This window comes from Heloderma suspectum, chromosome 4, assembly GCF_057233095.1.
Source record: "Heloderma suspectum isolate Gila_16-S chromosome 4, 16-S_ref, whole genome shotgun sequence".
Lineage (NCBI taxonomy): Eukaryota > Metazoa > Chordata > Lepidosauria > Squamata > Helodermatidae > Heloderma > Heloderma suspectum.
Window position 1 is genome coordinate 170,019,475 of NC_139461.1, and position 71,464 is coordinate 170,090,938.

The window sequence follows — 71,464 nt, forward strand, 5'->3', positions numbered from 1 at the left end:
AAGGGACTGGCTGGTGGTTGGGCCTTGATGTGCTACCAACCTTCTCAGACAGCATGGCTGCTTCCATAAGCCAAAAGATGCCTGAGTCCTTAGGGCACAATCCTATGCAGGTTTAGACAGAAAAGAGGCCCACAACTCCCAGCAGAGAGGCACACTGGGAGTTGTGGGCCTTTTTTCTGTCTAAACATGCATAAGATTGCATCTTCCATTAATTTCATTCATTATATTTCTATACTGCCCCATAGCCAAAGCTGTCTGAGCGGTTCATAAAAATTGAAAACCATTAAAATGCATTATACAAAGTACAAAACCATTTACACAAAAACAAAGACAGCACACACACAGACAACATATATCTAAAAAACTTTTAAAAAAAACAATCAACCAAAGACAATCCAAGAACTGATTAAAAACTCATTATATGCTGGCAAATGCCTGAGAGAAGAGAGCAGTTTTAACCTGGTGCCGAAAAGATAACAATGTTGGCACCAGGCGGGCCTCATTAGGGAGATCATTCCAGACTTGGGGGGCCACCCCCCGAGAAGGCCCTCTCCCTTGTGCCACCCTCCAAGCCTCCCTTGGGGGAGGCATCTGGAGGAGGGCCTTAGATGCTGAGCATAGTGTACAGGTCGGTCCATGCCGGGAGAGTTGCTCCATCAGGTACTGTGGTCCTAAACTGTGTAAGGCTTTATAGGTCAAATCCAGTAACTTGAATGAGGCTCGGAAACATACAGGCAGCCAGTGCAAGCAGACCAGAATCGGTGATAGATTTTAATGAATCATTTGGGTTTCATGCCGGTGGTCCCTCTTCTCTTCAACAGGATGTAACTGTGGTGAGCAGCAAGGGCCATTTTCCCCAAGAAAAGCAGGCTTAGCTAACAGAGATGACAACCTTTCCTGTAGACTTACGCTGGGTCACGTGTGCAAAGGCTTCATTTACCTGCAAAGCAATTCAAACAAAGAGGCTCTAGAAGCTTTCCAAAGGCTCAGGGACACATGTATTTCTTCAGTGACACGTCAATATTGACTGTGTAACCAATGCACATGCAGGTCACATTCACAAAGGCGGACTGGGAAGTATTAATAGATCAGTCCCACTTTTGGCAGTGAGGTTCCCAAGTAGCTTTTAGGACAGCCAAGTACATTCTGTGAAAACTGCTATTTCAAACTGCTATTTCAAAAACCCTTTGGTTTTACGCTAAAGGGCCATTCAGGTGTAAATAGAGACCTGACCCACTAGCCTGGGAAAGCCAAAGACCACCATATTGTTCCTGGGCCACTGGTCATTGAGACAAGCTTGTCTTATTTATACACTAACCAGATGGCACAGAATTGGACTTCTCCAGATACGATACGATGAAAAAGCCAGAACTGTACTAGATCAGAAACCGGTGCCCTCGAAAAACTATCTACCGTGGATACAAGAATTTGAATTTTTAAAAACCAGTTAAATATTTTGTTTGTTTGTTTCCGCTAAAGGAAAACCGTTCCAATAATTAAAGACATTGACCAGGAAATGTTATTAAGACATTTGTCCAAATGAATGGTGGGTGGGAGGTTTGTACTTCCTTAATGAGATAGTAATAGGAACTGGAGTGTTAATCAGAGATAGCTAGTAACAGATGGATCACCGGATGAAGTACAGACTTCATCAATTCCTTGTGTTATTTTCAGTTACAGAAATGCACTGGCATAGCAACCCTTTGGAATACATCTTCTAGAGAGAAGCTCAACCTTAATATTCCTTTGAATTAAAGAACAATGTGCCCCTGGGTATATCCTGAGCCTCGGTTTTCAGTAACAGATCAATGGCGCTCGCAGTCCTCCCTCACAAGAGTCTGTTCCAGATTTCTCCAAATCTCCATTTCAACAGACTAATTAAGGTGGCAAAAGACATACTGTTGTTGCTCTTGTTAAACAAGTGGGTGTCAGAAACCCCAGCTGATCTACTGCAAATCATGCAGTGATCTACCAGTAGATCCCAGTCTACCTTCTGTCCACCACTGCACTGCACCACATTGGGTCTCCAGTGAAGCAATATTCCAAGGGAGGCAAAAAAGTCAGGTTGCTTACCTGTAACTGGAGTTCTTCGAGTAGTCATCTGTGCATTCACACATATAGGCTCTGTGCTTGTGCGGAGCCTTGATTCGGGAAACTTCTATAGCTGAGGAATTTTGGTGGGAACCCCTCCCGCACCTTCCCACTGTGCATATTCCAATGGGTTCCTGCTCAATCCCTCAGTTCCAAGGTGACCTCCAACTGTGGCCCCCTTAAAACCAAGGAACCCAGTACCAACACTAATGTGACATTGACTCCAAAGTGGAGATGGTGGGTGGGTTGTGTGAATGCACAGATGACCACTCAAAGAATTCCAGTTACAGGTAAGCAACCTGACTTTCTTCTTCGTGGTCTCTGTGCATCACACATATGGGCGAATAACAAGCTTACGTACCAGGAGGTGGGTTGGTGTCCTCATCGAAGAACCTCTGACAACACCATCTGGCCAAAGAAGCAGTCTTTACGGGCTCAAATGTCAAGATGGTAATGCTTGACAAATGTGGAAGGGGTGGACCAGGTTGCAGCCCGACAGACATCCGGGATTGACACCCCTCTCTCAAACGCCACTGACACCGCTGTTGCTCCGGCTGAGTGGGCCTTCACAGAACCAGACAGTTCCAAACCTTAGAGTTCATATGATAGTTTAATAGCGTGAACTACCCAAGACATGAAGCACTGGGATGAGACTGGGCGTCCCTTCTTAGATCCCCCATAAGAGACGAACAAGCGCTGTGACTGACGAAACAATTCCATCCTAGCTTTAGAGAACTCCAAAGCCCGGCAAACAGCCAAAGTGTGCAACATCCTTTCAAGAGCTGTTGTGGGTGAGGAGAAAAAGGCAGGAAGAACAACATCCTGACCCAAGTGAAAACTCGAAATCACCTTAGGCAGGAAAGCAATATGAGGACGAAGTACAACTTTGTCCTTATGAAATCATAGGTATGGATCGTCCACTCGAAGGGCACATAACTCTCCAGAGTGTTGTGCCGATGTGATGGCTACTAAAAACACTACTTTTAGCGAGAGAAGACGCAAATCTGTGGTACTGAGTGGCTCAAAGGGTTTTTGGGTAAGGGCATGCTCTATGTCGGTACTGGAGGTTTTACAGGAGGAGCAAGATTTCTAACTCCCCTCAAAAACTGATGGACTGAAGGATGCGATGAGATGGAAGAGACATTGTTAGCAAGACAGGAAGCCCAAATGGTTGCACTGTAAACTCTCAAAGAAGAACTTCGAAGTCCTTGCTCATGAAGCGAAAATAAAACTTCAGAATGTCCTGTATAGTGCAATGTACAGGATCGAAGCCATTGTCTTGAGCGAAAAAAGTAAAACATGTTCATTTACTCACATAGGATTTTCTGGTAGCAGGTTTCCTAGCTGCGTCAAGGATAGACTGGAGAGAAGCAGGTAAGTCTATCTGGTCTACCGCCAGATTCTCCACGCCGTGAGACATAAGGTAGGTAAGTCCAGATGCCTCACTTTGCCTCTGTCCCTGGACAGCAGCGCTGGTGTCGATGGGAGTTGAAGATAGTCCCCTCTGAACCGACACAGAAGCTTGGCAAACCAAGGTTGCCTGGGCCACCACAGTGCAATCATGATGCCCTCAGCTTTGTCCTTCTCCATCTTTGCAATCACTCAGGCGAGGAGTGGAAATGGTGGGAACGTATACAGGAAAACTCCCCTCCAATTCCTGGTAAAGGTACCTCCAAGAGACCTCGCACCTCTGTCAGCTCGACTGCAAAAACTGTGGCATGCTGCATTTTCCTCCAGCGCAAAGAAGTCGAAGAAGTCCACCAATGAAACATGCAGTTGTGGACATTTGGATTGAGCTCCCATTTGTGAGAGACTGGAGAGGAACGGCTCAGATGATTGGTCAGGGAGTTGTCTTCGCCCACAGTATTAATTGCTGTGAAGGTGATGTCCCATGTAGTGCACCACTCAAAGATTTCTATTGTCAGCCCAATCAACGACATCAAATGAGTCCCCCCTTGTTTGTTGAGGTGGCGCACCACTGTCATGTTGTTGGAAGCAATTTGGATGCGACGACCCCGCAGGACAACTTTGAAAGCCTTCAGGGCTTTGTCAACTGCAAGCAGCTCTAGGCCACTGATGTGGCTGATGGCCTCTGTCTTCAACTATAGCCTTTGTACTTTGAGATGTTCACTGTGAGCGCCCCAACCTAGCATCGAGGCATCCATTGTGACTGTCAGGGTTGGTGTGGGGAGCTGAAAAGGCAGGCCTCATAAGAGGTTCAACACCACAGTCCACCATCGAAGTGAAGTCCGGACCGCAGAAGGGAACCATAGCCTGACTCTCCAGGAGTCTTGCCACAGATCAAATGCCCTGATAAACCAGCTCTGCAATGTCCTCATGAAAAGGCGGGCATACGGGACCACCACAGTTGTAACCACCATCAGCCCTAGTAGTTTCTGTACCGTGTAGGCTCGTATGGTACGGCAGACTAGAACACCTGACGCAAGCTGCATTAACACTTGTGCTTGATCTTGAGGAAGAAACACCCAACCTTCCTGGGAATTTATGGAGGCTCTGATGAACTGGACCACTTGGGATGGCACTAAGAACGATTTGTCCATGTTCACACACAAACCAAGGTCTTTCAACAAGTCCAGGCTAAGTTGGACGCTTTCCTGCAAATGGGTCTTTGATTGAACAACTAGGAGCCAATCATCTATAGATCTGGACCCCTCAAAGCCTGAGATGAGCATGCACCATGGCCATGCATTTTGTGAAGACCCGTGGAGCTGCAGCAAGCCCGAACGGCTGCACCTTGAACTGGTAAGCAAGACCATTGACTGAGAAGCAGAGAAAACGCTGGCTGAATTCTCTCCATTGCGGTATGAAAGTATGCATCTTTCAGGTCTATGGTTGCAAACCAATCTCCCATCTGCAGCAAGGGTAGGATTGAAGCCAATGTGGTCATTCTGAACTTTCTGGGTGGAATGAACAGATTGACTCCTCTGAGATCCAGAATTGGGTGAAGCCCGCCGTCCTTTTTGGGCACCACAAATAGCGGGAATAGAAGCCCTCATGCAACTCCATCGGAGGGACTGGTTTGATTGCTCCCTTTGAAAGAAGTTGTCTACCTCTTCGAGAAGTAGTGGAGATGAAAGTGCCATTGTGATGCCCGAGAAGGGGGGGAAGAACATTGAACTCAATTCTGTAACCTCGATGAATAATAGCAAGGACCCATGCATCTGTCCCCTTCATGGATCACTGCCTTGTTGTGGAGAAGGGCTTGCGTAACTCAGTGAAGCCATAAGCTATGCCGTGCAGGGCCACCCAAGACGGACAGGTCATGGCAGAGAGTTCGGACAAAATGTGGTCCACTGGAGAAGGAAATGGCAACCCACTCCAGTATTCTTGCCAAGAAAACCCCATGGAACGTATCACAAGGCTAAAAGAGATGACGCCAGAAGATGAGCCCCTCAGGTCGGAAGGTGTCCAATATACTACTGGGAAGAGCAGAGGGTATTTCCAAGTAGTGCCAGAAACAGTGAAGCGGCTGGGCCAAAGCCGAAAGGACACTCAGCTGTGGATGTGTCTGGTGGTGAAAAGAAAATCCGATGCTGTAAAGAACAATATTGTTTAGGAACCTGGAATGTCAGATCAATGAATCAAGGTCAGCTGGAGGTGGTCAAACATGAAATGGCAAGACTGAACATCGACATTTTGGGAATCAGTGAACTCAAATGGACAGGCATGGGCGAATTTAATTCAGGTGACCATCATATCTACTATTGTGGGCAAGAATCCTTTAGAAGAAATGGAGTGGCACTCATAGTCAACAAAAGGGTGGGAAAAGCAGTACTTGGGTACAATCTTAAAAATGACAGAATGATCTCAGTACGAATCCAAGGCAAACCATTCAACATCACAGTCATGCAAGTCTATGCCCCAACCACTGAGGCCGAAGAAGCTGAGGTTGATCGGTTCTATGAAGACCTACAACACCTTCTAGAACTAACACCAAAAAAAGATGTCCTCTTCATCATAGGGGATTGGAATGCTAAAGTAGGAAGTCAAGAAATCACCGGGATAACAGGCAGGCATGGCCTTGGTGTACAAAATGAAGCAGGACAAAAGCTAATAGAGTTTTGCCAAGAGAACACGCTGATCATAGCAAACACTCTTTTCCAACAGCACAAGAGACGACTCTACACATGGACATCACCAGATGGTCAGTATCGAAATCAGATTGATTATATCCTTTGCAGCCAAAGATGGAGAAGCTCTATACAGTCAGTAAAAACAAGACCTGGAGCTGACTGTGGCTCAGATCATGAGCTTCTTGTTGCAAAATTTCGGCTTAAATTGAAGAACGTAGGGAAAACCACTAAACCATTCAGGTATGACCTCAATCATATCCCTGATGAATATACAGTGGAGGTGACAAATAGATTTCAGGGATTAGACCTGATAGACAGAGTGCCTGAGGAACTATGGACGGAGGTCCGTAACATTGTTCAGGAGGCAGCAACTCAATCCATCCCAAAGAAAAAGGAATGCAAGAAAGCAAAGTGGCTGTCTGATGAGGCTTTACAAGTAGCTGAGGAAAGAAGGGAAGCGAAAAGCAAGGGAGAAAGGGGAAGATATATCCAACTGAATGCAGAGTTCCAGAGAATAGCAAGGAGAGACAAGAAGGCCTTCTTAAATGAACAATGCAAAGAAATCGAGGAAAACAACAGAATGGGAAAGACTAGAGATCTCTTCAAGAAAATTGGAGATCTCAAGGGAACGTTTTGTGCAAAGACGGGCATGATAAAGGACAAAGAAGGCAGGGACCTAACAGATGCAGATGAGATTAAGAAGAGGTGGAAAGAATACACAGAAGAACTATACAGGAAAGATCTGAATGTCCCTGATAGCCATGATAGCGCGGTCACTGAACTTGAGCCGGACATCCTAGAGAGTGAAGTCAAGTGGGCCTTAGGAAGCATTACTAACAACAAAGCTAGCAGAGATGACAGTCTTCCAGCTGAGCTATTTAAAATCCTAAAAGATGATGCTGTTAAAGTGCTGCATTCAGTATGCCAACAAATTTGGAACACTCAACAATGGCCGCAAGACTGGAAAAGGTCAGTTTACATTCCAATTCCAAAGAAGGGCAACGCCAAAGAGTGTTCAAACTACCGCACAATTGCGCTCATTTCACATGCCAGCAAGGTGATGCTCAAAATCCTACAAGCTAGGCTTCATCAGTATGCGAACCGAGAACTACCGGAAGTACAAGCTGGGTTTCGAAAAGGCAGAGGAACTAGAGATCAAATTGCCAACATTCGCTGCATCATGGAGAAAGCAAGACAATTCCAGAAAAACGTCTATTTCTGCTTCATTGACTACGCTAAAGCCTTTGATTGTGTGGATCACAACAAACTCTGGCAAATTCTTAAAGTGATGGGAGTACCAGACCACCTTACCTGTCTCCTGAGAAACCTGTACCAGGGTCAAGAAGCAACAGTAAGAACCAGACATGGAACAACCGAGTGGTTCAAAATTGGGAAAGGAGTACGACAAGGCTGCATATTGTCACCCTGCTTATTTAACTTATATGCAGAGTACATCATGAGAAACGCAGGGTTGGATGAATTGCAGGTCGGAATTAAGATTGCCGGGAGAATTCTCAACAACCTCCGATATGCAGACGATACCACCCTAATGGCAGAAAGCGAAGAGGATCTCAAGAGCCTCTTGTTGAGGGTGAAAGAGGAGAGTGCAAAAGCTGGTTTGAAACTCAACATTAAAAAAACTCAGATCATGGCATCTGGCCCTATCACTTCCTGGCATATAGAAGGGGAAGAAATGGAAGCAGTGACAGATTTTACTTTCTTGGGCTCCAAGATCACTGCAGACGGTGACTGTAGCCATGAAATTAAAAGACGCTTGCTCCTTGGGAGGAAAGCTCTGGCAAACCTAGACAGCATAGTAAGAAGCAGAGACATCACCTTGCCGACAAAGGTCCGTCTAATCAAAGCTATGGTTTTCCCAGTAGTAATGTATGGCCGTGAGAGCTGGACTATAAGGAAGGCTGAGCGCCGAAGAATGGATGCTTTCGAACTGTGGTGCTGGAGAAGACTCTTACGAGTCCCCTGGACTGCAAGGAGGTCCAATCAGTCATTCCTAAAGGAAATCAACCCCAACTGCTCATTGGAAGGACAGATACTGAAGTTGAAGCTGAAATATTTTGGCCACCTAATGCGAAGAGAAAACTCTCTGGAAAAGACCCTGATGCTGGGAAAGACTGAAGGCAAAAGGAGAAGGGGACGGCAGAGGATGAGATGGCTAGATAGAATCACCGATACAATGAATATGAACTTGAGCATGCTCCGGGAGAGAGCGCAGGACAGGAAGGCCTGGCATGCTATGGTCCATGGGGTCACAAAGAGTTGGACACGACTGAACGACTGAACAACAAATGCATCTGTCATTATTTTCTGCCATGATGGAAAGAAGGCTATGAGACGGTAATGGAAGAGAAGATGATCCTGGAGAAAAAACGGTATCTGGGGGTAGTCAAAGACATTGCTTCTTTGTAAATTCAGGCTTCCAACAGGAAGACTGGGACCGTGATGTTGAAGCAAACTGGCCCTTCTGTTGGAAGCCCTGCTGCTGTCACACCAAGCAATCGTGATGAGGTTGAGACTGAGGGAAAGTTGACTGACGATACCACCAGCATTGTTTAAAGGGCAGCTGAGCTTGTGAAAGACCCATCTTCCTTGCTGTGGTCTTAGCCTTTTGAATAGCGTCCATGGCCTCATCAGTTTTGGAGTTAAATAAAGCCTCACCATCAAAGGGGAGGTCTTCAATTCGAGAATGTGTCTCCTGTGCAAGGCTCACCAATCTCAACCAGGCATGCCTGCAAAGCGTGATGGCCCCTACCATAGCCTTGGCATTGCAGTCAGCTTGGTGTCTCACAGTGTTAATTTGTTGCCTTGCTACCTTCATGGCCTCTGATTGAAAAACCCGTGCTAATTAACGTTGATCATCCAGCAGGTAGTCACAGAGAGAGCCAATCTTCTCCCATAGAAAAAGCTGGTACTAAGACATAGTCGGTATGATAATTTGTAACCCGTAGCCCAAGGGAGACAGAGGAGTATCTACGCCTGCCCATCAGATCCAGTCTCCTGCCTTCCTTGTCCACTGGGGAAGAATACACCCAATGAGACTTGCCCTGTGACCACTCCACAATAACTGAATTGGGTGGAGGATGGGTGAATAACATTTTTGCATCCTTCTCCTGGATCCTATACATAGTCTCTAGCTGTTTAGAGGTCGGCGTCATGGAGGATGGTGCCTTCCAGGACAGTTCTACCATCTGTAATAAAGTCAGAAGAAATGGAATGGCAACTGGAGTAGATGAGTCGGTATGGAGAACATCGAACACCGGGCCCTTAACTCTCTCCGCAGACTGTTGAGTCTCGAGACCGAACAACTGGGCCATCCTTGAAACCTGTTCAACGAAATGACCCATATCCTCTGAGGGGGACGATGGGTCCTGGGAGCCCAGTGACAACAGGTGACAATAGCGATAACGCAACAGATGAAACCAAAGCTGAGTCAGAATGGTGATCCTCTCTTGGGGAGCAGGAAGAACCCCGCTGAGCATCCTAGTCTCCAGGCTTAGGGGACTCAGCCTGAGGCAATGGAGAAGGAGCTCCACCTCCATCTGCTCTCTGCGTAGCCAAGGACTCTGGAACTGGCTGGTGAGACAGGCATAAAAGGCCTTGTGGAGCAGGCGCTGGCAACACAGGAGGAAGCGCCCTCACAAGTGGCGGCGGAGGTGGTGGCGGCGGCATGAAAAAAAAAGGAGCCTGGGGAAGGAGGACCAGCCAGCAGCTGCACCAGGTGGATCCTGAGCCTGAGCCTGCTTCTGCCCCCGCCCACAGGTACTTAAGGCGGGGCTGCCAGAGGCAGCGCCTCGGCGTCACGCCAAGTGCGATCCTAAGTGTGCACTTAGCATCGCACTTGGAGTTGCGTAAGATCTGAAGACCTACCCACCTGCCTCTCCAGAGACACCAGCAGCCACAATACCAGCAGCAAATAGCAGCAGCAGCAGAGGGCAGCAGCTTTAAAGACCAGGGGAAGGGGCAAACGTGGACTATCTGCTCCTTCTTAGCTGCTGTTCTCTTTTATCTCTTTTATATTCTTTTAAACTGTTGTGTATTTTATATCTTAATATTTTAATATGTGCCTGGGAGGACTATTGGGCAACTCAGGGGGTCGGGGAGGTGCCACCATAACTGTGGTCACGGGCAGGGGGAAGGTATGGCATTGGGGGATTAACAGGCCAGCTAAGGAGAAGAGGGGCTAGATACCTTACAGCTGTCCCCTCTTCTGGTTCTTCCCCCAACCTGATGGTTCCTGGCAGCCTTACCAGTCTGCCCTCGGGTCTGGTGGTGCTGCTGCTGAATGCCAGGTCGGCCCAAAATAAAATCTCCTCATCCATGATTTGATTGTGGATGAGGGGGCTGACCTGGCATGTATTACTGAGACCTTGGTGGGGGAACTGGGAGGGGTCACTCTCTCCCAGATGTGCCCTCCTGGGTATTTGGTGCAGCACCAACACCGACTTGAGGGTTGGGGAGGGGGGGTTGCCGTTGTCTATAGGAATTCAATCTCCCTCTCCAGGCTTCCTGCTCATTCGAGTGCAGATCTTGAGTGTTTGTACCTTGTGTTGGGTACCCGGGACAGATTAGGGATTCTGTTGGTGTACCGCCCACCCCGCTGCCCATCGGACTCCCTGCCTGAGCTGACGGAGGTGGTCTCAGACTTGGTGTTGAGGACCCCCAGGATGATGGTCCTGGGGGATCTCAACTTCCATGCCGAGGCCGCTGTATCCGGGGCGGCTCAGGACTTCATGGCCGCCATGACAACCATGGGGCTGTCCCAACATGTCATCGGCCCAACGCATATAAAAGGACACACGCGTGATCTGGTTTTCTCGACTGGGCAGGAGGATGGTGATCTGAAAGTGGAGGACTTAACATCTGTCCCTTTGTCATGGTCAGATCACTTCCTGCTGAGGTTTAGACTCCTGGCGGCCTTTCCCCTCTGCAAGGGTGGGGGACCTATTAAAATGGCCGGCCCCGGAGATTAATGGATTCCGATGGATTCCAGAGGGCTCTGGGGGATTTTCCTGCTGGAATGGCTGGTGCTCCTGTCGAAGCCCCGGTCGCTCTGTGCAATGCAGAGATGACTCGGGCGGTTGACACGATCGCGCCCAAGCGCCCTCTCCCTCTGAGCAGAGCCTGGCCAGCTCCTTGGTATACACCTGAGCTGAGGGCAATGAAGCAAGAGGGGAGACGGCTAGAACGCAGGTAGAGGAAAACTCGTGCTGAGTCTGACTGAACACAGGTAAGAGCCCACTATCGAGCCTACTCTGTGGCAGTGAGGGTGGCAAAGAGACAGTTCTTTTCCACCAGCATTGCATCTTCTCAGTGTCGTCCAGGGGAGCTTTTCCGAGTGGTTCGCGGCCTGTTACATTCTGGGCCAGGGAGAGAGACGGTGGAACCCTCGGTAGCACGCTGTGACAAGTTTACACGGCACTTTGAGGATAAAGTCGCTCAGATTCGTCATGAATTGGACACCACCATTAATGCAGTTCCATTGGTAGAGGCGTTCAGAGCACCGTCTGGTCCAGTTTTATTGGATGAGTTTCAGTTACTGAGGCCTGAGGATGCGGACAAGGTGCTTGGCCAAGTCCGATCGACCACTTGTGTGCTTGACCCTTCATGGCTTATTAAATCAAAGAAGGAAGGGATGTCCAGCTGGGTCCAGGTGGTTGTAAATTCCTCCTTGAGAGAGGGAGTGGTGCCTGCTGCTTTAAAAGAGGCAGTAATTAGACCACTCCTGAAAAAGCCTAACCTGGACCCAGAGGATGTTAACAATTATAGGCCAGTGGCCAACATCCCCTTCCTGGGCAAGGTGCTTGAGCGGGTGGTTGTAGGACAGCTCCAGGCACTCTTGAATGAAATGGATTATCTAGATCCATTTCAATCGGGCTTTAGGCCTGGTTTTGGAACGGAAACTGCCTTGGTCGCCCTGTGGGATGACCTCTGCCAGGAGAGGGACAGGGGGAGTGCGACCCTGTTGATTTTCCTGGACCTCTCAGCGGCTTTCGATACCATCGACCATGGTATCCTTCTGGATAGGTTGTCTGGGTTGGGAGTTGGAGGCACTGCACTACAGTGGTTCCGCTCCTACTTGGATGGCCGATTCCAGAAGGTGGTGCTGGGGGATTACTGCTCTGTGCCATGGCAATTGTGCCATGGGGTTCCACAGGGCTCTATTTTATCCCCCATGCTGTTTAACATCTACATGAAACCGCCGGGGGAGGTTATCCGGAGGTGTGGGCTGAGGTGTCATCAATATGCAGATGACACCCAGCTCTACCTCTCTTTCTCATCAAAACCAGGTGAGGCAGTGGCTGTTCTGAATCAGTGCCTGGGCACGGTAATGGACTGGATGAGGGCCAGTAAACTGAAACTCAATCCAGACAAGACGGAGGTACTGTTAGTGGGTGGTTCGTCTGCCCGGCTAGGTGATATTCAACCTGTTCTGGAGGGGGTTGCACTCCCCCTAAAGGATCAGGTTCGTAGTTTGGGGGTGCTCTTGGATCCAGAACTGTCACTTGAGGCACAGGTGAACTCAGTGGCACGGAGCACTTTTTATCAGCTTAGGCTGGTATACCAACTACGCCCTTATCTGGACAGAGATAGCCTAGCTACAGTTATCCATGCTCTGATAACTTCTCGTCTGGATTACTGCAATGCATTATACATGGGGCTGCCTTTGAAAACAGTCCCGAAACTTCAGCTGGTCCAAAATAGGGCAGCAAGATTGTTAACAGGGACTGGCCTGCGAGCTCATATTATGCCAGTACTTTTCCAGCTGCACTGGCTGCCAGTCCATTTCCGGGCCCGATTCAAAGTGCTGGTGTTAACATTCAAAGCCCTTAACGGCTTGGGGCCAGGTTACCGGAAGGATCGCCTCCTCCCAGATGTGCCTGCCCGGACCTTAAGATCATCGTCAGCGGCCCTTCTCCGTGAGCCCCTGCCAAAGGAAGTGAGGCGGGTGGCTACTAGGAGGAGGGCTTTTTCTGTTGTGGCATCCCGGCTCTGGAATGAGCTCCCTAGTGAGGTTCGCCTGGCACCTACATTGTATTCCTTTCGGCGCCAGGTGAAGACCTTTTTTATTTTCCCAGGCATTTTAGCATTTTAGCTTTCTAAATTTTTATCTTTGTTGTTTTAAATCTGTATTTTAAACTCCTGCACTGCTGCTAGGTTTTATTGTGGTTGTATTGTTATATTGTGGTTTTAATGTTCTATATATTTTAAATTGTTTTATTGTGTGTTGTTTGGTTTTAATTTTTGTGAACCGCCCAGAGAGCTTCGGCTATTGGGCGGTATAGAAATGAAATAAATAAATAAATAAAATCTCCTGCGCCAGTGGCCTAAATAGGGAGGCTGATGGGGAAGCATCTCGGTAGCTTCAGTAATCACCAGGATAAGCATAATGTCCATAATGATACAGCTGAGGTCTATAATAATTCCCATTCCCAAATGTCACATTCATGACGACAGGCTGGAGGACAAGACCAGTCCGATCCTCTCTTCCAGTCGGAGTGAGGAGAGTGAGATCCCTCTCTGTACCGTGCCTGCAGAAACTCCAGTGCCCATTCACCCCTGTGGGAGTAGGCGGAGCAAGCTGAGTGCAGGGAGAGGTCACCATGTCGAGGACACATTCGCTTGAATCTGACATCTCCTCGATCCAGAGTCGGTGTCAAGTCTCTACGCTCCCCTTCCGACATGGAAGGTATTGGCAGTGCTGCCGAGGTCAGTACCAAAGGCACTGAAACCACTGGAATTGGCAAATCTAACACTGGAGGCAGCGTTGGCAGCCAGCCAGGCATTCTAGCTGGGAGAGTAACCTTTTTTTGACTCCTTCCTCTTCTTCTTTTTCTTCCGGCTTCAGGTGGATGAGAAGATCTTGCCTTTTTCAACAACTTCTTAGCAAGGGAAACTGCCAAGGAAAGGCCCGTGGTTAGAGCCGGAGCTGACTGGGTAGGCGGAATCAGGAGGGTTTGGAAACCTCTTTCTGAGGAATCTTATCTGTGGCCTTAGGCCAACTTACAGGGTGATCTGAGATCAATGCCATGGATTTTTCAGGGGCGTCCACCGCCTTCTCCCAAAGGATCGCTTTAGGTCTATCAGTGCGATTTTTCCTCGCCTGCTTACTAAACGACATACAATGGTGGCAGGCTTCCACAATATGACCTTCACCCAGGCAGAGAAGGCACAAGCAGTGACTGTCCGTGGGAGGTGATTTCCCCCACAACTAACACACTTTCAGAAAGGGGCCTTAACGGCCATATGCCCAAAGGCGCCATGTGATCAAGGATCGCAAGACCAAAATAAAATTTAACCAAAAACGAAAAACAGTTAAAGGCAGAAAGACTATAGAAGAAGAAAGAGAAAGCCAGAAAAAAACCAGATAAATTTCTCCTCAGCCAAAGCCTAACGAGAAGTCCCTTCGATTGAGTACTACTACAATGGCAGTCAACAAAGAACTGAGGGATTGAGTGGAACCCGCTGGAATATGTGCAGTGGGATGGTGGGGGAGGGGTTCCTGCCAAAATTCCTCAGCTATAGAAGTTTCCTGAATTGAGGCTCCACGCAGGTGCAGAGCCCATATGTGTAATGCACAGAGACCACAAAGAAGAATAACTACAAATCAAGAGAGATGGCTCCCAATGTCGTTTTGGATTTCCGGGGGGGGGGGGGGCAGGATACAAATAATTCCTGAAACAAAATGCTAAATTATGAAACATCTGCCTCTTATTTCACATTTGCTCCAGACCTCCCACAAGAAACAGATCTCAAAAGCTTTAAATTCTGTAAATAGCGGTGATCTCTGGTATGGCCGTCCACTGAACGCCAATGGACAGAATGCTGGACTTCAACCCGAGAAAAAATTAAAATTCAATTATGGGCTTTTATTTCAGTTAAGCCACCCAGCAGCTCTGTAAAATTGGGACACTAATTGCTCTGAGGTAAAGGAGGCAAAAATACCATTATTCACCCTGAAAGATAACAGATGCCTATACATATTTACACAACCTTCTTTGGACCTCCTCCTTCCTCTGTAATAACTACTTTGAGAGGAGTATTTAATGTAGCAGACAGATCTTTTTAGGCAAGCAATACAACCTCTTTGCTCACAGGTCACTGATCATTCCAGAAGCCCTCTAAAATGTCCTTGGTGGATTCTGACGCTGGCCATCGTCAGACATTGGTCTCTGTGTATCAAACATTCCTTATGTTTTTAGGCAGAAGGTGACAAATTTCAAGATTCTGCCACCTTCTAGGGAAACAGGACTGGATTAAACAAGGGTTCTTGGGACCATACATATCACAAATGCAGAGAAGGAACAGCAAAAATCATATTCATGTGTGAGTGCGCACACATATCCATCTAACTATCTAACTATCCAGTATCTCTCAGCCTGTTTCAGAAACTGAATTCAATGTTTCTATAGTCTGAGGAGCATTCTACAACCTATGCTGAATCTTACAGTTTTGCTGGATTTCCTCATACTTTGGAATATATCCGATGCACCTTTTCAGGTGCTTTTCTGGTAAGAATGGAATGGTCATCACCATTTGAGCTGTTGGGCCTTTTAAAGGATGCTGAAGGAATTCACTGGGATAATCAGTCACCAATATTAATGAGGCCCCGCTATACAGAAACCATAGCATAACGGTTAATAAATCCCTGCAGAGGGAGTAACTAATAAGCAATTCATCTGTTAATGCAGTAGGAAACCTTCAGGAAAAGCACACAATATAGACTGCCAAGGAATGTTCTATTCCAGAACACCTGGGGTGGGGTGTGTGTCACATATTTAAATACTTTCCTATGTCAGATCCTTGTATATGGAAGTCTAATACATGAGGAAGAAGGCTAGGCTTGAACCCTTTTCCCTGACATGCTAGCTCTCCATATACAGGAAGATTTGGACATGGGAAACCAATCAGCTACCTGCAATCCACAGTGGTACAGTTCCAGGGTACAGTTCCAGGGTAAAGTTCTGTATCATGTAATCTTTCTGAACTGAACCGATTCAGAGGCCTTTCGCATGAAGCAGAGTCTTCCTCTGGAAGAAACAAGACCTTCTATTAAGCAACCAGATGTTGCTCCCATTCCCAAGCCTTCTCCTCCTTACCTCCTCCAGTTTGAACACCGCTCCTACGTGAGGTCGGATTCGTCCCTCGTGGCAGTAAAAAATAGCAGAAGAGAGAGCCGAGGAAAAGACCGGAAAGTCCTGATCCTGGTATCGGCCCCAGAACAGTCCCAGGGCAGAGATATTTTTCAGAAGCAGCAGATTAGCTGGAACAGAAGGGATAGTTCCTCCGGCAAAACCAACCACCACGATCCTGCCTTCCCAAGCCAGGCTGAAAAGGTGGAGGCAAAAGAATGAGAGAGATCAGTAGCAGGAACAAAATGTTGAGGTACCACAAAGCCTAGTAGTATGACAGCATGTCGTAGGGTCTTAGTGTAGGGTTTAGTCTCGTGTGCGGAATCTTCCGCCTCTTGTATCTTTCAGGATACATGTTTTTAAGTATTTTCTAGCAGTTCTCATCTGGGCATCTGAAGCCTGGCACTGGAACCTCACGGCTTGGCCGTTAAAGGAGGTCCCCATGCAGGCAACTGCTCTTAATCTTGGGGGGACTGCCAGAGTGTGCCCCAAACTCCAACTGGCCAGTTTTCAGGGATCGTTGGAACTTACGCAGCGCTCACCCAAGATCAAGGAAGCCTATGATACTGCTGCAGGCTCGGTTCATGCCTTGTGGGTGAAATGGATCCAGGCCCTGGCCCACCTGTGCAATGCCGCCTTGAAGATGTCCCCGCCAACCGTGTCGATGACGACGTCGACCCCCTTGTTAGCTGTCAGCTTCTTCACTTCTTCTCTCAGACTGGCCCCGCTGTAATTCACACTCTGGAAGGCCCCCTTCTGGAGGGCCAGGTGGCATTTCCTGTCACTTCCTGCTGCTGCTATCACCTGCAGTCACAGAAGGCCACCGCCATCACCAACAATGGTATACAATCTTTCCGCTGACATGGTGAAAGCTGGATCACAGCAGGTGAACCATTGGCGTTTATTTTTACACTGGAACTAATTAAGAATACAAAGAACATGAAAGCAGCCCCTCTGAAAGAAACAAAAACGAGACACGATGAAACACAATGGCTTGTTGGATCCAGAGCTCTCCATAGTGGAACTCTGCTCATGGGTCCTCCTGCTGGAAGAAGGTGGGGAAGGAAAGTGGTTTTCAGCGATTCCTCCTTCCCCCTGCAGGCCCCTGAAAATTTGCTCTGGAGGGCTGGAGGACCTTCCGGAACACCATGGGACTGGAAGTGCTGCAGGGGGGCTCAGCAAAAATGCCTCTGCCCCTCTCCCCTCCGCTGGACTGGAGCCTCTTCTGTGAACGGAAGGGGCCCTTCCATTCACAGAAGGGCAACTCTGGACTAGCCCAATGAGACATGCAAAGCTAAAGTTATGGCATGGTTCTTGCTTGCTTACTGATCATTTAGCTGATGTTGCTGCCAAAATCATTCCCCCAAAATGTTTTTTTTTTCTTCTGCAAGGAAAGATTTTCAGGATTTCTGTATGATCCTGGACTACCTGTCATTCACCCTTGGTGGATAACACGTGGAAGAGGGAATACCTTTGCTTTAAGAACGTTGGTCGCAACATCCACAACCGCAAGTCCTGTGGCACCGGCTGCTGCTGTCACCAAAACAGTCTCCCTGCAATGAACAGAACCACCATGACAAAGCTTGAGAGCGGGGAGAGCTTCATGGACCTTCCTGAGCCAAAATCTGGTGATGTCAGAAATCCAAAGTGTATCTGGCCTGTATCCCCCTCCGCCCCATATCAGTGTTGTTTAATTTAGAAGTTAAGCTACATGTTATGCTCACCAAGTGAAAAGCAGCAACATCTACACCAAGCTCTGAGATGGTGGAGACTTCTGAAGGCTTCTCAGGAGACAGGCGGAGAATGCTGGGGCGGATGGCAGAAGTGCTGGCTATCTTTCTCCATCTTATCTCTGCTGATCTTCTCTCTTCTTAGCATTTCTCTCTCTCTCTCCCACTTCCTCACTTCTCACCCGCCCCATAGGAACAATTAGCTGCTAAGAAGAGGTAAAGTAAACAGAGATAAACAATGGATAGGAAAAGGCATGCAGTACCTCGGCAAGTTCATGATCTGTCCTTCTCTGCTCGTCTCTAGGGGAGCCTTCAGATTTCTCAACAGTCTTGGGGCCTAGCTTAAAGATGGTTAAATGTTCCTCTAGCTTCCTAGTTTTAGAACAGATCTCCCAATCGCATTCTGGGAGGAAAAATATGCCTCCTTTAAAGTCTACTGCTATAAACTTAAGAGATGAACTACATGAAACAAGGGAATATTGGGACTGGCACATGGTAAGTGTGTTCGGAAGGGCCATAGCTCAGTGGTAGCACCTCTGCTTTGCATGCAGAAGGTCCCAGGTTCAATCCCTGGCATCTCCAGGTAGAGCTGGGAAAGAATCAGGCCTGAAACCCTGGAGAGCCGCTGCTGCCAGTCAGTGTTGACAATATTGGGCTTAGATGGACCAATGGTCTTACTCAGTATAAGGCACCTTCCTGTGTTCCTGTTAACAAGCAATCCAGCTCCCTACTCTCCTAGGCAGCAGAAAGAAAACTGACCAAAACATTATAGAGTCAGCTGGAACCTTGTGCATGATTTGTATAGACAGGAGCTAACGTATTTTCACAAAAATCTCATTTTTTTCCCCTACAGAGAGCTGAAAAATCCAAAAATGCACATCGAAACCTTGACATTTTCAGTTAACAACAAAACAGATCTCCATTTATATAGTTAAATCAGATTTATCTCAGCCTAAACAGGCACAGAACAACGACCATGAACTTCACTCAAACAGCTGCACTGATCTAGATCATATTTTCCCACCAGGAATCAAGGTAGCTACCAATTGCAACAGCATACAGATTTTTGTTGGCCAATCACAATAAGGCTTAAATCGTGCCACTCTGGGTGTCTCCACTCACCCTGGCTGGGTCTGTGCTCTGTGCTCAAGGGCCAAGATGGCTGTCACGTAGGAGACAGGCAACACTGCAGCATCTTCATAAGGGACGCCCTGTGGGATTGTCCAGAGCAGCTACAAAAAATGAGACAAAAACTCATGATCCTCAACAGCAAGAGATTATTTATGGAGGCCTTGCCAGCCCTCCATTAAAAAGAAAAAAGGAATGTGTATTGTACTCCGAGGAAGGACTTTTTTTAATGCAATTCACAGAGTTCACAAAGCCATTTTCCTGTATGGCAGGCAGTCCTGACTGTCCACACATAATAAGTGAACTATGTGATAACAGACGAAGCTGGAATCAATACACATATAAATGCTGGCATTTTTTCCAGCAGAGTACAAGATTAACCTCTGGATTGGAAAGACCTAACCAGGCGGAACATCAATATGGGTCACCTGAGCCCCCTAAGCTAGCCCGCTGCCCTCGGGTGTGGTGCACGACGCTGTTCCATCACCAGAGCTGAAGTAAAATTCAACTGCCAATCCAGCTGGCTTCTCTACACAGAAAGGGAGGGGCACTCTCTTTTCCTTCGCCTCCAGCAGCAAAATGTTTGAGGCTGGCCTGGTGTATGTACATGTATTAAAAACAATTAGTTTATTTTGTTTTAATTTGCAGTCTAATTAGTTTAAATCAGTTAATCAGTTTAGCTTATTTAAAAAAAAAATTATTGATTAGGCAACTACATGTTGCGACCCTAAAGAGCAATACTCTGAAGGTTGTCATCACTTGCCTTTTGATCTGCGACATACTCCTCCGCCAGAGCTTTGGTACTGGCCACGCCAATGACGCGGTCCCCCTGTCCAAAAGTCATCACCAGATAGGTATCAGGATGAGACACACTGATGCCCACTCCTCCTCCCCGTGAAGTAAGAATACATCCCAATGGAAGGTTTTGTAAGGACCAGGCACGTTGTAGTTGCTGCATGGCCAACAGCAGCAACTACACAGCCACTGCGCCAGTCTCCACCCACCTCAATGCTAATCCAAATGGCAGACCGGAAGCAGTGGGGCTAACAGGATAAGAATGAGTGGCACAGTGACAGGGCCCCAATGCAAGTTGATACCTCTTCCTTGAGGTCTCCATGTCTAGCTCAGGGCCAGCCCTACCATTAGGCAGAGGGAGATGGCTGCCTCAGACAGTAGATGCTACAGGGTGGAGAGTGGTGTCAAGATGATGGAGATCAGAGTTGTGTGTCCCACATGGCATGCTAATGCTCCCTTATGCCCCCTAAGCTAGTGTCAGGATTGGGCCCAGACTCCCTGCAGAGACCATGGAAGTAGATTCAGAGTCAGAAAATGAACAGGGCAGGGGAGAAAATCCTCAAGGAGATAAGAGGCAGGGAAGAGTCTTCCCAAGGGCAGGCTAATCAGCTGGATCAAAGACCAAACATAACTTCTGCTTCTGTGGGAACCCATCAACTCATGGAGGGGGAGGAGGTCAGCATGGCAGGTGCATGGATCAGACAGTCAGGAGGGAGGAGGAGCGTGAAGAAGTAAGGTGGTCTACCAGGTTGGCCCTTCACAGGAGGTCTCTAGGGGAAGATCCTCCCTGCAGACAGGACTGAGAAAGCCTTTCAAGTTCTGTGCTGTAGAGTAGCATCACAATCACAACAATTTTCTCTTCCACTGTGGTGCATCCCTAAAAGGGATCTTTAGATAAACTAGTTAGTGTTGTGTCAGCTTAGTCAGGGATCTTGGCCTTGGGTTGTCAGAAGCTGTCCTGTTGCCGGAGTTGAAATTCAGTTGCCAGTTTGGTCAACTTCTGTATTTGAAATGGGGGCGGGGGTGCCATCTCGTCCTTTGCCTCAGGCAGAAAATGTCTTGGGCCAGCTCTGCGTGGCTGAGGGCCACAGTGCTAAATCAGCCCTAAAGAAAGCTGTTGTGTGGATACACCCTAACTACTTGAATTTTCCTCCTCCCATCCCAAATCATAAACTCATACAGTTAGCAGACGGGGGGTGGGGGGAGCAACTGCATATGGAATAACCATGTTCCTCCCTCCCCAACCCAGCAATTTACCAGGCACAACAAAATCCATTCTTAAGTCTCAGCCCTAATGCATTCCTCTTACCACCTTCACACTGGTAACAGCCACGCCAGCCTCCATCACATCCCCTGAAAATTCCATCCCTAAAAGAGAAGACCACCTATCATATAGTCTTTGTCACAGACATTACCCACCACTTCTGCGCCAACAGTGAGCATTATTCTATAGAATGAACATATGGAGTACAGCTGCTAAATCCGGGGTACTGAGGGAAAATAATCTTTTGTCCCTGGTTACCAGTATTACAAATTACAACACACACACACAGTATATGCTTGGGTGTCTCACGCAATATATAACTTTAACAGAAATCAATGCTGAGAAACAGTCAGGAGGTGTCACTGTGGGCACAAGAAATATTTTTTTTAAGTGAAAAGGATGAAAGGAAAGATGAGCACTGTTTGTTTTAAAAATTCCCCCCGATTTGTTTTTATATTGCTTACAATTGAATATTTTTGGACCTCATGCTTGCATGTATGATCTCCAGGATCAACCTTAAACACTCCAACAGACAGCCGAATCCACTGCCCCATGAGGCAGCTCCTCAAGAAGCCTCTTGCTCTGAGCTTTCAGAACCTCCAAAATTCTGTGGGCCAATTCGCACAACACGACAGCCCATCATGGGTTAATTAACCTTCAAGGAGCTGCAGCATGCTGGCTGCCATTTTGAATATTCACCCCCCTGACCGGAGGTTGTCTTGTTGTGCAAACCCAGCAACTGTGGGATATTCAAGGGTTAAACAATCTTCACATAACCCTACAACAGACCATGGGTTGAATAATCCTAGCATAATCCATGGTTGTCGGGTTTGCATAACACAACGCCAGAGCAGGGGTCGATTATGCAAAAGGGGTCATTTAACCCACTCCATACCATGCAAACCAAGTCAGTGTCTCACTTGGAAACTGCAGTCTGTCTCTTTTGTTTACTTTTGCTCACACTTAGCTTGTCCCGGCTCCTGATCATGGAAGAGATGAGTCATGTTCTGAAAACATAAGGAAGATCCAGCTATCCAAAGCGATCAGCCTGAATTTAACAAAAGATTACGTGGCAACTTTGCCACCAAATACTAAAGAAGTCTCCAGTTCCGGCACTGTTAACCTTCCAAATCCCCCAAACTTACAATAAAACTCTCTGGTGCGAAGCTCTCCATGTCTACAATACAGGGGAAATCATGGTGGCCCCTGCTTCACAGAGCTTTTGTAAGGATTGCTGAGATAAGATGTGTAAAATGCTTCTGGAAACTTCTGGAAATGTGCTATTACTGCTGCTGCCACCTTCAGGAACAGAAAATGTGTGCCCCACACAAATCAGGGGACAATTTTTATTCTATTTTTTGCATTTAATTCCCCCATAGTGACCTGAACCATGCCAAGGGCTACATAGGCAAAATCCTTCTTTTTTCCTAAAAGCAGGGAGGCCACGGGTTTGACAGCAAGAGTGAATGCCACAATTTGTTTGGCTCAGTGTTGTTTTCCTGTCAGTCATACAAAAGGGAGGACTCTGCACTTAGGGGGCCTCACTATAACCAAACATGCTAGATTGAAAGCTCCAACTCACCCGGGGTGAACGGAAGGGACCGCTTTTCCTGGTAAAGACCCTGACAAGCCAGTATGTCGGCAAAATTTACTCCACAGCAACGGACACGTATTCTGGCCTGCAATAAGAAGCAATCACAACTCTTCATGCAAACTAGATGACATGTATGTGTGACTTTAAACACATCATTATCGCTCATTGGGTTCTTTGATCCCCTTTAAAATAGCAACCCCAGGGGACCCAATCCGGGTTGGAACAGCAGCACAGAGGGCAAGGGGTTGCTCTTCCCCCCCACCCTTACCATTTCTCTGATGAAAATCCCCTCCTCAAACTGGTATTTGCCCCAAAGTGCCCTTTGCTGTAATGGAAGAGGCAGAGGGCTGGAAGGGAGTATATGCCCCATTTGGTCTTGCTCCCTTTCTTGACTGACAATACATTGGTTGCAATCCTGTGCATAGTTAGGCTGCTTAAAGGTGCAATCCTATGCATGTTTAGACAGGAAAAAAGTCCTACAATTCCCAGCATGCCCCAGCCAGCCAGGCAGTTGTAGGACTTTTTTCTGTCTAAACATGCATAGGGTTGTGCCCTTAATCACTCTTGTAACCTTCATAGTCACCTGTGGTGAGTAAAAATCACTTGCAGGCAACCCTCTAAGGAAGCTTTTGTAACCCCAGAGGCTACTGATGTATTCTTCAGTTATTTTTTCAGGCCACAAATGATTCTTATAGATATGTGCAGGCCACTGGACTCATAAAAAGAAGCGATGTGGGCTAGTAACTTTGGTTGTCTTATTTACAAGACTTGGTCAAATCCCACAGACTTCAGTGGGATTTAGAGAACTGACCGTACACAAGATAGCCATTTCTACAGCTAAAGCAACACTGACTAAGACCTGTTCAAACATAACTTGTAAAGAAGTTATGAAAAATGACTGCACAACTCCCCTAGGGAGCTTGTTTTATTATTTGAAGTTCTCACAATCAGAAGTTGGCTAAAAGAAAAATCAGGGCCAAACTAGACAGGACATTAGTCACGCTGTCTGCCTTGGTGTGCATGCTTTTTAAAAACAGAAATAGCCAGTGTGTGTGTGTGTGTGTGTGTGTGTGTGGTTAACCCTTCGCTTTGCCAGAGCTGCAACTCCCTCCCCCAGTCAGTACCTGTAGTTTGCAATCCCCTCTCACTTGAATAGCAGGCACCAAGGGTGGAGGCTCCTGGGCCAGGAGGTAAAGCCTCTCTTCCCCACCCCATGGTCTCAATCCAGTTCCCGCCCCCCTCCAGGCTATTTGGTTTTAAAGAACCACATGACTATCTTCACTTCTAGCATGGCCCTTAAAAGCTAAAATAGGGTCAGCAGCAATCACAAGACTTTGACTGTAATCCCCTAAAGCATTGCCGGTGCAAACAAGCATCATTTGTGTTCCAGAAATTACCACAGCTATGCTGAGGCTGTTTCAAAGGCAGCAGCCCTCAGTCATGCAGCCCGATCTTCCTCTGCATGTTTACTCAGGAATAAGTCCCTCCAAGTTCAATAGTATTTCCTTCCAAATATGTGTGCCTAGAGAAATGTGTTTCTGCCTTTCAACAGGTTGATTTTCTGTTCCATGCTAGTAAGTTTGCTGGCTTTTTTCTCTTAAGCTTCCCCTGTTCCTTTAAAAGCAGCTTGGTCTGCAGGCATTAGCAGGTGATATGCTGTGAGAAAGCTCAAAGGGCTCCTTCACAGGGAGCTTTTATCCTGGGATTGAGATGGCTCCTTCATGGAATCTTGCCGGCTCTTTACATGAGGCCGTGATCACTCAAGGCGTCCCCAGCACTAAATGCCCTTTGTTCCATTTTTAAATAGATCAGCGAGATCAATGAAAGATAATGGAAGACTCAGATATGGGGAGGGGGAGAAAGAAGCGGGTGAAAAAGGGAGTCATTGTGATCCTGCATTTAAAATGGAAGCAGAAAGCCCTGTTTTAAATACAAGATTTTAGCCTGGTGTAGAAATGCCCAAAGCGTAACCTGCTGATTCCTGCAGATCAGGCTGCTATAAATGGCACAAGAGCAGGCCAGCCTGTTTCCTTTGCTTGGTTTTCCTTCTGGTCACTTGGCAACCCTGTGTAGTAGTGATCCAATTAGCAAACTCTCTCTGATGTTGGGATGTTTCTTACATCCTGTATCTAACCCAGCCTTCCTCAACATGGCACCCTCTAGGTTGGACTACAAGCCCCATCATCCTCAGCCAGCATGGTCAATGGTTACAAAACTACCTATACATGTGACACATTTACCCATTAACCTCCATGAGGATTCAGGCTCCGCAGTTAGACCGGAATATGGTACTTATTAGAGACTCATCTGGAATAACAGGTTTGGGTTTTCTCTACGTACTTTGAGAACCAGTCACACACTACCTTTTCCAAATGGTAAATCAAGCCCATAAATACCTTTTTACCTGGGTTGAGGAAAAATAACCTTGGCAAAGCAGTTGGCTCATCTATTTCCAACTCTTCCTCTCAGACTATCAATGTACCTCACATGTTATGGATAGGCTAGAAACTATTTAGGTGGGCTAGTAAACGCTTCAGCCTGTTTGCAAGGCTATCCTAAATGTACTTTTTATCAAAAAATACATTACCATAGATTACTGCTTCCTGAGAGGCCCACTGGGAAATTACAAAATCAATCACATTATTTAATATCGCTAAGGGCACAATCCTATGCATGTTTAGAAAGAAAAACATCCTACAACTCCCAGCATTCCCCAGCCAGTCATGGCTGGGGAATGCTGGGAGTTGTAGGATGTTTTTCTTTCTAAACATGCATAGGATTGTGCCCTTAGCGATATTAAATAATGCTGGGAGTTGTAGCACTTTTTTCTAACTAAATGTGCATAGGATTGCGCCCTTAGGCTGCAAGCTATGCACACTGAGCTGGGACTAAGCCCCACGGAAAACAATGGGACTTACTTCTGAGTAGGCACATATAGGATTGTATTGTTAAAGAGCTTGCTTAGACAGCCAGTTCCTTGGGTAACAAACCCATAACTCAATCTTCCCCAACCTGGTGCTCTACAGATGTGTTGGGAGTACAACTCCCAGAATCTCTGGGGATTCTGGGAGTTATAGTCTAACACATCTGGAGAGCACCAGGTTGGGGAAGGCTGCCATAATTCATTTCAGCATCCAATCTGATGACATGTTCCAAGAAGTGAGTAAGAGCTTTACCACACCAGGCTTTTTATCCCACAGCTTACTGAGGCTTTTGCTTCCAGATTCTTTGCAGGATTAAGAGTGGTTCATTACACCTCCAGTTTTCCTTTAAATGCAGAACACTACCTGCCATTTACACTGGTGGGTGGAGCCTGGCGGGAGGTTATCGGATGTCAGCAGCATTGTATACCTGCTGTACACCCCCTCTGGGGTAGCCCCTCCCAGCATGAACTTTTCCATTTCAACTTCCCTGCCTCCCCTTTTCGCTTCTGCTGCCTCAGACCCTTACCTCCGCCACTTTTACACAGAATCCACAGTACTTTCACAACTTCACAACTCTGCTCCCCCAAAGAAGCAATTACCCTTTCCTTATTTGTGTGTACATGGGGACTGAGTGGAAAAGCGTTAAAACCTTTCTGGACAGCAACTGCAAAACGGAGTGATTCCCCGATGAAAGGAGAAGGAAGCAGCTGAAAGGGGTTGCATGTATAGAAAATGGTACTTTCACAACTTCTGAAGTATACTCTCCCCACCCCCACCCCAACACACACGCGCACACACACAAAGCAAGCTCTTACACTTTTCTCATTTGTGTGTACATGTGGATTGAGTAGAAAGGGGTTAAACTTTTCTGGGTAGCAAATACAGAGCAGAGCTAAGCACCAGCTATGATCCTGCCCCTCAAATTCCATTATAAAGTGCTGAACGGAGGAGGATGCAGCTGAAAGGAGTTGCATATATCCACTGTACTGTCACAACGTCGGAAGTCAACTCCCCACCCACCAAAGCAAGCTACACTTTTCTCATTTGTGTGTATGTGGGACTGAGTGAAAAAGGGTTAAAACTTTTCTGGGCAGCAACTGCAGAACAGGGCGCTCTCCTGATCCCATTGTAAAGCAGAGGCAGCTGCAGCCAAAGTGGAGACTTCCACTGCCTTGTCATTGCTGACATCATACCCACACAGAGTGGATCTAATGGGGGGGGGGGGAGGCAGGCACGGTATCATTCCAGAACTGCAGAAAACACTGCACTTTCCCCATTCAGAGAAAACACGGGAAAAGCAGGTAGCAGGCACGGGATGAACACTAGAGGAGAACAACTTTGTGTAAACCACCCAGAAAATACCAGGCTGAGGTCCCTGAAAAGGAAATACCAGGAAATGACCTAGAATAGAGAACAACAGTGACCTCCTTCTCCTTGTAAACAAAACTTTGTTCAGGACAATAACCACAAACTCTGGAACACCCTTTGAAATCCCAGTGTACAAACCCCACTTAACCTGAACAGGTAAGATGAATCTTGAAATGCCTCCAGCATCGCTACTCATTTACCTCATGTGGCTGCAGTGAAGAGGACAGGACATCCCTGATGACCAATGGCTTGGCCAGCTCAGTGCAAAGTGCTGCTCGATAGGTCCTTTGGGGCTGCAGATGGACAGCGCTGCTCAAAGAGATGGGACCCCAGAGTTCTTGGCCAAAAGCATTCCTCCTGCAACAGGTCAGTGGGTACCAATGTCATCACATCCTGCATGCTGGCTGGCTCCTTTCCTACCCTCATTTTCAAATAAAAGTATATGTAATTGGTTCAACAAATGCTTATGCTTTCAAGTTGCGCAAATGTCAGGGGCCTAACACAGATCTAACTACTATCTCCTAATATGGCCTTGTAGGCCCCTTCCAACCTTACTATTCTATGATTCTAACCATGATTAGGAAAGTCCCTTCCTCCTCCCTTTGCCCATATGGAATTCCCCTTCCCTTCCTAAGGGAGTGCTAATTTGGATGCAATAATGTGACATCTACAAGTGTGCTAACTCTAGTTAGAATTAACCACAGATTGCAAGCCAGCTTCTAACCCTGATTTTAAAACTGCCTGTTGTAACAGCCTACCAGACCAAGTCATCTTATATATTTATTTTCATTTCTATACCGCCCAATAGCCAAAGCTCTCCGGGCGGTTCACAAAAATTAAAACCAAAAAGCGCAGGATAAAACAATATAAAATATAACAGCATTAAACCCACAAACTCATCCTCCTTTTCTTGAGGAAAACACAGGGAAGGAGCCTGGGGAAGGAGGACCAGCCAGCAGCTGCACCAGGTGGATCCTGAGCCTGCTTCTGCCCCCGCCCACAGGTACTTAAGGTGGGGCTGCCAGAGGCTGCTCGGGAAGGAGCCTGGGGAAGGAGGACCAGCCAGCAGCTGCACCAGGTGGATCCTGAGCCTGCTTCTGCCCCTGCCCACAGGTACTTAAGGCGGGGCTGCCAGAGGCAGCGCCTCGGCGTCGCACTTGGAGTCGCGTAGGACCTGAAGATCTACCCACCTGCCTCTCCAGAGACACCAGCAGCCACAATACCAGCAGCAAATAGCAGCAGCAGCAGAGGGCAGCAGCTTTAAAGACCAGGGGAAGGGGCAAACGTGGACTATCTGCTCCTTCTTAGCTGCTGTTCTCTTTTATATTCTTTTAAACTGTTGTGTATTTTATATCTTAATATTTTAATATGTGCCTGGGAGGACTATTGGGCAACTCAGGGGGTGGGGGAGGTGCCACCATAACTGTGGTCACGGGGAGGTATGGCATTGAGGTATTAACAGGCCAGCTGAGGAGAAGAGGGGCTAGACACCTTACAGCTGTCCCCTCTTCTGGTTCTTCCCCCAACCTGATGGTTTCTGGCAGCCTTACCAGTCTGCCCTCGGGTCTGGTGGTGCTGCTGCTGAATGCCAGGTCAGCCCAAAATAAGACCTCCCTCATCCATGATTTGATTGTGGATGGGGGAGCTGACCTGGCATGTATTACTGAGACCTGGGTGGGGGAACTGGGAGGGGTCACTCTCTCCCAGATGTGCCCTCCTGGGTACTCAGTGCAGCACCAACACCGACTTGAGGGTCGGGGAGGGGGGGTTGCCGTGGTCTATAGGAATTCAATCTCCCTCTCCAGGCTTCCTGCTCATTCGAGTGCAGATCTTGAGTGTCTGTACCTTGTGTTGGGTACCCAGGACAGATAAGGGATTCTGTTGGTGTACCGCCCACCCCGCTGCCCATCGGACTCCCTGCCTGAGCTGACGGAGGTGGTCTCGGACTTGGTGTTGAGGACCCCCAGGATGATGGTCCTGGGGGATCTCAACTTCCATGCCGAGGCCGCTGTATCCGGGGCGGCTCAGGACTTCATGGCCACCATGACAACCATGGGGCTGTCCCAACATGTCATCGGCCCAACGCATATAAAAGGACACACGCGTGATCTGGTTTTCTCGACTGGGCAGGTGGATGGTGATCTGAAAGTGGAGGAATTAACATCTGTCCCTTTGTCATGGTCAGATCACTTCCTGCTGAGGTTTAGACTCCTGGCGGCCTTTCCCCTCTGCAAGGGTGGGGGACCTATTAAAATGGCCGGCCCCGGAGATTAATGGATTCCGATGGATTCCAGAGGGCTCTGGGGGATTTTCCTGCTGGAATGGCTGGTGCTCCTGTCGAAGCCCCGGTCGCTCTGGGCAATGCAGAGATGACTCGGGCGGTTGACACGATCGCGCCCAAGCGCCCTCTCCCTCTGAGCAGAGCCCGGCCAGCTCCTTGGTATACACCTGAGCTGAGGGCAATGAAGCAAGAGGGGAGATGGCTAGAACGCAGGTGGAGGAAAACTTGTGCTGAGTCTGACCGAACACAGGTAAGAGCCCACTATCAGACCTACTCTGTGGCGGTGAGGGTGGCAAAGAGGCAGTTCTTTTCCACCAGCATTGCATTTTCTCAGTGTCGTCCGGCGGAGCTTTTCCGAGTGGTTCGCGGCCTGTTACATTCTGGGCCAGGGAGAGAGACGGTGGAACCCTTGGTAGCACGCTGTGACGAGTTTGCGTGGCACTTTGAGGATAAAGTCACTCAGATTCGTCATGAATTGGACACCACCATTAATGCAGTTCCATTGGTAGAGGCGTTCAGAGCACCGTCTGGTCCAGTTTTATTGGATGAGTTTCAGTTACTGAGGCCTGAGGATGCGGACAAGGTGCTTGGCCAAGTCCGATCGACCACTTGTGTGCTTGACCCTTGCCCTTCATGGCTTATTAAATCAAACAAGGAGGGGTTGTCCGGCTGGGTCCAGGGGGTTGTAAATTCCTCCTTGAGAGAGGGAGTGGTGCCTGCCGCTTTAAAAGAGGCAGTAATTAGACCACTCCTGAAAAAGCCTAACCTGGACCCAGAGGATGTTAACAATTATAGGCCAGTGGCCAACATCCCCTTCCTGGGCAAGGTGCTTGAGCAGGTGGTTGCTGGACAGCTCCAGGCACTGTTGAATGAAACGGATTATCTAGATCCATTTCAGTCGGGCTTCAGGACTGATTTTGCAACGGAAACTGCCTTGGTCGCCCTGTGGGATGACCTCTGCCAGGAGAGGGACAGGGGGAGTGCGACCTTGTTGATTCTCCTGGACCTCTCAGTGGCTTTCGATACCATCGACCATGGTATCCTTCTGGATAGGTTGTCTGGGTTGGGAGTTGGAGGCACTGCACTACAGTGGTTCCGCTCCTACTTGGATGGCCGATTCCAGAAGGTGGTGCTGGGGGATTATTGCTCTGTGCCATGGCAATTGTGCCATGGGGTTCCACAGGGCTCTATTCTATCCCCCATGCTGTTTAACATCTACATGAAACCGCTGGGGGAGGTTATCCGGAGGTATGGGCTGAGGTGCCATCAATATGCGGATGACACCCAGCTCTACCTTTCTTTCTCATCAAAACCAGGTGAGGCAGTGGCTGTTCTGAATCAGTGCCTGGGCACTGTAATGGACTGGATGAGGGCTAATAAACTGAAACTCAATCCAGACAAGATGGAGGTACTGTTAGTGGGTGGTTCGTCTGCCCGGCTAGGTGATATTCAACCTGTTCTGGAGGGGGTTGCACTCCCCCTAAAGGATCAGGTTCGTAGTTTGGGGGTGCTCTTGGATCCAGAACTGTCACTTGAGGCACAGGTGAACTCAGTGGCACGGAGCACTTTTTATCAGCTTAGGCTGGTATACCAACTACGCCCTTATCTGGACAGAGATAGCCTAGCTACAGTTATCCATGCTCTGATAACTTCTCGTCTGGATTACTGCAATGCGTTATACGTGGGGCTGCCTTTGAAAACGGTCCGGAAACTTCAGCTGGTCCAAAATAGGGCAGCAAGATTGTTAACAGGGACTGGCCTGCGAGCTCATATTACGCCAGTACTTTTCCAGCTGCACTGGCTGCCAGTCCATTTCCGGGCCCGATTCAAAGTGTTGGTGTTAACATTCAAAGCCCTTAACGGCTTGGGGCCAGGTTACCGGAAGGATCGCCTCCTCCCATATGTGCCTGCCCGGACCTTAAGATCATCATCAGCGGCCCTTCTCCGTGAGCCCCTGCCAAAGGAATTGAGGTGGGTGGCTACTAGGAGGAGGGCTTTTTCTGTTGTGGCATCCCGGCTCTGGAATGAGCTCCCTAGTGAGGTTCGCCTGGCGCCTACATTGTACTCCTTTCGGCGCCAGGTGAAGACCTTTTTATTTTCCCAGGCATTTTAGCATTTTAGCTTTCTAAATTTTTATCTTTGTTGTTTTAAATCTGTATTTTAAACTCCTGTACTGCTGCTAGGTTTTATTGTGGTTGTATTGTTATATTGTGGTTTTAATGTTCTATATATTTTAAATTGTTTTATTGTGTGTTGTTTGGTTTTAGTTTTTGTGAACCGCCCAGAGAGCTTCGGCTATTGGGCGGTATAGAAATGAAATGAATAAATAAATAAATAAATAAATAAAACACCCAGGCAGAGAGGAAGTTAAAGGAAAGAACTGCCTGGGTATGGGCTGGAACTGATAAGGGTAGCACAGCATAGCGGGGGAGAGTGAAGCCCCTGCAGCAACAGCTGGGCCTCATCAAGATGCTGCTTTAAAGCTCTGGGAAGGAGCAGGAAAAGGAGGATGGTGGGAAGAGCAAAAGAAGGGAAGACAGGCTGGTGAGGGCGGCTCGCAAGAGGGCAGGCCGGCATGCTCTGTCAAGGCAGATACTGCAGGAGTGCTGCCCCTGCAGCCACCACCCAAAACCTCCTGGGCTGGGAGACCTGGAAGTTCCCAGTTGGCAGCCACAGGAAGATCTCAAGCATATCAAAGCCTGGGCGTATCACCTTCCTCTGAGGCACCTACAGAGCCTCACCTGCTGCTTGGTCTGAAGAGCTACTTCCCTAGAAATGAACAACCACCAGCACGGAAAACTGTGCGGGGTTGCCACCTGAAAGGCCAGTGCTGTAAAAGGGCAAAGCTGGACATTTTTGTAAGGGGGCGGGGGCAGAGGAAGGCATAATTCCTCACCCTGAGTTGTAAGTCTATATGCTTGCTTGTCCTCGGTGCTGTAACTAGAGGCAGAGACTTGCAGATAAAAGCTGCCTGCACTCACTGGTGGACTCTTGTAAGTTTGGAGGCTATGGAAGAGGGTGGGTTTAAGGTACTCTCTCCGGAGGACCTGGGCCAGCATAGTGCAGATGAAATGCTGTCCCATAGTTAAGGCTAACCAGCCAAAGGATACATAGATCTTGTGGAGCAGGGAGAAGAGGGAAGGGAGCCCCTGGCACAGGATCTCCTACATATCTAGAGCATTAGTGTGGTGTCTCTGCACCAGGCCTTAAACGTAAGTTCAGGAAGCAATTCAAAGGCTGGCAATGTTTTGCAATGCACAAGTTCTAGTTTATACCTATCATTATTTGGAAACTGCACAGTACTGAAGTTGCTTCCAGATGGACAGCCCCTAGCACTAGCAACTTTGCGTGGTTTCCCTCCTTAATGGATTTTCTATGGCAAGAAAAATGAAGGAAGAAGTGGTGGGAAAACACAGGAGGGTTACAAATGAAAGACGATGTCATCTGGACCCTCATAATACTATGTGAATGAGGCAGGGAGATTGCACAATAAAAGCTCAATTTAGAAATGCACTAAGACAGAGGTGGCCAGATAGATCGGGATCCACTGGTGGATCTCCGGGTGATTTGCAGTAGATCACAAGGGTTTCTGGCTTCCAGTCATTCAACAATAGAAATACCAAAAATACTTTTCCTGCTGCAAACATTAGGCTGTTATAATGAAGAAAACTTGGAGAGGAGGGAACGAGGAGTGGATTTTTGTGTGAAAGGACAGTGCATTCATTTTTGCTACGGAAACCAATTCTTAGACTTAAGCAAGTGCTTCAGCGTTCCCTGTTCCTGAATTCGAAATGTGTCCCCGCCTCTCCCCACCACCATTTTGCACCTGGCTCCTGTTGGTGAAACTCGAGGTTCTAAAAAAGATTCCACAAGCCTGACGTCTGCCAGTCCCTGCCCTAAGACACTGCCTCATTGTCTTCCCCCTTCCAGGCATGGCTGGGTGGAAGCATAATGAAGTTTCTCATATAGAGGAAATGCACCCTCTGATCTGTATCATCATCTAGGAGAAAACCTCATCCTAGATCTTGGCAAGTGTAGCATCCTTAACCTCTGTTCACCAGTTTTACTTTTAACTGAGAGTATATAGGCCTCCTTCTAGTTGTCAGGGTATACGCCCCATTGCATAAACCATCCCGCACACCGGGGGAACTGCAGCAATAGACTAACACGGCCTCCCCTCAGGAATGTATTATTTTACAGGGGACTGCCACCTTCTGCATTCTCAGTGGGGCAATGCATTCCCCAGATGCTATTCTGTGGGCCAGGACAATCTATCCCTCCCAGGTCAGCCTTTTCCAACCTCGTGCTCTCCAGATGCTTTAGACTACAATGCCCATCCAAACAACTGGGGGCCCCAGGTTGGGAAAGGCTGCCCTAGATGATCAAGTTCTAGAATAAAGTTGCCCATCACTGTCATGGGGCAGATGTGCTCAGTTGGTATGAGGCTATCCAAGCAGTGGGGGAAACGGGTGGGCTCAACAGAATCCTAGAACCACAGAGTTGGAGGGGGCCTTGCAGGCCACCATTCAATGCAGGAAATCCAGATAGAGCATTCCCAACTGCTTGTCAAAACAGCTTAATGCCAAGGGCACACCGGTCCCTGTTTCCTGGGAGCAATGGAACGGCAATTTGACCCTCCATAGCTAGGCATATTTTAGCATAATGGTGCTATACTGATAGCCCGGCTACCACGTGCTTCCAGTCTGTGGAAGCATGGTGAGGAATTCAGGTGCTCACAGAGTGTATGGGGAAAGACAGATTGAATGCCCTATATCAGTGGTGAGACATTTAATTTCACCTTTAAAAAAAAACCCCACTGGACAGAAGTGGTGAGGGCTGGAACCTGGCAATCTTCTTGTGCACTCACTCAAGTATCGCTCTTTCTATACCGCAGCTGGATTGGCAGCCTGTACAGCAAGAACTACATGTCTAAGTCCAGGCTTAATTGGCTAATTTGCCCTGAGGAGCAGGTGGGCAACTGGGAGCCTTGAGCCAAATCTGGCTAACTGAAGAGTGTCAAATGCATCTTGGAAGCAAAAGGGGAGAATAGAGGGAGCGGTATTGGGACTGGCTGCAGGGCCTCAGGTGACTGCCACCTTTCGCAAAACCAGATGCTGACCACAGAGGTAGGGAACCCAAGCACCAATATGGGCTGAAATCCCATGGTTCGTTGCTTTCTTTTCCTGTTCTGGTGGCAAATGATTTAAGAGTAAGTGGAGAGGTATTGCAGCAAAAAAGAAAAAAGGAAGTAGCATTGCAGAAGACAGATGAGGCAGGAATGGAGAGTGGTAAGACTGAAAGACAGAACTGAAACCAAGCTGGGAAACTTTCCAGAGGGAAGCCATGTTAAGTTTGTGACAGCAAAAACAACGGGTCTTGTGGCACCTCAAAGACTTAGGGCATAATCCTATGTATGTTCTGGGAGTTGTAGGACTTTTTTTCTGTCTACACATGCATAGGGTTGCACCCTTGTGTCACCTGATGAAGTGTGCAGTGTCCACAAAAGCTTATACCATAATAAATGTGCCAGTCTTTAATTTTAATTTTTGTGAACCTCCCAGAGAGCTTCGGCTACGGGGTGATTTAGAAATATAATAAATGAAATGAAGGTGCCACAAAACCCTTTGCTGATCAGGCAGGGAAAGTACAGGGCATAAAGCGCAAATACAAAGAAAAAATACAGAACTGGAAGGAGGCAGGCAATGCAAGGTGCTAAGAAACTAATTTGGGAGTGGGATATATCAGGAGGCACCGACCTAACTTGGGGTGGGGCGAGATACGGTTTATGGGAGTGCCACTGAGTTCTCATTTTGGGACAGAAAGCACGTTCGTGAAGGGCAAGAGGGAGCAGCAGGGACAGAAAGTGACAGGGCCCCGGCACCATTTAGCACTGTGTGGCAGAGTTGGCGGCCTGCCAAGCAGGCCCGAGAAAAGCTGCTCCCAATGAAATTCGCTCTGCGGCACATTAAAGACACAGGAACGCTGCTGTTCCGCGGCAGATAGACGGCGCCGGTTACACAGGGGCGCCCAAGAGCGGGTCATAGAAGCGGGGGGGGGGGGTCGAAGTTCGGAGATAGGCCGCGGCAGGATCGCCTGGCCGGGGGCGAGGACTGGAGTCGAGGGGGAGCGCGGTAAGGGGCAGGCCATGTGGGGAGCGAAGGCTGCAGTCCTCTACACGCTTTCTTGGAGGGAACCTCACTGAGCGCAGCGGGGCTTACTTCAGAGCAGACGTGTAAAGGAGCGCGCTGCAACGCGACTGAACTCCCGGGGACGCGCGTCTAGAAAACTAGCCGGGGGGAGCGGGGCTGAGGAGGTCGAGGGCAGCGAAGGATCCAGCCGGGAAGGAAAAGGCGAGCCAAGACGATATTGCTCTTTCACTGGGCAGGAGGAGGAGGAGGAGGCGGAGGGGGAAGCCAAGCAGAAGCGGGCGGTTTTCGGGGTCGCACCTGCAGCCCTGCAGCAGGGAAGCCCTCCTGGCCCCCAAGCACCAGCGCAGCCCGGCGGATCCGCGCGCCCTCGCCATGCCGCCCCGAGCACGACCGCTTCGCCGGCGCGGCGCCTCCCTCCCCTCTCCCTGAGTCGAGCTGGCTTGGCCTCGTTCTCTCCTCCCCGCAGAAGTCTCCGCCTTTCCGCCTCGCCTCCGAGGAGGCCCAAGGGAGCCAGGGAGGCTCTTCTTCCCCCCGCCCAGCCCAGCCCAGATATGACCGCCGGCCCTGCAGAGCGGCCCTTTCCTACAAGAGAGCTGCCGCGGCCCAGCAGTGCCGGAGCCCTGCGGGGGTTTCCTTCTTTCCGGGAACTGTTGCCCCCTCCCCCCCTCCTCAAGAGCTGCGGTCCCGAGCCGAACCGCCACCCCTTCCCTGACAGTAGCTCCCGTCCCCCCTCTGTCGACCCAGCGGGGCAGGCTGGGGGTCGCAGCCCCACATCTGGAGGGCACCAGGCTGGGGAAGCCTGCTGTGAACGCAACAGACGGGGGAAATCCTGTTCACGGATCTTCCACGTCACGTCTGCCTCGGCACCCGGAGTCGCGACCGTTTTCACGTGGCCGCTGGACGCCGACGGAGGCAGGCTTCCAGCGGGCCTTGCAGCGCCGAAGGGGTTCCCGCACAAGCAACAGGGCGCCGGCGCCGTGCCGTATATACGTCTTGCTGATGTGGCCCCGGGTGGAATGCCTGTAGCCCGAGAAGACTCCTTGCGGGGGTGCAAGTCGAGGTGATGGCGCTCCCCGAGATCCTAGAATAACCCAAGACAAAGGCAGATGGCAAATCTGCCAGATATCAGCCACCGTATGCTGACGCAGGCTGTTGGACGCTAGGCCAGGGGTAGGGGACCTTTGGGGGCTGTGGGCACATTTGGCAACTTGAGAAACTCCCGGCCATTGCCACAAAATGGCCGCCCTAGGAGGTATGGCACCCCAGTGAACTTGGCACACCAGGAGACTGCCTTGTTTGCCTGTATGGATGGGCCGCCCGGATGGTTGCACCCATTACCAAACGTGCATGCGCGAGGGAGGGGAAGAGCTCTAAAGCTGTGAGGAGGCCTCCTGCGTGTGCAACCGCACTCCTGGGAGAGCAAGTAGTGGAGAACACAAGCACTGTGTGAAGGAAACAAAGGAGAAGGATCAGGCCAACCCACTCACGTGGCTATAGATAAGAGTTTATTGTGCAGTGGCAACTTGTAACCTCATGTCTGGTGTTTGACTACCTGGTGGGGTAAGCCAGCCCCTGGGTGAGTCAAATGTGACCATTTCCTACTAAGCTATATTTCCAGGTGGTCTAAAGGGTTTAGTAAAATGTGTCTCCTCACATTTATTTATCTACTAGTGCAAATCCTGTGTCGCCACAGGGGCTAGTAGTCTGAGAAGGATTGGATAAAAATACATTTGCCCATTTTCCTTGCGAATGGAACAACTTTACACTTTTAAAGTAAATGTACTACAAATAAACCGGCAAAGGTGAAAACAAAATATGTTATTTTTTAAAAGATTGTTTACCATTTCTCGAAGCTTGAGGTTGAAAATGCGTGATGTAAAATTTTTCTCTCTTTTCCCTCTGGTGTCCTTTCAGCTGTTTCTCCTCAGCTTCTCTTCCTCCAACTCTAACCATCACCAACTGACTTTTCTTTAGCCCCTTTCCAAACATTCTGTGTCTGTCCTTTCATTGGCCCAGCACTCTAAGAGCTCACAGGAGTAAGCATTATTGCACGTGCATACACACACTGTGTCACATGCTACATTACATGCACAGTGTGGGGCATAATAACCGCCCCTTTGCCTCATCCCTCTCCCTTCCCGAGCTGTGCAAAGCATGAGCTTTGGACTTTTTTGAAGTTTCAAATTTTTTTGCACATCACTGCTCAAGCTTCGGTTTAAAACAAAAATGAGCAAAATCAGCCTGATGGATCGGTCTAGTAATAAGCCTTACACTAACGCATTCCCTGATTGCTCATTGGAAGGACAAATACTGAAGCTGAAGCTCCAATATTTTGGCCACCTAATGCGAAGAGAAAACACCCTGGAAAAGACCCTGATGCTGGGAAAGATTGAAGGCAAAAGGAGAAGGGGACGGCAGAGGATGAGATGGCTAGATAGCATCACCAATGCAATGAATATGAACTTGAGCACGCTCCGGGAGAGAGCGGAGGACAGGAAGGCCTGGCGTGCTATGGTCCATGGGGTCACGAAGAGTTGGACACGACGACTGAACAACAACAACTGCATTCTTATATAAGATGATGATGATGATGATGATTATAAATATAAATATATTTTTAGGCCATCTTTAAGGGTGGAACCTCTCAAGGCGGCATACAAGACTTAATAACACAATACAAACATATACAATTAAAATTCAGTGAAACTTCATCCTTCTGAAGGCTGCATCCATCCCATTGTGAACACACAAGCAAGCAAGCACCACATAGTAAACAATGGTCTATAGTCAGCCATTGTGAACTCAAGAGAACTATTACACGTCGTGGTGGTTTATGTGTCATGAATTTTCTCATCCATTGGTGTTTTGTTTATATGTACATGTTTCAGAAAACTAAGCCAGAAAAAAACCCTCTACAACTGACTAACCCCCTTTTGTTCTAGTCAGTGGTTAAATGCAAATGGGGAAAAATATTACAAAGAAACAATGCAGCCTTCTCTAAATTCCAGGAGTCTGTAATTGTAAGCTGAAATAAACTGACTAGATCCCCAACTACAAGCAGTATGGAAGCATATGGCTAATAACACTACTTGGGCTGCAATCCTAGACTTCTTACCTCTAGGACTCACTTCTGAGTAGATGTGTGTAGAAGTGTACTGCTAGTGTTTCTATAGTGCATTTCAAGTGCCCAAGGTGATTCGTATACATTATCTCAGTACTTCTGTGTAAGAGAAACCAGGGGCTGATTGTGGAGTACTGTATTAGGCTGCAGGCATGGGGTCCATGAGAAATTTCCATGGTTTTCTGTTCCTGGCCAGATGCCTTAGGGAAGTAAGGGCCAAATTAGACATTGCATTATGCACATACTTAGCAATTGTGCCATTTTTTAAAAAAAGTAAATAGCAGCCACAGGGACCGAATCCAGATTGGGACCAGGGCAAGGGAACAAGGGCTTTGACACTTTGTCCACACTGCATTCCCAGTTGGGATTGGTGCCCCCCGCCCACTTCTGAGCTGCTATTTGCATCAGCAAGAAAACTCCTATTAGTGCCAATGGGACTTTCCTTCTGATGGAAATAGCAGTGGAAGGGGGTCCAGTCCAGGTGGGGGCAAAAAGTTAAAGCCTCCTCCACTGTGACCACAATCCAAATCCCCCATCCACAGGAGATACTTTTTAAAAAATCACCCAGTTGTTAACTGTGTGGATAACATTACGTCTGCTTTGCTCAAACCTCTGAGCAGGTAATGGTGATTTCTGGCTTGTCATCTACAATCTTGAAAACAAGGTATTCCACCTTAAAAGGAATACATTACATCAGCCTTCCTCCCCCAAAGGAGTGCCCTCCAGATATTTTGGACAACCACTCCCATCAGCCCCATCCAGCATAGACAATGGGTAGGGATGATGGGGGTTGTAGTCCAAACATTTGGAGATCGCCATGATGGGGAAGGCTGCATTACATAATACAATGTTTTAAATGTTATGGCCTTGGGTGCCTTTCTTATGCCCCTGTCCAGTTGCACCCCAAGCAAGTGACCCTGTGATAATTTCTTATCACATAATAGATTTTTATTTTTATTGAGTTCCACATGGCTACGCTGCTCAGTCGCAGTGAGCCATTATTTCACAAGTTGCTGCATGAGAGATTCCTGTGTGTGTGTGCGCGCGCGCTTCCTCTGTAGCTGTCGCCCACAGATGAACCAAGGCAAATGGGTTTGGGGGTGAGGATAGAATAACATGGCAGCTTGGCAGAGGCAGTTAAATGGTGCGTAGAAGTGACTGACAGGTCCACCTTCCAATGCTAGGGCATGCGTTAACAGGGTCTCCAGTCACTGCGCTTTCAGGGAGTAGCCACATTTTTACGGTTAAAACAACACAAACCCCAGAGTCCTGTGGCACCTTAAAAACTAACAAGTGTATTGTGCCATAAACTTTCAGAAGCCACATTGTGGAGGGTTATACACGTGGCCCTGTTCAGCAGAATTCTGCTGTGCAGGGTGGAAGTCAGCGGGGTTTGACCTCCTGGGTCAGGAAGAGAACATGGACCTCCACCCGCACCCCCGAAGTGTTTGGAGAGGAAGCTGGAAAGCGCAAACAGTAATGAGTTTCAAAGCCACTCTGCCGCCTCTTTTGTGAGGTAGAGATTCAGTGTCAGAGTATATATCCTGCAGACAGTTGGCAGGAGATGAAGGGGGCTAGCAGCTAAGGCAGTAAATTGGCTTTTAAATATTTAACTCTGCCACCAGTGGGGCTGCATATCAGCCTCCATACTCATTCAACAGAAGTTATTTATTTCCCCTCGGAGATGGCAGGTCTTGGTATCTTGATCTTCAGGGCATGCTGTGTCTGCAAATGCCTCGCTGAATAATATTTGTGACTGACTTCTCAACAGTCTAATGAGTTGAAAGATCCCAGAAATGGCCTGCTCTTCACTGATCTTTCTAGAGGCTATGCTTGTGATCCTTCTGCAGTATGACAGAAGTGAAACAGTTCTTTACAACTTATCCTAAACTACCTTTTGACCATTGACTTCACGTTCCGTAGAAACCTGCCTGAATGTTAGACCTTATTCCATGTCCTGCCTTCAGAGGTTAGATGGGTGGTGGCTGGAGAGGGAATTTCCAGTTGTGGTGCCTGCTGCATGGCCAATGCACTTCCCCGGAAGGCTTGCCTGGCACCTCCTTTGCCATCTTTCCAGTGCCAAGGCATGCCTCTCAGCAGCTCAACCAGCAGATTTTATTCTGGTGCTTTTATTGCCTCTGCCCATTTTAATTTCATTGACCTTGTGTTTTGTTATTCTGCTATGTATTTTATATGATTGTCATTTGTAATATTTTATTTTATTGATTCTTTTTCCATTATTTTGTAAGGTGCCCTGAGAGACCGTGGCTGGAAGGGAGCATATTTATTTCTTAATTTTAAAAAATGATAAATAAATACAATGTAACAATGTAATTGTATTTTATTAGAATTCTATATGGTTTGGCAGAAATGTGATATGGAGAAATGGAGAAAAAGTAGACAATGTGGTCCCAGGGTATATAGAATCATAGAAGAGTAGGGATGGAGGGGTCCTATAAGATCATCAAGTCCAACCCACCGCTCATTGCAGGAATCCAAGTCAAAGCATTCCTGACAGATGGCTGTCCACGAGGCAGCCACCTTGCTGAAGCTAAGTAGGTCTGGGTCCATTCAGTGCTAGGAGGGGAAAACACCTGGTCTGGGCCAGGTCTGGGCTCAATTCAAAGTGCTGGTATTAACATTCAAAATCCTAAACAGCTCAAGGCCAGGTTATCTGAAGGATTGTCATCTCCCATATGTACCTGCCTGAACCCTAAGATCATCTTCAAGAGTTCTTCTCCGAAAGCCCCTGCCAAAGGAAGTGAGGTGGGTGGCTACCAGGAAGAGGGCCTTTTCTGCTCTGGTACCCTGGTTGTCGAAAGAGGTTCACCTGGCGCCTATGTTGTGTTCTTTCCAGTGCCAGATGAAGACCTTTTTATTTTCTCAGGCATTTTAGCATTTTAATCTTTCTGTTTTAAATCTGCTATTGCATTTTAAATCTGTGCACTGCTGCTAGATTTTACTCTGGTTGTACTTTAATGCTGTAGTTTTAAGCTATTATATTTTATATTGTATTTTATGCTGTATTTTGTGGTTTTAATTTTTCTGAACCACCCAGAGAAGTTCAGCTATTGGGCAGTATAGGAATGTCATAAATAGAATAAAAATAAATGTAGCCGCCTTGAGTTCCACGATGAAAGGTGGGATATAAATGTAATAATAAATAAATATACCTGATACAATTGGGTAGTTTTTACACATAACAGACTCTCCATTTGCAATAGGAGTGAACATAAGAGAACTGCTTTGAGAGTACTATAAAATATGCCATGGAATGTTTAAAATATATTAAAATCGTGATGGGAGGTGTTGGCCTTATGCTGATCCTAAGGGTGATTTCATTCATATTTAGTATGTGTGTGTGTGGGGGGGGCTTTTCAGTAGGGTGGCTCTTCCCCCCCCCCACACACACACCTGCATTCAAGTGAAGGGAGACATTGCTTCATTCACTTGAACAGGGGAGGGAGAAGCTATCCTTCTGAAAAACAGCTGGAGGGAGGAGACATCCTTCCCCCACCAAGGTCCCTGTTGCCCCAAAGGCCCTTGTCAGGTGGTGGACTCACCCCACCCATTTTTTGGCAGGGCAGCTTTTCCCCCTGTGTGCAAGTGAATGGAGAAATAGCACACTTTGAGGTCTCCAGGGCTATATGATAGAGCAAGGGTGTTTTGGACACTATGGAAATGTTTAATTTTCATTTACCTTTAGACCCACATATTTTTGCTGAATTACCAAAAGATGGTGTTTCCTAGAAGACTACAAGAGCCAGTTACTTTCCACCATAGTCACTGCAAACTTAATTTCTGCCAGACATGGGGGTGGGAAGTACCCAGGACGAACTAACAGCTCCAGAAACATTGGGACTGTTTTTACTGGGTTACATTCAGAGCCTAACCAAATATCTTCACAATATATAGCAACAGACCCCCAATAATTCCTTATCATCACTGAATTATGCATTGCTAATTCGGAATGTGATAACTTCAGTGTGATCTGGAACCATTGTGTTTTCTCTCTTTGTGGCCTGGATCCAAAGAGTTAATTTAGGAATGCCCCAGGGTTTAGGCATGTTCAATGGGACTTTTTACGGAGAGAGCAATCCTATGGCTGCCATAGGATATGCTCATTTCCTGGAACCGAGCTCGGAGCCCGTGTACCGAGGTTGGTTCCCGGAAAACCGACCAACCCTCTCAGCCGCGCTGCCTCTAGGCACTTGCAAGAGGAGTGTGGAGCGACTGAAAAGGGGCGGGGCTGGGGGCGTTCTGGGGTGGGGAGAGCGGAGCTGCGCGTATGACACATCCAATGTGTCGTACGGCAGCTTCCTCTCCTGGTCGCTCCCGCCCACTGCTGGACAGCTGAAAACGGCTGTCTAGTGAAAAATCAGCAACGATCCCCCGTGCCTCTCCTGCCTTGCTTTGGACACCTATCTAGTTAGGATTGCGCCCTTAGACTAGCAAGCCCTTGAGTCATATCACAAACTGCTGTGGGGGGCTTCCTCCATTGGAGAAGAGGTTTACCATGTAGCTCGGATGATTGGTGTTCAAGAAACACATGCACAAACCTTCTTGGCCATATGGAACTAGTTGCACAGCTCTTTGAATCCCAGTCAATGTTATATATGTTAAATAACTTTGATAAATATGCTATTTTTAAAGATTGCATTTGCCTTACTTCCAACTTGCTCTGTCTCAGCTCGGACCTGCTTTTGTCTTCCTAGTTACACCCAGCCGTATATGCCACTTGACGAGGGGCAGGACAGACATCTCCAATTGCTGAAATGTAGAGTGTAAGCCCCTTGCAGCAGGGATTTTTTTTGCTGACCTTACTCTGCAAAGCACCACACCATATGCAACGATGGCAAAACAGAAATCAGAGGTAGGGAACCTGTGGCCCTCCAGATGTTGCTGAATTACAACCCCCATCATCATTGCCCATGCTAGCTGGGGCTGATGGGAGTTGGAGTACAGCAACATCTGGAGGGCCATGGGTTCCCCACCTCTAATATAAGTAATAAGCCCCGTTTGGTCTTCACAAAGGACTGGTGCCCATACTGTGCATGCAGATCCCTTGCGAATCTGGGGGGTTAAAATGTTGTATATGTTCAGGACTGTTTTTGCTTCTTACATTCAAAGAATTTCAGGCATGTCGCTTGCATGGCTATAAATGGGGAGTTGCCGGAGTGAATCCCCCACTCCGTTACTGGCAGCATGGACCTCCCAGGTCAGAAGAACAGCTGAGCACAGAAGAATGAAGCTGTGGCGTCTCCGGTTTCTGAAGACTCTTTTCACTATATACATATGCTCTTGCATCCCTCAGACCTGCAAGGTCAGCCCTTTAAAAATATTTGCCTTTGTTTACATCTGTCCCAAAATAATAATTATCACCATTGTAATCTTTCCCTGGCAGTAATATACACAGAGCAGTTTCCTGGAAACAAAGCGTCGTATCTTGATTATAGGCCAATGATCAGCCCTGCAATCTTCCCCAGAAAACACTGCCTTTGGCAGGATGGCCTGGTCGCATTCTGTCAGGGCCAAGCAGGGGCCAAATCCAGGCTTGGAATGTCTCTTACCCACCCAAGTCTGTGGCCAGAGGGTTTTCGGCCAGCCAACCAGGAAGCCTGATAGCAGGCCCCAGCAGTTTTATTCTTTGCCCTGGGGTAGTTTGGTACAGGAAGACATGACTGGCTGGCTGTTTGCTGCACTTCAGGACCACCGGTGTGGCTGGCCAAGGGATGTTGTTGCAGATACCAGCGCAGCAGGGGGAAGGTTACACAAGGGGCCAGTCGGATCCCATCTGGCTCAGTAAAGTTGCTGACTTGAGCCAGATTCCTCAGCGAAAGTACCTTGTTGCTCAGGTGCAGATCAAGCTGTGTGCAGGCAGCTTGGTCCTATTTGCATGCCTCCCAGCTTTACAACCAGTTTGCCCCCAGAATGCCAGCTTTGGCGAGGCCCCTGAGGTCTGGAGCTCAAGTTGGCGGGGCTGTGGCTCTGGTAAGCAAGCAAGGGCAGGAAACCCTGCTCCTTGTATTTATACCCAGGCTGGGGAACCCATGCTCCTCAAAGTGTTGTTGGACTCCATCTCTCCTCAGCATGGCCGATGGTCAAGGATGAGGGTCCAAGAACACCTAGTGGACCACAGGTTCCCCACCCGTTTTATACCCATCCTGGCCAGTACAGAGGCTTTAACGCTGCCTACCAATCAGAGGGGATGGTGTTGCATTATACCTCTGTTACAGGGGTGTTAACCTCTTTCAGCCTGAGGGCGGAATTCCATTTCGAAAAAGCTCTTGGGGGCTGCATTCTAGTGGCAGGTGGGGCCAAAGACAAAAGGGGAGGGCCCAAAGGCAAAAGGGGTGGCAGCAAAATACCAGCATAGTTTAGCTTAAAGCACTCACTGCCAGTAACCAAACCTTAGAAGAGGCATTCCTACCTTTTAGAAGGGGGAGGGGGGGATGCACAAAAGTCAGGAAACCACCAAACGATTGGTGGTTGGTGGGAAAGGAGTGGGGCCATCTGGGAACCCTTGAGGGCAAGCTTGGAACCCCAGGCCTGAGGTTCGACACTTCTGCTCTATTCCCTTCAGAGCCTAAAGATGACCCTGAGGCCCAAGCATGCGAATTGCAGGAAACTCATTAGGAGACGTCCCCGCTTCAGGCTGTGTGGTTCCCACTTCAAGCCATGTCACACATTTTGCCTTACTGTCCTCAATACATGGCAGATCTGATGGAGAACATCTTACAATAAATTAAAATTTAGGATACAATCCACTGGGAAGATTTCTAGGACAAGCTCCATGGAACTGAATGTCAGCCAGGGAAAAGGATGGTCAGTAGCACATGCCTTTCTCAAGCCAAATATTTTCCATGTTTACTCAGAAGTAAGTCCTATCAATTTCAGTGGGACTTGCTGCTAAATAAGCATCCTTGGAATTCCAGCCTTTGTCATCTTTAGCAACCTTTTGTTGATTCCTGCTGAACAATCCCTACTAGAAAGGCAAAGTGAGTCAGCTTACAATGGTGGTGATGATAATGATGTCTTGTGATTATGATTATGCCTTGCTATCGAATTTTGTAGATTGAACACTAACCCCCACCCCCAGCAATCCCAACCTAACCCATTCAACAGGGGAAAAGAAAACTAGAAAGCTCCCCCCCCCCCATAGCTAAACAGAGAAAGGACTAAAGGGCTAAGAGAAGAAAGCAGGAATGAGGGAAGGGAAAAGGTATGGCAACAGTGGAAGCCAGACTTGCATAGAAGGTAAGGCAGCAGCTGCATTATTGCTCAGGGAGATAATTAACTGTCACATGGAGGTGAGGGTTTTAGGACTTTCTCTCTTATTGTAAACCCTCCCCTTTAAAAGGGAGAATGAGGGCCAAAACAGACATTGCTTTAAATCTGTGTCTGGCAGCTAAGGCCTTTCTTCATGTTTAATCTAGAGTAAGAAGAGGGGCAACCTGGATCTTAAAAGCCCCCACTACCTACAATGCTAGGGTCCCAATCTGGATTGGGCTCCCTGTGCCTTCTCTCAAGTAAAAATGAAAAAAAAGATGCAGATGCTAGATACAGTTTTAAAGTAATGTCTGTTTTGGCCCTGAGCATATCACTGACCCACTGGTCCACAGAGGGAGGGCACACTTCCAGAGGCATTAGTGTTACCTGCTAATGCAAAGATGTGAATCCAGAGCATAGTTTGGGAAGTGCCCATAAAACAGGTACATAGCCTAGGATTAAGTTGTGCATAAAATGTACATTTTAAAAAAGAAGGCATAAAATGCAACCTTATGCATGTCTATTCAGAAGTAAGTCCTATTGAATTCAGTGGCTCTTGCTTCAAGGTAAATTATTATAGGACTGCAGCCATAATATTAGCCTAAGCTGCAGGTTTATGTAGCAGAGAAGTTGTGCATTATTACAATATCTCCTGAATCAACAAATGTTAATATTACTGGAAGAAGCTTTTGAGTTATACAATTTTCTCTCCCTAGCATAGGTGTTCAAAACAAAAAGGAGGAGGAGGGGGGACCCAGCCATTTAAAACAAATGGTGATCCTACAGACTAAGGCTGATGTTGATTCGGTAAAGATGAGTACTCTTTTAAAACAAAAGAGAAGAACTGGAACTAGTTAAACATAAATTGGATTATAAACCATCTGGCCTGACTGGAGTGGTCCAGTTACACTATACCCTAGAAATAAGGGGGGAGGAGGGGGAGGAGGAGGAGGAAAAGGTCAACATTGCATAGACAAAAATCCATGCAGGAAATATAAATAAACCAAGAGTATTTTCATACATAATGGGCTGCCACCTTTTAATCCTGCAAATTATGGGTAGTCTAGCCACTCACATATCAATGGGACATTAAGGGAGCAATCCTATGGCCACTAATCAGCAGCTAGATGGCCATAGGATATCTGGTTTTCCAGGTACCAACCTCGGAGCCTGCGCTCCAAGGTCAGTTCCCGGAGAACCAACCTTCCCCCCCTTCCGCGCTGTCTCGCAGGCAGCATGGAACAGCCCCGTGCTCTGTGCTCTGAAGAGGAGCGTGGAGTGGTCCAAATAGGGTGCCCCAGAGGGCGTTCCGGGGCGGGGAAGGTGGAAATGCTGGTACGACACATCCTATGTGTCGTCCGGCAGCCTCCTCCCCGGTTCCGTCTTCCCATGGCTAGACAGCTGAAATCGGCAGTCTAGCCGCAAATGCAGCGTAGGAGAAGCGTGGAAGGAACAACCCCTCCGTGTTTCTCCTGCCCTGCACTGGATGGGCGGTTGCCTCCGAGTTCGGAGGTGGCCGCCTATCCCCATAGGGTTGCACCCTAAGCATCTTATTGCATTATATAATCATGGGTTTTCTAAAATGATAATTACTATAATTATTAAATACAGAGTTGGAAAATAGGGCAGTAATGCCTAATAGTCATTATAGCCCCTTATTATCCAACACAACAATGTTAGTCTTCTGAGTAGGTATGATGATGGACAAAGCAAAAGCAGCATTTTGTTAGTGGAATGCAATACAGATGCATTTCACAACAACATAAATTGATGGCACCAAAAGCCATCTTGATATTTATGATTAAATACATTTTAACTTGCAATAAATAAATAAATGAATATAAATATAAATGTATACTCCAAGTCATACAGAAATAAATAAGAGCAATGAAATGTTTCTGCTGTAAATAATAAAGCTCTTCAGTGTTCAAGTCATGATCAATGCATCTTCACATATTTCCTTTTTCAATTATTTTGCTACCAGCTTCATTTGCTGCTGTAAGCCTAAACCCACTTATCTGGGAGTAAGACCCACTGAACTCAGTATATAGAATCTCATGGTTGGACAGTGCAATCCTACATAGACAGCAGACAGAGAAAAACTTCCAGCAATGGAGTGCATGGGTGCTTGTGATCCTTGGTGTAAGGATGGGGGTGTTACACAAGAATATTTTATGTATGTATTTATTTACAGCATTTATGTACCGCTCCACATCGAAATAAATTCCAGAGCAGTGAATACTCAAAAGATGAAATGGTGCAAAGACAAAAGAAATAACACACCATATTAAAATGGTTATTTTTATTTTTAAAAACAAAGTACCAGTAAAAACCATGGCTGGTCAGTCAAGGAAGGCTTCCTAGAATAAAGATATTTTCAGGAGGTACCAGAAACAACACAGTGCTGGCACCTGCCTGACCTCCAGAGGCAGGGAGTTCCATAGAAAGGGGACCACCACACTGAAGGCTCTTCTCCAAGTGAACTCCTATTGGGCCATGGGTCCATGTGGAACCAACAAGAGCATTCCACTGATGACCTCAGTGACTGGGCAGGTTGATAAGGGAGAAGTCCCTCTCTCAAGTATCCTGGTCCCAAGTTGTTTAGGGCTTTTTGCACTAGTACCAAAACCTTAAACCTGGACTGGTAGCGAATAGGCAGCTAGTGCGGTTCCCTCAGCAAAGGAGTTGCATGCTGGAAAGGGGCACCCCCCCCCCCGATAACAGCCAAGATGCTGTGTTCTGCACTAACTCCAGCTTCCAGAGCAGACTTAAGGGCAGCCCCACATAGAGCACATTGCAGTAATCCAGTGTTGAGGTTACTAGCACCTGGACCACTGCGGGCAAGCTATCCCTGTTCAAGAAAGGCTGTAGCTGGCGAACCAGCTGAAGCCGGTAGAAGGCACTCCACTTGGGCCTCCAGCAATGGCTCTAGGAGTATCACTATTGTCTCCTCAGAATGCTGGAGGGTATGGATTTGTCACTATGTGAACTTATATTGTTTACTGGAATTTCATTTCTTATGAGAAATGACAACAAGCTCTGCCCGTAATAGGTCGTTCACTTAAGTCAACAGAGCTCCTGAAATATAAGCAACCCATTAAATTATTAGTGGAGTGGCAACCTTAAAATGACTTTTTACATTTCCTGCATCTATAATGGAAATACAAAACCTACATTGGCTAGCAAGTACATTTGATATAAAAGTCTTGCTTGCTCTTTAAATCTGGCATTAACATTGCAAAAAGATAGTGGGATTGTATGTACAATATTTAAGCTGCAGTACTGAAAAGGGCAGTGTAAAATAAATTTTAAGTGAAATATATGAGTAGTAATGTAAAATACTGCATGATTTATCATTTCAAAGCTAATAAAATACTGTACGTGCAAGTCAGAACAATTAAAGTTATGTGTATGTTTGCCTTCTTTCTAAAAATGGTACTTTCCTTGTTGTTTTACTTGGCCTTTGTAATATAATACTTCGTTTAAAAAAATGAAAACACACAGTGGGAGAGAAGTCAACGATGCTTTTAGTGTTATGTATCAAAATGGCCTTAACTGCAAGCCATCTTCAGTAGCGACTGGGACTCATAGACTCCAATGCCCGGCGTAGATCCTGTTCCATCCCAGAGACTAGCAGAAGCAAAATAAATTATGCAAAATCAGCAAAAATGTACACATTTGCTTCATTTGCACATCGTATACCAGTCACAGAATTCAGCTTTTCTTTGTGTAGAATGTGAATTACTTTGCCTCTATCCTTGGAGAGCTTATTTTCTCTCTCATTTTAACACCCAGTATACACTCCTGCTGCTGCTGTGCTGTAGCTATTATTCAGGTTTCACTGAGAGTTGACATCCTAGGTGGTTGCAGGATCAGAGCCCTGAGTTAAGACAGGAACAAACAGCCAGATGCAAGCACCATGTGCCTTAGCCGGCAAACAGTCAGGTTCCAGAAGCTACAGCTAATGGGCAGATGAGCTAGAACCAACCAGCATTGTCCAGGTAAGCAAAGGGTCAGGTCCCAGAGGCAGGGTGTGAGGAAGAGCCGAGAGCAAGAACTCAGTCTAGCACATGGGTGGAGAACTTGCGGCTCTCCCGATGTTGCTGGACTACACCTCCCACAAGCCCCAGCTAATGGACAGGTATTATGGGAGTTGTAGCCCAACAACATCCTGAGGGCCACAGGTTTCCCACCCGTTATAGCAAGATGTTCTCACAATGAGATGCTGAGATGGAAAGGCTGGCACTAGGGCTGAGGCTTCATAGAGGCGGAAATGCACTGGAGCCAGGGTCTGGGGCCCCATCGACACTGGGCTTTTACTCCGGGGCGGGTGCGAGTCAAGGTCCCTTGTGATTGATGAAGAAGTCGCGACTTCGCAGCCATCCATGTTTTTTGCTCGGAAAATGGAGTTCCAAGGAGTCGTTTTACTGAGATTTTTTGGGTTTGCTGTGGGTTTCCCCTTGGTTGCAGGCCATCTGTTCCTTCCTTGAACTGACTTTGTATTTCGCAGTGGGCATGTTGTAGGCGTGCATATTGCCTGTGTCACTCTGTGACACCCCTTTGCTCCCCCCATCCCCTCGCAGCTGCACAGTTACAGAGGCACAGAGGGGCATTTTAATCTATTTAATCACACTTTTGCACAGTTTTGCAGCTTCATATCTTCACAACAGTGGTGGACTCAGTACCCAAGGGCCGGCAAGGGGGGGGGTGTTTCTTGGGGAAGGACCAACATGGCTCTGGCCACCATTTTGGAGTGATGGCTAGGCACACAGCACTCACGCTTGTGAGTGCGAACCATTGTGAGAGTCTCGGGCTGGGGAGTCTCAGAACTGTCAAACTGATGGTGTGGAATTGAAGGAGCACATAACACCCACTTTTTACCTAAAAAGGGATGGAAAGACACCGCAGAGCCCCTCAGATACAAAACAGCCACTGAAGTGTCGCGCCCCCACACTCACGGGACTGCACAGCTGCGCATTTCAGTAAAATGGCAAAAAAAAAGGGCACAGTGAGTCTGTTAGGGAAGCACGCAGTACATCACAAGTGTATCGCAGGGCATGTGGACTCGAAGCCGTATTGCTGCACAGCTGCAATGGGATGGGGAGTCAAAGCGGTGCCATATAGATGGGGCCTAAGTTAGCAAGCGAGGCTTGTGATTTTATTTATTTATTTATTTATTTATTATTAAATTTATTAATCGCCCATCTGGCTGGTCACCCAGCCACTCTGGGCGATGTACAACATACAATAGTTTAAAACAATAAAATTCTACAATAAAAACATTTTCTAAAATACCCTAACCCACCCCAAATGCCTGCCTGAACAACGTTTTTAATGCACGACGGAAGCTCATTAAAGAGGGGGCATGACGGAGTTCCCTAGGGAGGGAGTTCCACAGAGTGGGGGCCACCACAGAAAAGGCCCTCTCCCTCGTCCCCACCAGTCTAGCTGTCCTGGCTGATGGGACAGGGAGAAGGCCATCCGAGGCTGATCTTGTTAAGCGGCCTGTCTGGTGCTGCTGGAGGCGCTCCTTAAGATAGGCTGGGCCGGAACCATATAGGGTTTTAAAGGTCAAAACCAACACCTTGAATTTGGCCCGGATAACAACTGGTAACCAGTGCAACTCCTTCAGCACTGGAGTGATGTGATCTCGCTGGCGGCTGCCTTTAATCAGGCGAGCCGCCGCGTTCTGTACCAGCTGCAGTTTCCGAACCGTCTTCAAGGGTAACCCCACGTAGAGCACATTACAGTAGTCTAAACGAGAGGAAAACAGGGCATGAACTACCGATGGGAGCAGATGGTCGGGAAGGAAGGGGCGTAGCCGCCGTATCAGATGGAGTTGATACAGCGCTGTCCGGCTCACAGCTGACACTTGAGCCTCCATGGACAGCTGGGAGTCCAAAATGACCCCCAGGCTGCAGACCTGGTCTTTCAAGGGTAGCCATACCCCATTCAACACCAGGTCAACATCCCCCAGCCTCCTCTTGTCTCCCACCAAAAGTACCTCGGTCTTGTCAGGGTTGAGCTTCAGCCTATTCCTCCCCATCCAGCCACTCACTGTCTCCAGACATTTGGACAGGGATTCTACGGCCAACCTTGGTGAAGATTTAAACGAGAGGTAGAGCTGCGTGTCATCCGCATATTGATGACACTGCACCCCAAACCTCCTGATGATAGCCCCCAGCGGCTTCACATAGATGTTAAATAGCATCGGGGAGAGGATGGAACCCTGTGGCACCCCACAAGTAAGTGGCCACGGGTCCGAAACCTCCTCTCCCAGTGCTACCCTCTGGTACCTGCCGGAGAGGAAGGACCGGAACCACCGCAATACGGTGTCCCCAATGCCCAACCCCTCCAGGTGGTCCAGGAGGATACCGTGGTCAAATGTATCGAAAGCCGCTGAGAGGTCGAGGAGAACAAGGAAGGAGCATTCACCCCTATCCAGAGCCCTCCTCATATCATCTACCAAGGCGACCAAGGCCGTTTCTGTCCCATGCCCAGGCCTGAAGCCCGACTGAAATGGGTCTAGATAATCAGTTTCTTCCAAGTGTGCCTTCAACTGCACCGCCACCACCCGCTCAATCACCTTGCCCAAAAATGGCAGATTTAAGACTGGGCAAAAGTTGTGCAAAACTTGAGGATCCAAGGAGGGCTTCTTTAAGAGCGGTCTTATCACTGCCTCTTTGAGAGCTGATGGCATCACTCCCTCCTCAAGGGAGGCGTTCACCACCGCCTTGATCCCCTCACCCAGTCTCTCTCTGCAGCTCATAATGAGCCAAGATGGGCAAGATGATTATGTCTAGTGGTGCTTTTGGGTTCGAGCTGCAATGCCATCAACAGATCTGATGGTGCAGGAAGTAAGATGCGATTGCCTAGCTGTTTCCACTCCTTGGTCAAGCCCTCTAGCCTCTTACATGTTGTCAAATACAGGGTCGCTCCCCAATAAAACAGCTAGTAAGGCTGCAATCCGATGCATGTTTAGACAGAAGAGTCCTACAACTCCCAGCATGCCCCATTCAGCATGGCTGGCTGGGGCATGCTAGGAGTTGTAGGACTTTTTTTCTGTCTAAACATGCATCGGATTGTGCCCTAAGTTACCTAAGGCTCCACTAACATTCTCCACTTCTGAGAATGCTGCCTGACACTTACTATATGCCAGAGTTTTTAAATTACCACGGGTTATCAAATCCATAGTGCTCATCCACTGTGCTGAGTTGGCAAGGTAGTGCAGTTCTGAAATCCAATCTGGTATAACGGGTGTCCTCGCAAGGGCCCAGCTGCAGGACTCTGTGGCAGGAAGAAGAGGCTTTTCAAAATGGAGCTCATCCTCTCTCTTGAGAACAGCTCAACACTGGTCATGTCCTTCCTTCAGCTCTTGTCTGCTTCCCTGTTTTTATAAGAGCTGTCCCAGCAAGTCCAGGACTTTCCCCTGAAGCCTCCTCTATGCTGTTCCACACAGCTGCTCCTGAGGGAAGACAGGCACTCCAGTTCTAGCCACGTGTGCCCGCCTACCTGCCTGCAAAGCTGTGATACTGGTGCTCTAACAACATCGGATTGACTGGATTGGTGAGGTTCAACTCCCCTGTTCAGTATTCCATTTCTTGGTTTCATCTTCTGCCTTGTCAGTCAAAATATCAGCATAAAATCTGGCACACACATTAAGGACACAATTATATGTTTCACTTTCATAAACCATCTCTATCTCCCAACCTGTTTTCAAAAGTGGGGGGGACGGGACACAAAAATACAAAATATGTTATAACAACGTAATGCTTTTCTTGAAGATGATGATACTGGAATGAGGATTGATAGGTGCACAATTCTTAGTTCCAAGTTCAAGCCACAGCTCAGCCCTTGTGGAGGAAGCCAAGGAAGATGCAGCACACACAAGATTGTGCTGTCTCCTGTGAGCAATGTGAGATCGTCATGAAAGTTGGTATATATATTTACAACATAGCTTTTTGTTCAAAATGTGAACTCCAGGTCCTCAGGTCATACATCCGTTTTATGGAGGGGGAGTGGAGAAATACAAAATACATTGTACATTGTCTACAGTGGAACTGGCTTATAGTGAGGCAGAGGGCTGGTGTCAGAGGTTCACATGGCTGGGCCGCTGCCAAGGTGCACAACTCTGCAAATGGCCCACTGCCAAGAGCCCCCTGGCTCATGCTGCTGCTGATCTTCCTGACCATTCTCACTTGCCTGCCCTTTCCCTTCGGCCCAAAGTGGATGAACAGTGGCGGCAATGAAGAGAAGCAGCATTTGCTGCATCGGTGGTGAACAGGAGCAGAGAGCTGGTGACAACAGCAGCAGGGAGAAGGCCGGTCCACACGCAAGGAGGAGGCCCACAAAGAGTCACTTGCTCCGAAGCCTTCAGAAACCTGGAGCCAGCAGTGCAGAGTCAGACCATTGACCCACTTAGCCCAATACCATCTAGTCGAGTCTGACAAGCAGTTTTCTCCAAGATCCTTTTAACTTGAGATGCTATGGACTGAACCCAGGACTTCCTACATAAAAAGCAGGCCTTTTTCCACTGTGCTATGGCCTGTATCCCAATGCAATACCTGTTGGAGTCTTGAATACTGTGGGTTTCTAGTTTTTATTTATTTACTGGAATCCTGAGTGAGCAGAGAGGGAATCCCGAGGAAGGTGGAGAGGGAATGCTGAGGTAGGCAGCAGAAGTGTGTGTTGTGGTGATGCGGGCAATGAAAGACAGAATTGGGGGCGGGGAGACAAGACAGAATACAGAGGGGAAGCTCCCTATCTTACAAGAAGCCAGATCCTGGCTGAACATCGGGGGGAAATTCCTGACTGTTAGAGCAATACGACAGTGGAACCCATTACCTGGGGAGGTGGTGTGCTCTCCCACACTGGAGGCATTCAGGACCAGTCTGGACAGCCACCTGTCAGGGATGCTTTAACCTGGATTCCTGCATTGAGCAGGGGGTTGGACTCAATCGTCTTGTAGGCCCCTTCCAACCCTACCATTCTATGATTCTATGTTTTGTTATTAGCCACCACCCCCCACAGCAATTTATGGTGGCGCCTGGGTCACTTGTCCACAATGTCAAATGTGCCCGTGGGCCAAAAGGGTTGCCTCCCCCCTGCCTTAACATCTTATGAGGGATACATTGCTGAGTGTATATATGGGGTTGGGGGTGAGGGAAGGGTAATGTATTGCTATACAGGAGCAAGGAGTTGGGAAGAATGATATTCCTGAGTGCTGTTTCAAGGCCCTGCTCATCCTTTCATGAAATACTATGAAATAATTAATGGTTTCTAATTACTTCTCACAAAAACTATTTCAAATGGGAAAAAATTTGTTCCCGTTAATACTCCTCCAAATCCTCTTCTGCGGATTTGGATGTGGAATATCTGCTTAAAATTAAATGGTGCTGGATCTGATATTCAAAGCCTGCAGACTTATACAGATTTACTTACTTGGGAGTATGCCCCATTGAACTCAACGGGACTTACTTCTTAATAAATGTGCATAGAATTGCACTGCACTGCACAGCAGTATTTGACATCTGATATTTAACAGCTCACAAGCCATAGCATATGACATGTTTGCATTTAATACCATTTGATATTTGACAATCAATGACATTTATTATTTGATGTTCAGCCTATCTATGTGTACTGATATTTTTTGCACTGAAGATGCAGAAGATTACAGCAGGCAATGTCCATACAGAGGCAAAACCAATGCTGTTGTATCAGTTCCCCCTCCTTGGTCCTGCTCTTACAGCCTGATCATATGCAGGTTTATTGGAATGCAAGTCCCACTGTATTCAACTATCCTTCCTAATGAGGTAAGGTGCAGACGTGTACACTGCTTTACATCCGGAAAATAACTATGATGTTTGGGCATCCCATGGAATTTGGGAAAGATCACAAAACTAGGTATGTTTCTCTTTCCTTTCCTTCACTTTCCCCTTCTCTTGCCTCTTTTCTTTCTCCGTTCTCCTACTGTCTCCAAACCTCTTCCCTCTCTGCTCCATCATTTTTTTCCTTCATTAAAATAAAAAGATGGTGCCTGATAGGGCAAACAGCACATACCTATTGCTCTGCAACTCCGAGCAAACGGCCGGATCCTCAAGGAGACATCATGTTTGCGTTCCATGCATACGCTGTCTGCTTTGCCTTGTTTTCTGTTAAGGCCAAGAACCTGCAGACAGAGGCCTTGGCGAATGAATGGATCACAGTGTGAACTCCTTCAGACCGTCTTTGCACATTCAGTGTGGTGTATGTGTTAAGTGTATGGTTTCAAGAAAGAGTCTATGTGCAATCAACTGAATTTGTGGACAGCGCTCTCTCCATGATCAGGAACCCCTGCTTTTCCAAAGTTCCCGATCACATGGAGAAAGACCTCTGCCTAAAAAAAAAAATGTGGAAAAAGTAAAAGAATAGAGAAGGATTATAAAAGAGAAGCACACCAAAGTCATCATTGTGTGGCCCATTAGGGAAAAAATCCAAAAGCCACAGTAGAATAATACCTTTATTACGATCATCCAAAATGTCACAAAGTTGAGAGCAAGCTTGTGAATCCTCTAGAATGCTTATTCAGGCTGGATGTTAGTCAAAACAGGGTGTGGAGAGCTGGCATGATGTTAAAACCCTGACATCTGCAATTTCCAAGCCTTGGAGTGCAGGAGGAGTTGTGTAACCTTAATTAGATGTGGTGTCTTGGTCAGAGCAGGGGTCTTCAACCCGGTGCCCATGGGCACCATTCCCCCATTCATTTGAACAAAGGGGGAAAGCCTCCCTGCCAAAAAGGACCCTGTTGAAGCAACAGGGTCCTTGATGGTGATGACTTTCACCCCTCCTCCAGTCTAATTTACAAGGGGGGCTTTTCCTTTCCATATTAAAACCAATGGACCAATGGCTCCATTGGCTTTAATAGGGAGGGAAAAGAGAGAGAGAGGAGCCAGAGAGATGGGAGGAAGGAGGGAGGGAGGGAAGGAGAGAAAGGCTAGAGAGGGAGAGAGAGGAGCCAGAGAGAAGGAAGGAAGAGCCAGAGATACAGATAGAGATAGAGATAGAGATAGATAGAGAGAAAGAGAAGGAAGGAAGGAAGGAAGGAAGGAAGGAAAAAGAAAGAAAGAAAGAAAGAAGGAAGGAAGGAAGGAAGGAAGGAAGAGAGAGAGAGAGAAAACAGGAGCCAGAAAGAGAGAGAGGTTGACGAGCCAGAGAGACAGAGGGAGGGAGGGAGGGAGGGAGGGAGGGAGGGAGGGAAAGAAAGAAAGAAAGAAAGAAAGAAAGAGGAGTCAGAGAGAGAGAGAGAAGCCAGGGTGAGTAGCACATACGCAGTGTGCACATTCATGCACACACACAAATACAGATAAGGGGACGGCATACCAATGTTTTTGTGATTTGCCCTCCACGCCCCTACAGCAGTCAATTGCTCGTGGTACTCAAGGCACTTTTTCAAAGTTCCAGATGTTCCCACGGGCCTAAAATGGTTGGAGACCCCTGGGTTAGAGTACTGGGCTAGGACCAGGGAGACCCAGGCTCAAATCTGCACTCAGCCATGAAGCTCATTGGGTGGCCTTTGGCCAGTCATCATATCTCTGCTAACTTACTCACAGGATTGTTGTGAGAATAAAAGGGATGGGGAAGAACCTTTGGATTTGTTAGCCACCCTAAGAGAACTTGTGCTGAAGTACAGGATAAAAAGAAATAGCTGAACTAAGGCCATGCACACATTCCTGGAATTAAACCCAACTGAACACAGTGGGTCGTTCTTCTGAGCAAACATGTATAGGATTGCACCGGAAATAAATAAAGCACTGGAGTCTAAAGATCACAACAGAGTTAAGATGGAGTGCAGAAGAATTCTGTAGACTTAATTAGATTAGCTTCCGCTAGGTGCTAAATAGATTTCAGGTTGCATCAAGGGCTAGTGGGACAAAGAAGCGATAATGACCATGAATGTGTCATAATGGGAAAGCCATTAATTGCATAATTAATTTTTTTGTCTGTTACTGGGGTGATGTGGAACTAGGCCACAGTGGCTGGACTAGTAGAATACTTGTTAGTTGGCAACCAATGTTACAGGGCATATCAAAGAAAATGTATGTTGAAGGGTCATATGAATCCACCCTAAGGGATAGGACGGGCTGTAAATCAAAATAAAATAAGATTTCCATTTCTGCCTTCCTTTGACCTCCTCTTGAACCTTCAACATGCACAGTTTGGACAAAAAGAAAGGATGGGGTTATCTGGTGCAAAATTTGAGTTACACACCCAACTTCCTCTTTAGCTGGAGAGTTTTGAAGAAGATGAGGTTTTGGGGTAGGTACCCAGTTTGGTTTAATAAGGGTGGGAAAAGGGTACATTGTCCAGAGCTCTAGGTTGCAGTGTGAACCTATACTGCTCTTGATTATTAAAGGTGTGTGTGTTCACATCTGCTTTCTCAACAGTAGTTTACTTCACCAATAAACCACTGCAGTCAATAGGTACAGACACAACAAAGCAAACTGAGAGTTTACTCCACAGTTTGTATTTACCCTCTCAAACCATACTAGTTACTGGTGCGATGGGGGAAAGTAAACTGTAGGATCCCCCAAGTATCTGTATTGGAACTGGTGAATTTTAACTTGTTCATAAATGATCTGGAGTTAGGGGTGAGCAATGAGGTGGCCAAGTTTGCTGATAATATCACATTTTTTTAGGGTGATTAAAATAAAAAGGAATTGTGAAGGACCTCTCCAAATTGGGGAAATGGGCACGTGGTCCAATGTAACCAAGTGTAAAGTGATGCTCACTGGGGCAAAAAATTCCTAACTAACTTCACGTATATGCTGATGGGGTCTGAGCTAGCAGTGAATGATTAAGAAAGAGATCTTGGATTGTGGTGAATAGCTCAATGAAAATGTAAATCCAGCGTGCGGTACTGTGAAAAAGGTAAATAAAATTCCATGTGGGGGATCATTAGGAAAGGAATCAAAAATTAAACTTGACAATATCATAATGCCCTTATACAAATCCCTTCAACCACGCTTGGAATCTGATCACTGCATCTCAAAAAGGGTATTGCAGAGCTGGAAAAGATGCAGAAAGGGGCAACCAAAATGTTGAACGGGCTGCAGCAACTCTTCTATGAAGAAATGCTACAACGTTTGGGGCTTTTTAGCTTAGAAAAAAAGGCATGTAAGGGGGGGACATGGTCATAGAACTGGAAGGTGCCATCTAGGCCATAGAGTCCAGTCCCCAGCTCAGTGTAGGAATCCAGTTTAAAGCATTCCTGACAGATGGCTGATCTGTCTCTGCTTCAATTCCCCCCAGTGACGGAGAGCCCACCACCTCCTTCAGCAGTTGGTTCCATTGTGTGACTGCTGTGACCATTAGGAAGTTTCTCCTGATGTTCAACTGAAATCTGCCTCCCTGCACTCTCTATCATCCTACAGTCTTAAATGACAGACAACAGGTTGGAAGCCTCATCTGTGTGACAACCCTTTAGGTACTTGAAAAGCACTATCAAATCCCCCCCCCCCTTAGTCTTCTCTTCTTAAGGCTAAGCATACCTAATTCCTTCAATCTTTGATCATAGGACTTAGTTTCTAGTCCCCTTATCTTCTTTGTTACCCTTCACTGAAGTCATTCCAATTTATCTGAATCCTTCTTTAAGTGTGGTATCCAGAACTGGACACAGTATTTGAGGTGAGGTCTGACCAACACAGAGTCGAGTGGAACTCTTACTTCTTGTGATTTTGAAACTATATTTCTGTTCTTGCAACCTGAAATTGCATTTGCCTTTTTTGCAGCCACATCACACTGCTGATTCATATTAAGCTTGTGATCAACTACAAAATTATGCAGTGTGGAGAAAGTGGATCATCTCTCATAATGCTGGAACTTAGAGTCATTTTATGAAATGAATGATGGGTGATCCAGGACAGATGAAAGGAAATACTTCACACATCAGATAGTTAGAATTCACTACCACAAGATGCAGTGATGGCCACCAACTTGGACAGCTTTAAAAGCGGTACGATACACTATTAAAGATAATGCCTCTCAGAGTTAAGTTTAGTGTCTCTAAACTCTTTGAGAAAGCTAAATATTTTTTCCAGCTTTGCTTTAAACAAGAGATAGCTGGCTCATCATAGAGGCTAACACTTTTCTCATATATCTCCCCAGGGTCAGTTAGTCCATCTCTACTTCTAATCACCCCCTATAGTCTCTCAAAACAAAACTTACCTGTCTGTTGCATGGCTTCACACACGACTCCTTGTCTTCTCTTCTGTCCACATCCACTGCCACCTTCCTTCTGCCCTTGGTCAGTTTTCCATTTTTTCCTTCATGGCTTGGGGTCATTAGCTGCACCTGACAGCCAGCTCCCAGCTTTCACCTCCTTTGGGAATGCAGCAATTGCTTGGGGGGGGGGGGTGTTAGCAAGGTTAGCCAAATTTCCACCTATGGACAGCCTCTCACAAGGGGATTGGACAGATTCATGGAGTATAAGACTAGCAATGGCTACTAGTCATTATGGCAATATTTTACCTCCAGTATCAGAGGCAATACGCCTCTCAGTACCAGTTGCTAGGAATGTGAGCAGGTGAGTGTTAAATTTTGCCTCTGCCCTGCTTGTACCCCTTCATGGATCACTGCCTTGTTGTGGAGAAGGGGCTTGCGTAACTCAGTGAAGCCATAAGCTATGCCGTGCAGGGCCACCCAAGATGGACAGGTCATGGCAGAGAGTTCTGACAAAATGTGGTCCACTGGAGAAGGAAATGGCAACCCACTCCAGTATTCTTGCCCAGAAAACCCCATGGAACGTATCACAAGGCTAAAAGATATGACGCTGGAAGATGAGCCCCTCAGGTCGGAAGGTGTCCAATATGCTACCGGGGAAGAGCAGAGGGTATTTCCAAGTAGTGCCAGAAAGAGTGAAGCGGCTGGGCCAAAGCCGAAAGGACACTCAGCTGTGGATGTGTCTGGTGGTGAAAAGAAAATCTGATGCTGTAAAGAACAATATTGTTTAGGAACCTGGAATGTCAGATCAATGAATCAAGGTAAGCTGGAGGTGGTCAAACATGAGATGGCAAGATTGAACATCGACATCTTGGGAATCAGCGAACTAAAATGGACAAGCATGGGCGAATTTAAGTCAGGTGACCATCATATCTACTACTGTGGGCAAGAATCCCTTAGAAGAAATGGAGTAGCACTCATAGTCAACAAAAGGGTGGGAAAAGCAGTACTGGGGTACAATCTCAAAAATGATAGAATGATCTCAGTACGAATCCAAGGCAAACCATTCAACATCACAGTCATTCAAGTCTATGCCCCAACCACTGAGGCCGAAGAAGCTGAGGTTGATCGGTTCAATGAAGACCTACAACACCTTCTAGAACTAACACCCAAAAAAGATGTCCTCTTCATCATAGGGGATTGGAATGCTAAAGTAGGAAGTCAAGAAATCACTGAGATAACAGGCAGGCCTGGCTTTGGTGTACAAAACGAAGCAGGACAAAAGCTAATAGAGTTTTGCCAAGAGAACACGCTGATCATAGCAAACACTCTTTTCCAACAGCACAAGAGGCGACTCTACACATGGACATCACCAGATGGTCAATATCGAAATCAGATTGATTATGTCCTTTGCAGCCAAAGAGGGAGAAGCTCCATATAGTCAGTAAAAACAAGACCTGGAGCTGACTGTGGCTCAGATCATGAGCTTCTTGTTGCAAAATTTTGGCTTAAATTGAAGAACGTCGGGAAAACCACTAAACCGTTCAGGTATGACCTCAATCATATCCCTTATGAATATACAGTGGAGGTGAGGAATAGATTTCAGGGATTAGACCTGATAGACAGAGTGCCTGAGGAACTATGGACGGAGGTCTGTAACATGGTTCAGGAGGCAGCAACTCAATCCATCCCAAAGAAAAAGAAATGCAAGGAAGCCAAGTGGCTGTCTGATGAGGCTTTACAAGTAGCTGAGGAAAGAAGGGAAGCGAAAAGCAAGGGAGAAAGGAGAAGATATATCCAACTGAATGCAGAGTTCCAGAGAATAGCAAGGAGAGACAAGAAGGCCTTCTTAAATGAACAATGCAAAGAAATCGAGGAAAACAACAGAATGGGAAAGACTAGAGATCTCTTCAAGAAAATCGGAGATCTCAAGGGAACGTTTTGTGCAAAGACGGGCATGATAAAAGACAAAGAAGGCAGGGACCTAACAGAAGTAGATGAGATTAAGAAGAGGTGGCAAGAATACACAGAAGAACTATACAGGAAAGATCTGAATGTCCCTGATAGCCATGATAGTGTGGTCACTGAACTTGAGCCGGACATCCTAGAGAGTGAAGTCAAGTGGGCCTCAGGAGGCATTACTAACAACAAAGCTAGCAGAGATGACAGTATTCCATCTGAGCTATTTAAAATCCTAAAAGATGATGCTGTTAAAGTGCTGCACTCAACATGCCAACAAATTTGGAACACTCAGCAGTGGCCACAAGACTGGAAAAGGTCAGTTTATATTCCAATTCCAAAGAAGGGCAATGCCAAAGAGTGTTCAAACTACCGCACAATTGTGCTCATTTCACATGCCAGCAAGGTGATGCTCAAAATCCTACAAGCTACGCTTCAGCAGTATGCGAACCGGGAACTACCAGAAGTACAAGCTGGGTTTCAAAGAGGCAGAGGAACTAGAGATCAAATTGCCAACATTCGCTGGATCATGGAGAAAGCAAGAGAATTCCAGAAAAACGCCTATTTCTGCTTCATTGACTACGCTAAAGCCTTTGATTGTGTGGATCACAACAAACTGTGGCAAATTCTGAAAGTGATGGGAGTACCAGACCACCTTACCTGTCTCCTGAGAAACCTGTACGAGGGTCAAGAAGCAACAGTAAGAACCAGACATGGAACAACCGAATGGTTCAAAATTGGGAAAGGAGTACGACAAGGCTGCATATTGTCACCCTGCTTATTTAACTTATATGCAGAGTACATCATGAGAAACGCTGGGTTGGATGAATCACAGGTCAGAATTAAGATTGCTGGGAGAATTATCAACAACCTCCAATATGCAGACGATACGACCCTAGTGGCAGAAAGCGAAGAGGATCTCAAGAGCCTGTTGTTGAGGGTGAAAGAGGAGAGTGCAAAAGCTGGTTTGAAACTCAACATTAAAAAAACTCAGATCATGGCATCTGGCCCTATCACTTCCTGGCATATAGAAGGGGAAGAAATGGAAGCAGTGACAGATTTTACTTTCTTGGGCTCCAAGATCACCGCAGACGGTGACTGTAGCCATGAAATTAAAAGACGCTTGCTCCTTGGGAGGAAAGCTATGGCCACCCTAGACAGCATAGTAAGAAGAGACATCACCTTGCCGACAAAGGTCCATCTAATCAAAGCTATGGTTTTCCCAGTAGTAATGTATGGCTGTGAGAGCTGGACTATATGGAAGGATGAGTGCTGAAGAATTGATGCTTTCGAACTGTGGTGCTGGAGAAGACTCTTACAAGTCCCCTGGACTGCAAGGAGGTCCAATCAGTCCATCCTAAAGGAAATCAACCCTGAGTGCTCATTGGAAGGACAGATACTGAAGCTGAAGCTCCAATATTTTGGCCACCTAATGCGAAGAGAAAACTCCCTGGAAAAGACGCTGATGCTGGGAAAGACTGAAGGCAAAAGGAGAAGGGGACGGCAGAGGATGAGATGGCTAGATAGCATCACTGATGCAATGAATATGAACTTGAGCACGCTCCGGGAGAGAGCGCAGGACAGGAAGGCCTGGCGTGCTATGGTCCATGGGGTCACGAAGAGTCGGACACAACTGAACGACTGAACAACAACAACCTGCTTGTAGCTTCCCACTGGTGCATCTGGTTGGCGACTATGGGGACAGGCAAAACCCACCAAAAATGGGGAAGAAGATTACAAGAACTTTTGCAAAGTCGCCTTTTATTTCTAGGGGGTTAGAAAAGAAAACCCTCAGGACTTTTCTCAGAAAAATGTCCTCTGAGAAATTCTGGATCAGCTCTAGTTGTCATTCTTTAGGACTCCGCTCTTTCCCCAGGATGTTCCAAACATTAAATTTCTTAGGGGTAACTGTGGATACATCTTGCCTCTAACGCACTGCAGAGAGATCATGGTACAACGAAAGACACGCACACTCCTCAGCCACCTCTTAACTAAGGGAAGCGCAAGAACCCAGAACACAACCCATGAGAGAGAATTTCTCTGAACTTTCTTCTGCTTTGAATTTCTTTGTGAAAGCAATTTCTTTTCTATCAAGTTGGATGAGAACAGTGGAAAATAACGCGGAAGAAATTTTCGGCACAGCCCTAGTTTTTAATAATAGATATATCCTCTCTTGTGTATATTGTCTGTTCGTGTGTTTTTTATGTAAATAGCTTCTAATCTCTGTATATTGTATTTTTAATGTTTTTAATCTTTGTAAACCGCCTAGAGATCTTTGGCTATTATTATTATTATTATTTAATAGCTCCCTGTATAAACTCCTTCTCACTCTGCTGTTCGTATCTCTGCTACCAAACTGTCCTGAACAAACTCCTTGTATTCCCTTCCACGAATCTGCGCAGATGAAGTGTTTAGTAAGCTGCTCCCACAGGCACGCCGCGTTCTCCGAAAGTGGGACTTCGGAGCAGGGCTTCGTTGATCGCCGGAGCGGCGCGGGCGCTGTTCGAGGGGAAAATGCGCCGCCTGCTCGGCAGTCCCACCAGGGCCCGCTGCCTCATCTGCATACCGCCAGTCAGCGGCTGGGAGGGGGTGGCCCCTCCTCGGGAGAAGGCGACGGTGTGCATGCATGTGTCGATGGGCGATTGAGTGAGCCTGGCCGAGTTTCTCCAGCGCGGCCGGCCGCCGTCCGTCCGTGCCTGCCTGCTTGCCTGCGGCGGGGAGGCCAGCCGGCTCGGCGATCCATTGCTCCTGCCTATCTCCCTGGGATGCCGCCCGCCGCCGGGGCTGAGGGAGAAGCTGTGGACGGGACGGCGGAGCCCCGGCTGTGGTGCTGGCGGCGGCGGCGGAAGCGGACCCCGAGCGAGCCCGCCCCGCGAGGCGGCCTCGGGATGGAGCCGGAGCGGGCGCGAGGCCAGTGACCGAGAAGGGGGCGGGCCCGCCGGGGCAAGTGACTGGCTGGGGAGACCGAGCTGCAGGCTGAGGAAGGGGACTCGGCTGTGGCTGACCCCACCGCAGGGCGGCGGCGGCGGCGGCGGATGGAGCCCGGCGTCTCCTCCGCGCGGCCGGCCGCGGAAGCGGGCGACTGCTGCTTGGAGCGCCTCAAGAATTCTCTGCCGGGACCCGCCGACCTGGCTGGGGCGGCCAGCGCTCTGGAGAGGATCCTGAGGGAGTCGGTCTGTCAGCTGCAGGGCTGGCTCCGCGTCTACGGTGAGGAAGGGGCGCTTGCCCTCCGTCCCATCCGCCGGCCCCCCTCCCTCACGCCCCCTTCCCTCGCACCTATTCCCTCCCGCCTCCATCTCGCCCCTCTGCATTTCCCCTCCCCCGGCAACAGCACCTTCCTTCCTTCGCTCCCAGCTCCTCTCCAGCCTCCCGCCGAGAGACAAAGCGCCACCGGCTGAGCTTCCTTCCCTCTCCGCTGGGCATGACCACTCGCCCGTCCTCCTGCTCAGCCCTTGATTGGGGGCTGGGGGAGGGGTCGCCTCACAGCGCCTCTTATTTCCTAGTCCCGCCACATACCCGCAGTTCTATTCCCTGCTTATGGAGTGTCATCAGGTACACACGCCTCGCCCGACTTCCCCTCCCAAAGCAAGTACTGATGCCCTTTAAAGAAGAGTTAGGGTACAAGCCCCGCCCCACCCCACCTCGAAGGTGCATTTTTCTAACTGTAAGTCTCTACCTTCTTTAGTCCCAGGCATGTTTAAGGTCTGACTAAAGCTGCTAGAAAAAAGCACCACCACACACATTTCTCACACCCACATTGACCTTTTCCATCGCTCCACCATGTTCTCTCCATTCTGTAGTCCAAAGGTAGTGTCAACTGTTCGGCTTTGGAAGAATGTGACACCCGTAAGTCTAATTTCCCTGACTTGAAAGCCACCTATCTTGACCTCCCTTAAGGGTAGCACGGATCCTATTATTTGCAACCCACCATTTGGAAGCAGCTGCCTTAATCATGCCATAGTGCAGACTCTCTCATGCTTTTTGATCCCATTTTCAGGCAGCTTCCTTTTGTACCTGCTACTGATTGCTACTGCATGTTTCCTTCATTGCTGCTCAAGGCAAATGTTATTTGGATGATGATGATGATGATGATGATAATAATAGTTCCTTTATTCCATATCTTCTGGACTGAGTGGTGACCTTCACCTTTGAAAATGGTCAGGTATTTTCTCATGGGTGGTGATGGTAAACGTTGGTTTGGAACTTCTGTTCTATACTATTAACTTCTGCATATGAAGTTTAGTGGAGGGGCTGTAGAGCACTTGCTTTGCATCCAGAAGCCCCAAGGTTTGATCCCAGTCAGGCATCTCCAGGTAGGGCTGGATAAACTCCTGCCTGAAACCTTGGAAAGCAGCTGCCAGTCGGTGTTGACAATACTGGGCTGGATGGTCACACTCGGCATAAGGCAGGTTCCTATGTTCCTCTCCCCTTGTGAAGATAACAAAGGAGGTATTTCCTGCCATCAGCTTTTCCAAAGCATTTTGATAATAGTAGATGCACTTCTGTCTTTTTATCTATGAAAGTTTTCCTCTGTGCAGCTGCTGGCTTGGCTGTATGTAACTGTCTCAGAACTTGGACTGAACACCAATCAAAGGGTTAAGAGACTGTTTCAGTGCTATGCTGTTCTTTACCAAAACAAAATGTAAAAAACAAAGTAATTTCTTATGGTGTGTGTGAGATATCCACCTCCTGGCACAGCTTCTTCCTAGCTTCCTCCCCACCCCTTAAAAAGAGCAGCTCTGTTCAGTTCAGAATCATGTTAGCAGAAAAAGCTTTACAGATTAGGTTTCAGAATGTGCTATTGTTTACGGTCCCATTGTCAAATCTCTGGATAGCTATTCCAGCATATCCAGCAGCAGGCTGAAATACCGATGAATGGGCAAAGCCATCTCATATTTGGGTTCCCTCTGAACCCACTCTGAAATTATAACCACAACTGAAATTTCCTGAGTATAGACTTGTAACTAATTCATTTTAACAGTGCAATCCTATACATTTCTCAGAAATAAGTCCTAGTAAGTTCAGTGGGGCATACTTTCAGGTAAGCGTGGATAGGATTGCAGCCTAGAAGTGGCTTATATATATTTTTAATTGTGTACTCTTCAAAAAACAGTCTTAAGTTATATAAATGTGCTGACAGTGAAACACTACCCTGTAATTATTCAACATATGCTAAATTGTCAAGATGTTGACAATTATTAGCAAGCTGCCATTTGTGCAAATTTTGAATAAATCGACTACAGGATGCTCAGTTGAAAACACCCCAGGATCTAGCAAATGCAAAGATGTGGTATGTTATCATTCTCTAATCTGTATTTAAATCCTTTGTGCTCGCAAGGACTCAGACTGTGAGTAAAGCCTAATTTTCTTCCCTTTCCAGCTGGATTTTGGATGACTATTAATGAGTTGCTAGAAGCCTAGAAGATATTGACATTGTTCATCTTGTGGTTTTGTACTTACAATGCATTCAGCTGGCATCCTTATTTATAGTAAAGGTTGATGAGAGCCTGGAAAAAGGATGTCAAATTCTTTAGTGATCTGGCTGATGTACAAGACTCAGTGTTATTTCCTATTTCTTTCTCAAACCCTCCCTGGTATGTAACCTAAAATAAATCTGTATCAGTACGCCTTGCCTATTCCCAGACTCAGATTTTTTTTTAGCAATAGCATGTGCTGTATTATAGAAATGTATTGTGATTCAGTTTTAAAATCAGCTATTCGAGACAAGGTTTCTGTAGATAAGCATGTCATACTACATAGTACTTTGTCTCTAAGTAAGCAATAAGGTATTGCTTTCCTTGTCGGTTAAATAGTTTGCTAATACAGATATTTTGCTGAGCATTTAAATCTTGCTGGGCTTTCAGGCATAGTTGAAACTTAAGTGTGGACAGTTGTTGCCAAGTTGTCCCCAGACAATGAAGGAGATGAAATGGGTAAGCTGATAACTTTTATTGGACTAACTTCTGTTACTGTAAGAGACAGTGTGCTAATACTATATAAATTGCTGTGAGACAAACTGCCTACCAACTAATTTGCAAAGTGCCTATCACTATAACAGGCTACCAGTGAAATCCCATGCATGTTTAAACAGGAAAATCTACAACTCCCAGCATCCCTCCAGCCAGCCATGCTGGCTGGGGCATGATGGGAGCTGTAGGACTTTTTTTCTGTCTAAACATGCATAGGATTGCACCCTAAATTTACTTTATTCCATAAAGGTTTTCTGTCTAATCATGCATAGGATTGCACCCTAAATTTACTTTATTCCATATTTCCAGCCCCCGTTGACTACTGTAGAAGAAAGTTAAGGGGCTACAATCAGTGACATTAAGGTAGGGGAAAACCTGATATTGGGGTCACCTGTGTCTGGGATGGGGCTTAGGTTTTGCTCTGGCTCAACAGTGTTGGTAATTGCAGCCCCTTTTCTTTCTCCTATTAAGTGAATGGCTCCTTTTGACATTTATTGGGAAAAGTAGAAGGGTCTGGTATTGAGAATGGCTGTCTTCTGCTCTAGGCAGTGGTGTCTCTGGTGCCTGGGAATGGGAGCAAGCATTGGCCTCACTTCCATAGTCTTTCCAGTTGCAGTAGTGTATATCTCCCCCATAGAAGCTGATGGGTGTCATTGAGTACTTCTGTAGAAGAAGGGGAAGATGGGTGAGAACTCAGAGGGTTCCTGCATCTGTGCACCACAGGCATAGAGATCTATTGCCTCCCCTTTCTGGTTCATTGACATGTTGGATGTCTTGCCTAGGGATGTGTACATCCCTAGAAGAGAGTCCACTGCACCAAATGCCCAGTGCAATTCCTGTTGGAATAAGGAAAGAGCCATAAGAAAAACAGTCTGGAGCAGGGGTGGCAACTTCTGGCTCCAGATATTTTGGCTTACAGCTCCCATCATACCTAGCCAGCATAACCAGTGGTAAGAGTTGATGGGAGTTGTGGGTAGAAATGTGAAGGCCCAGAAAAAAGCTGGAAAATTTTGGGGAAAACCCATTTTTTTTCCCTGAGGACTGTTTTTGTTTTTTTTCCAAAGAATTGAACAGCTTTGGATTTTGAAATATTTTCTTTTAGAATTTAAGACAAAAGTATTTATATATTACCCAGCCTTTACTCCCCCAAAATGATTTCTAAAAACTATGTAATAATAACACTTCTATAGAAAGATTAGAGGTGTAAAATGTCTGGAAATAATAAAGCCATGGGGGAAAATGTTTTTTAATCCTCTCTGTAAGATTTCCAGCATAATTCTTTCATTCCTTATTAAAACTATTGCTCTAAAGTATATTTTACTGAAAGGAATTTATGCTCAGTTTCCGAACATGTGAGTAGAGTCAGCATTGTGCATTCTTGACACCAAATGTGCATTCTTGACAGCTTGGGTTTTGTTCTATAGAGTCTTCTGTTTCTGTTGCTGTAGCAGTCATTTAATGTAGTTCTAATCTATTCAGACAATAATTACACATTTACTAGCTTAGTTTACTTTTAAAGGTTTAAAATATAATGATAATTATATGAGCAAAATAAGTCATATATAAAACAACTTTAGGAACAGAAAGGCTGCCTTATGTTCCTAAAGCAGCCCTCCCCAACCTGGTGCCCTCTGGATGTTTTGGATCACAGTGCCCAGCATTCCTGACCATTGGACATGCTCCCTGAGGCTGATGGGAGCTGATGTCCAAACTATCTGGAGGGCACCAGGTTGGGGAAGGTTATCTTAAAGCAACAAAGTGACTTTAGATCTGTAAAGAGTGCTAAAAAAAGGTATTGCTTATTTTTAATGTTTCCAAAAAGAATCAGGAAAAAACCATTTTTTTCCCATGGCCTCAAAATTTCCGGAAACTTTACATCTCTAATCCTAGGTCAAAACATCTGGAAGGCCACAAGTTGCTCACCCCTGGTCTGGAGTTTCTCATGTTTAGAGCAAAAATTATCCAGTGATGCTTCTCTGCTAAGACTTCCATTGCTGCCAGAGAGGGCACAAGTTCTTCTGCATTTCTTATGTGTCGTTGTTAGGGCTGAAGGCAAAATATCTTCTCTCTGCCCTTCAAACCCTCACCCACCGGTGCTCATCAAGGTGCTTTATTTCCTAGCCCTTGTGTTACTTATCACTGGTAGAGGGATCCCTTTCCCATATCAGGGACCCAATAGCGTACTCTATGTTTACATGTATTCTGTTTTCTCCACTTTCATTGAGGTATGGCTGTAAGCTCCCTTGCTGTGAGCAAGAATGCTTTAGTTATTCTCAAGGAAGCTTTTACTTGTTTCCTTGCCTTAGACAAGCTCAGTGTCCTTCTTGCTTCATCCTTTCTTAAAGTATAATAAAAATGAAATGAAATAAATGAAATAAAATAATGAGAATCTGCTCATTTAGTGAGTGTGTATGCATATGCAAACATGGGAATAGATACATAATAAAATTGTACAAAGCTATCTGATATAAGGTGGAACATTAAGGACATACTAATTGAATATTGACACTCCAAAGTTAGCTTCAGTGTAAACTGTTGATGAAATCATAGGTGTCTTGTTCAGTGATGGGCTGCTGTTGGATGCCAGTCAGAAGATAAAAATTGCTGCTGATATGCATGTGTACCGTACAGCTCACTAGCTTGAAGTCTACAAAAGATACAGTAATTTTCAATTTTTAAATAGTTATTTCTGGTTTATATGAAAACAAAACTGCTGAAATTGCTAGTTCCACTTTTCAGGCAAAAAATAAGTGTATACTTTCAATTTCTGTGTACAGGATCCTGTTTTGTTTAAGTGGTAAGTGGACTGAAGTAAATATATTATCTGATTGGTTTTATCCTGCCCTTGCCTTGCATAGATTGACCTGGATATGTTCCTGTGCATTTAATTAAATCAAAACAATTCCATGCTACTACATAACTAAATGTAGTTCATAGCATGTCAAGCCCTAGATATTTATAGCACTGAGGAGCTTTTCCTAGTCAACAGAAAAGTATGCTAGTCTAGCAAAGGAAATAGGAGCTGTTAGTCTGTCCTCGTGGCCTCTGTTCATTGGGAATGGCTAATACCAAGTTTTGTCATGAATGACTCTGGAGAGGAAGCCTGTCTTGCATGAGAAATACTAAATACCACTCCTCTAGCATTGCAGCCAGGGAAGCTATTAATATAATAGCCACCCACGGTTCAATTTTCCCATGTGTCCATACAGATGCAGATACTATAGTGCATTCTTCAATTGCTGGAACTGAAAGGCACTTAGCACAAAAACCGATGAGAGGAAACAGTTATTTAATTTAAAATAAATTTGTTGGCCGCTTCTCAAACCTGATTAATCTTGCATATCAGTGTTCTAGGAGCTGTGTGCCATTCAGCTTGCATCT

The 71,464-nt window shown here is 47.0% G+C and overlaps 2 protein-coding genes across 8 annotated transcripts in view; one reads left to right on the forward strand and one right to left on the reverse strand.

The window, feature by feature from the left end:
• Positions 1-742: 742 nt before the first annotated feature.
• LOC146347735 (protein Cryzl2-like) lies at positions 743-35,998 on the reverse strand. 6 transcript variants are annotated; one of them, XR_014790398.1, is made up of 11 exons: positions 35,864-35,998; positions 27,337-27,493; positions 22,833-22,929; positions 21,296-21,354; positions 19,955-20,020; positions 19,186-19,295; positions 17,805-17,886; positions 16,956-17,137; positions 16,301-16,529; positions 16,117-16,231; positions 743-940 (listed from the first exon to the last, which is right to left on the reverse strand). XR_014790398.1 is itself a non-coding variant. In XM_084851223.1 (10 exons), the coding sequence occupies exons 1-10, from the start codon at positions 35,938-35,940 to the stop codon at positions 872-874; spliced, it is 1,125 nt and encodes a 374-aa protein (XP_084707349.1). In that variant the 5' UTR covers positions 35,941-35,998; the 3' UTR covers positions 743-871. The 6 variants fall into 6 exon arrangements, 5 of the variants coding, with proteins under 5 accessions (XP_084707349.1, XP_084707348.1, XP_084707347.1 ...); XM_084851223.1 differs by lacking the exon at positions 16,117-16,231 and having other exon boundaries at positions 21,299-21,354; XM_084851222.1 differs by lacking the exon at positions 16,117-16,231.
• Positions 35,999-64,591: 28,593 nt separating this feature from the next.
• RASAL2 (RAS protein activator like 2) overlaps positions 64,592-71,464 on the forward strand; it is a 280,500-nt gene continuing 273,627 nt past the window's right edge. The window contains exon 1 of one of the 2 annotated variants that reach the window (XM_084851229.1): positions 64,592-65,321. In XM_084851229.1, coding sequence (XP_084707355.1) covers positions 65,150-65,321 — 172 coding nt within the window. In that variant the 5' untranslated portion in view covers positions 64,592-65,149. The remainder of the gene's footprint in view (positions 65,322-71,464) is intronic. The other variant, XM_084851228.1, reaches the window with a different exon arrangement.

What these genes read in the sequence shown, in the direction of transcription:
- LOC146347735 (XM_084851221.1), bottom strand. Translation starts at nt 35,940, where the DNA reads ATGGCGAGGGCGCGCGGATCCGCCGGGCTGCGCTGGTGCTTGGGGGCC. An exon ending in CTTCACTGCAGCCACATGAG is followed by an intron (nt 22,930 to 27,336) that starts GTAAATGAGTAG and finishes TTCTTATTGCAG; the next exon opens with GCCAGAATACGTGTCCGTTG. An exon ending in CTGTTACCAGTGTGAAGGTG is followed by an intron (nt 20,021 to 21,295) that starts GTAAGAGGAATG and finishes ACTTTTGGACAG; the next exon opens with GGGGACCGCGTCATTGGCGT.